We start from the raw sequence: 72089 nt of genomic DNA on the forward strand, positions 1-72089 counted from the left end.
GTTGGTAGCAGGACTCCAACAAAGACTTTTAAGTACAAGAGTAACATGTGCTAATTTGTGTTCTAGCGGCTGGTAGACGATAGATGTCCAAGTGAGCTTTGTTCACCAAATGGAAAAGTTGAGCTTCTTTCCATCAGCCAGTGTGAGCCAGGAAATGTTTTTAAATAGGTGTCTGGTGGAATCAGAGGTTGTGGTAGGCAGACTGATCTATCAGCCATGTGCTGTCCTGAAATATAGGACAGCGTTAGAATAAGAAGAACTGAGAAAAAAAAATCAAGTGAGAAAAAAATCAAGTAAGTGAGAATCTAATTAAACACCAACCCTCAGCAGAAATGCAGGCCTTTCCTCTACTTTTTAACTCTAAGGAAGAAATCTGCATTAGTTATCTATAGCTGCATAACAAATTGCCCCAAAACTTGGTGGCTTAAAACAACCCATATTCATTATCCCAGAGCATGTGCAGGTCAGGAATCTCAGCTGGGTTCTCCGTTTCAAGGTCACTCACCAGCTAGAATCAAGATGTCAGTCAGGACTAGAGGTTCATCTGAAATCTTGACTGGGGAAGGATCTGCTTCCATGTCGTTGGCAGGTTCACTGAGGACTGTTGAGTTCCTTAGGTCTCTCCCAATGTCAGGTACCTTGTTTCATAAAAACAAACAAGTCGGGATGGCAATAGAGAATCTGCTAGCAAGGTAGACATTAGACATGCTTACAACCTGACCTCAGAAGTGATATCCCATCACCTTCCAATTTTTTGTTGGTTAGCAGAAAGTCACTAGCTCTAGTCCATACTCAGTAGAGGGCAGAGAATTTATATGTGGCATGAATCCAAAGAGGCAGTATTGTTGGGGCCAATTTGGGGACTGCCTACCAGGGGAGCTTAATGAGAACTGTTTCTGTGAGTATTAGAAGCAAGGACAGGGTCTGGGGGGGTAAAGCCAGTATTGTTCCTCACCCATGATCTAGTCAGGAAATCATCTTGCTTCTCCCCTGGGCTGCTGATTACCACCGTCACTACAATCACCACCATGCCGCGTTCATGTTTGCCCACTGCCCCTGGTGACAATGCGCCGCCCCTCTGGAAATCAGAGCATCTGGGAACATTTTACGTGTGCTGGGCTGGGCTGCGTCTCCCTGCTGGTGTCGGACCCTTAGGATAAGTTTTTTTAATGCTGCTTGTTGCACATATGTATGACATCAGTCCACTAAAAGAAACACCTTTAATGGTGAAGGTCAATGCTTAATTCATTCCTGACTTTTCAAACAGAGCAGGCTGGTTAGTTTGGTAAAGTAGGGTTTTATCAACCATAAGCGGTAGACAACAGCCTTAGAGCAAGCAACTCAGGGCATGCCCAGTGGAACTTAGAGCCTGGAATGCAGTCTGTGTGAGCTGCCACTCCAAACCAAACAGACTTCAGGGAACTAGAAATTAGAACAGCCAGCACGGTTATGGTATATATGGTATATATACATATGGTGTATATGTGCACCAGTGACTGGGCTAAGAACCTGACCCTCGTTTTCTTGTTTTAGTTCACCAACTGGGTAAGCAATGCTGTTATCCCCATTGGACAGAGGATGAACCTGAGGCCCAGAGAGGCCAACGAGTTTGCCTGCACTCTAGCTAAGAAGTAGCAATACCCGGATTCAAACAGTTAGTGTGGTCCCTGCGTTCTTAAATTGGGATCCAGCAATGGTTCGTCGTCATGCTTTGTCCTGAATACAGGGTTGCCTCATCAGCTAAGGATGATTTGGGGAGGAGGAAAGGGGCAGGCATCACCTAGAATAAATCAACTTTAAATGGAAATCAAAATATAAGTGTAAATAATGGAGGAAAAACTTTTATTAGAACTAGATCTTGGGCGCCTGGGTGGCTCAGTGGGTTAAGCGGCTGCCTTCGGCTCGGGTCATGATCTCAGGGTCCTGGGATCGAGTCCCGCGTCGGGCTCTCTGCTCAGCAGGGAGCCTGCTTCCCTCTCTCTCTCTCTGCCTGCCTCTCCGACTACTTGTGATTTCTCTCTGTCAAATAAATAAAATCTTAAAAAAAAAAAAAAAAAAAAAAGAACTAGATCTTTAGGGGTGCCTGTATGGCGCAGATGGTTAAGCATCAGACTCTTGGTTTTGGCTCAGATCACGATCTCAACATCATGAGATCAAGCTCCACATCAGGCTCCGTGCTCAGTGCAGAGTCTGCTTGAGACTCTTTCTCCCTTTCCCTCTGCCCCTCCCCCCTTGAATAAATAAATCAATCTTAAAGACAAAAAGAACTAGGTCTTTAAAAAATTTTTTTTGATGAAGGAAAAAAGTTTATTTTCTTAAAGTTAGGTCAGGAATCAGCAAACATTTTCTGTAAAGGGCCAGATAGTAAATATTTTTGGCTTTGTGGTCAATAAAATCTCTGCTGTGACTACGGAAGTCTCCAAGTGTGGTGTAGAAGCTGCCATGGACAGGAAGTACATGAATGAGCATAGCTGGTTCCAGTAGAGATTTATTTACAAAATCCATGGTGGCTAGACGGTGGCCATTGAGCTGTAGATGGCCACCCTTAATTGGGTCAAAATTGTAAGCAATACTAATTCTTAGAAAAAGTAAGACTCATGCGGGATTTTAACATAATATTTCTGACAAAATGTGTGCTAACCCAATACAATGTCATCCCTCCCTATTTGGCGTCAGCAGTTTTATCAAAAAGAGTCAACTGTGCAAAACTAGACTTTAAAATTTTTCTCAGGGTGTGCTACTATCCTTTGAGAGCCAAATAATTTTCTTTGGAAACTATTAGAACATCATCCTTCTAGATTTTCTCTTCTTCAGGTGTAAATTGATCCAACCCTGCTAGATCCCGGTTTCCCTGTAATTGAAATAGTTCTCCAATGTCTTTTCATCAACTCTAGGAAATCCTGTGCCATTTGTAAGATTTGCTGTTCACGTTCAAGTTGGTTTTCATGGGGATTGCTTGTTTGCGGGGTGGGTACCCGGTGGACGGCAAGACTGGCACCAACTAAGACTGTGACATGCTGAGCAAAACATGCTAAACAAGGAAGGATTTCAGTAAGAACTTTGAAACAGTCATGTCATTGATGGATATTTCCCAGGTTACCACAGTCCCGGCTTCCCTTCACAGCTGTTACCTACAAGTTCTCAAATAATGAATATGCAAGTAAAGAAAATCTTTCCCATATGATTTATCCACCATTTTTATGCTTACACTGTTCACTTGCATTCAGTTTTTCTAGTACACCATCATTTCTTGAGCATCTACTTAGTAACAAGTCACTTTACTTGTACAAATGTCCCTTTCTACTCAAACTCTTACTAGCTAAGCTCCGTGACATTGACACAAATTTTCCTATAAAATCTTTGTTCTAATTTAGGTGTGGAAGAGTTTCAGAAAACACTATATTCCTTATTACAGAAATTCACTCCTTCGGTCTCATAAACCAATTCATCTTTGACTAGGAAGGACTACCTTTGCTTTTGTACTGTTTCTGCTAGCAACTGTGAAAAGTGTCTTACTGTCCCCATCTTCCAGATCCTGAGATCCTAAGAGAGCAAATAATTTGCCCCAGTTTTCCTTGCCAGTCAGTAGTGAAGTGAAATTCAGAGTCAAGTGTCACTGGCTCCAGAGCCCATGATTTTTCTTTCATGTGCCTTTCAAATACAAAATTTATATTGATGAAAGCCCTATCTATTTTTCTCCCACAAAACCAAAGCTATAGATTCCTAAGTTTCTCAAATTACACTTTAATTAATAATGCTGATTTTACATCATAAGCAGTAACACTGCCATTTTTTTTTAATACCCCCCATAGGGGCGCTTGGGTGGTAGCTCAGTCTGTTGGGCATCAGGCTCTTGATTTCTGCTCAGGTCATGATCTCTGGGTGGTTGAGATGGAGCCCTGCATCTGGCTTCACACTCAGCAGGAGGTCTGCTCCCCTTCTCCCTCTTCCTCTGTCCCTCCTCCCCGTACTCGCTCACTCTCCCTTTCTCTCTCTCTCTCTCTGTGTCTCTCTCAAATACATAAATCTTCAAATCCTCCCGTAAATCTGAGTGTTAAAAGAAACGCACTTATAATGCAATCCTTCTGTTTATTATCACACCGGTTCTTAAACTGGGGTCCCAGCACAGCAACATCATCATCCCCTGGAAATGGGGTAGGAATGCGGATCTCAAGCCCTACCCACAATAAACTGAATCAGAAACTACATGAATAGGGCCCATCAATCTCTATTTCAACAAATCCTCTGGGTGATTCTAATGCACTCTCAAACTTGAGAATTACTGGTTTGTAGGATTAATGACAGTGGTCTCTGGTGATTGTTGCGATAAGAATCAGAACATACACAGGTGCCAAAAGTCACAAAAGGCTTTGTGACTGTCATAAAACTCTGGTTAATTCTCTTGTTTCCCTTCTCATTCACTCATCTAACAAATACGTACTCGGCCCCTCTCCTGGGTTGTCAGATTCTAAGCCAGATGCTGTGACAAGGTAGGGAAGAAAACGAACAGGGCTGTAGCCTCTCTTGGGCTTACCATCTGGTGTGGGTGACAGTCCAGAGAACAGTCAATTCCATTAGGGTGTAGTCAAGGCCAGGAGAGGTCAGCTCAGCGTGCTGGGGGCAGGGGTTCACCTAATCCAGCCCTGCAAGTCAGTGAGGCTTTCCAGAACAAATGGTTAAAGGGGTAGGAGTCCTGAACTTTCCGAGAAGGTCTAGTGTCCTGGGAGGATGTTTGGTCTCTCCCCTGGGTCCAAGCCTGCTTGCAACAGCTTCAGATGAAATGGGGGAGGGGGGAGGAAACGCTCAACCTGTTGCTTTCCAGCTTGTTGGAACACTTATCTCTGACATGCATTAAAAACATATGGAAGGTCACAGCTCCATGTGTTCCCTTGGTAGGGGAGCAGAAAATTGGGAAAGCAAATAAGCCTGCCTCCCAATCCCAACGATTGGACTCCTACTGGCAATTTACGTAATTTCCTCTGCTTATTTCAAAATAGCCAGCAGGGCGGGAGGCACGGAACACCATCACTAGCCCATTTAGACTAGTAGCTGCTGACACATTCCTCTCTTCTGTGATTTAAAAAAAAAAAAAAAAAAAAATTGTGGAATTTGAGCAGAAAGCATCTTTGGGGGAAAGGAATGAATAGTTTCTTAAGAGGAATCAGTGTAGATTTAACAAGCTGCCCGCAGAACAGATTCCCACTTACTCATTTCACAAAGGCGCTCTGCGCACCTCCTGTGTGCAAACACGGAGCTGGGTGCTGGCAATAGGCCAAGTACCAGAAGGCACCTGACCTCTAGGAGATGAGAAGACAGACCTTGAACAGGACATTGAAAAGGTGATATGTAGTAAGAACATACCAGCTCAAATAAAGATGGTTAAAATGTTAAAATATTTCTGTCCTAGTTAGCAAATGGTGTAAGTTTTTTTCTGTCACCCAGAAGTGGGCAGTCCCGGAGCAGGAGGACTCAGAGGGACTTGGCAGCACACACTTGGCTCCCAAGTGGCTTGTGTCTCTGGGGCTGGGGAGCAAATGGCAAGGCAAGGGGCTTTGGCGGTGTCCCTGTTGTCAGCGCCTGAGATGGGGCATCTCCAGACCCCTTAAGACACTCCGGCATCCTCCCCTGAATGTGCAGGTAGCGCTCCTAGCCCCACAGAGAGCCTTCAAGGTCCTTTGCGACCACTGATATCATGGGGAAGTTGTTGGGAAAACATCAGTACAGTTTATGTCAGATCATGACCCAGAAGGGACACATATGGCTGGTGGCAGCCACATCAAAGAAGCCCCACATGAACAATCTTTAAAAATCAGGCTATGGGGGCGCCTGCGTGGCTCAGTGGGTTAAGCGTCTGCCTTCGGCTCAGGTCATGGTCTCAGGGTCCTGGGATGGAGTCCCGAGTCAGGCTCCCTTCTCACTGGGGAGCCTACTTCTCCTTCTTCCCCTGCTTATGCTCTCTCTCCCTCTGTAAAATAAGTAAAATCTTTTAAAATAAATTAATAAAATTCAGGCTACATATCGTGTGATTTTAAAAAAACACACTACATACTGTATGTTTCTGCCAAAACTGCTTTCTAGAAATGACAAAATTACAGAAATGGAGAACAAATCAGCGCTCACAGGGGTTGGGGACAAGACGGCGGTGGCCATGAGATGGATTGAGTCTTACTATAAAAAGGTAGCACATCGAGTCCTTTGGTGATGGAGCAATCCTGTGTCTTGATCACAGTAGTGGTTATATGCATCTACACATGTGATATAATTGTGTGGAGCTACACACACACACACACACACACACACCACAGATATAAAGTATATATAAAACTGATGACATCTGAGTAAGGATGTTGAGTTATACCAATAACAATGTCTGGATTTTGATACCACAGGGGTATCTAGGAACTAGGTGAAGGATACCCCCCTTTGTATTATTTTTAAAACTCCCTGCAAGTCTATAAATATTTCAAAATAAATAGCTTTTACAAAGCAATGGGCTGAATTGCATCCTCTTCAGATTTCACATGTTGAAGCCCTAACCCCCAATGGGAGGTATTTGGAGATAGGGGCTCTGGGAAGGAATTAGGTTTAGGTGAGGTCATGCGGATGGCCCCTGTGATAGGATTCGTGCCCTTATTAGAAGACACTAGAGCGCTTGCTCTCCCCCTTTCTCTGCCATGTGGGGACACAGTGAGAAGGTAGCCCTCTGTAAGCCAGGAACAGGACTCTCACCTGAACCCCTTCTGGCAGCCTGACCTCTGGGACTTGCAGCCTCCAGAACGGGGAGAAAATCAGTCTGTCGCTGAAGTGCACCTAGTATGCGGTTTTGTTCCTATAGCCTTAGCTAAGACAAAGGGGGATTTTTATTCATTCATCCATCCATTTGCTGGTACCGTCCATTCATGGCACCCAGCAGGGATTACATAGTTCGGCTGCCCCCCTGGTCTTTGGGGACCCGGGAGTGGGCCCTCGTACGGTCGTGAGAGCCACAGAGACCTCCTTGGACAGAGCAGGACTCGGGGACAGATGAACAGACACCAGCCAGTGAGATGGACAAAAAGGGTGTGCCAGGAGGAGGTATGGAGCTCCTGGAGTGAGACAGGGCACATGGAACAACGGAGAATCCAGCACAACATAGCAGAGAGCAGAGGGGGAGGGAGAAGCTGAGGAGGTAGGTCAATGGTACGAGCCTGTTGAGCTAGTGACAGCGAGTCCTTACGTGCCGGGGACAGCCTTTGCATATGGCCTTTGCCCTTGGCATTCTCAAGGCCCCAGATCCACATTCAGAAATGTCCTTGTCTGGAAGATAATTGAAACAGTCCCCCGGCATCTGAACCACAGTGAGGACAGCACCTTACCCTGTGGACAAGGGCGGACCCTTGTCAGGGTCTTTAGCTAGACTCTTAGCGTCTCATTTTGATTCTAGAAAGGCCTGGCTAACTTCGGGATTCACACTCTTGATGAAAAGGGAAAATAAGCTGACCTGAAGGTATTTGTTTAGGGAAAAGGGAGGGGAAGGGAGGGGAAAATTGGAGTGGAGAGAAGGCTGCCAAGGGCTTCAAAACCGAACAGAATCTTTGTGGTCAACTCCAAGCCATCACCCTCCCTTTGCAGTTAGGATGGCCACACCCAGCCACAGGGGTCAGTTCCTTGTTTATTTCACACACACACATACACCCTCCCATTCCCCCTCACCCCCAGCTCTCAGCTCTCTCACTGTCCTCCTCGCCCTGCCCTCCTGCCTCCCAGACCCGCTCCTAGATAAAAATCTGGCAAACAAAGGACACAAGGACATGGTGGAAGGTAGGGGTGGGGGCGCTGCAAACAGGGTTTCCTGGGCAAAGCTGTCCTAGAGCCCAGACAGCTCTGCCCCAGCCCTGTGCTGGAATTGTCCCCTGCAAGACAGCAAGAATCCAATGTTACCTTTGGGGATAAAAGCACCCGTGCTTAATGACCATTCTGACCAGAGATTTCCTGCAGGGTTAAAAAAAAAAAAATCAGATTTTCTCCCAATTTCTTCTGTGCGTGCTAACAGGAAGTTAGGTCCTTGTAATTTCTCTAAGAGGGTCTTCTCTCTCTCCTTTATCCTCTTAGCTCCATCCCCACTCCCCTGGTCTTTTTACTTGCCAACCACACAACAAGCTGTTATCTAGTGGTGATTTTTTTTTCCCCTCCTCTCTATGGGTGATTTTTAACTTCCCTGCACAGTCCTTGCTCTAACCAGAGCCACAGACCCTGTTCTTAAGAATTTGTTAGGGTGCACTATTCATTGTCACAGCAAGCATTGTCAAGAAGCAAGCATTACTAATTTTCCATCTTTAATTTCATTTTAAAATCAACTTTTTTTTTTTTTTTTTTTTTAATGTAAAACCTAAGTGTTGCCTCTCCCTTTAAATCCAATATCCCAAATGTGGATTGGAGTTTGTATTGGCAGGATCTCGAAAAGAGAATTATTTCCTGACCTTGTTGGGGAAAGAGAACAGTTCTGGCTCTTCGTTCGTGAAGGCAGTTTTGATGTAAACTGACATTTCTCAGATGCCCTTCTTGGGAATAGTCAATGTGAAATCCAAAATTTCTGGCAGCGGAAAGCCCAGCCCAACTGCCAGGCCCTGGGCAGAGATAAAAGAATGTCGGGGAGCAGCAGGCAGATGGGATTACAACAAGAAGCCTTTTCTCTGAGCCCAAAGAGATGAGCCGGGAAAGGGTCAAGGAGGAAGGGGGAGCCGCGCTTCACAGTGAGAGGATCAACAAAAAAGGCACTTTTTCGGCTTTTTATTGAGAGGGCCATTTCCCCTGTGGTCCAGCCATCCCCCTGTTTTGAGCACCATTCATTGAGAGGCGCCTTTCTTCTCGAGTCTTTTATCGCAGGATGCTCAAAGCATTCCCGTGTCCTTCCTCCAGAGAGGCCTCTCCCACACTCCGGAGGCCTCCAGCGGCCGCCCAGCATCTCACTGCTGGCTGCGTGCTGATGCTACCCACTCAGCTTTGAAAGGGACTTTATGCAGCTCCCCTCTTCCTCCTCCTCCTCCTCCTCCTCCTCCCCCTTCCTCTCCCCTATGCCTTCTCCTTCATTCTGAAGACCAGGAATTTAAAAGTTTGAAAAGATAATCCCCCAAAGCAGGAGCGGCTCTTTGGGAAAGGATAATGGTTAGGTTGGAGATAGGGAACACCTGGTTTATTTATTTTTATTTTTTTAATTGATTTTATTTTTATTTTATTTTATTTTTATTTTTATTTTTTAAGGCTCCATGCAGGGCTCGAACTCACAACCCTGACATCAAGACCTGAGCCAAGATCAATAGTGGGACACCTAACCTACTGAGCCGCCCGGCACCCCAGGGAATTCAGTTCACTCTTGATTTTTTTGCTCTTCTTACACCTTCCAGATAATCTGAGAATTGTACTTATTTTTTAACACTTAAAATCAGAAGGAAAGCCGTCAAACACCTTCCTTCGCTACCAGATTTTCGAAATCTCAGATACCTGAGGTAGGGATTCATTTAAACTTGCGCTTGACAGACAAGCCCTGGGTGAGTAATGGAACAAGCAGTGAAACTCGGTCTCCTTCCCAGCAGCCAGCTGTCTAGTTCCAAATCTCAGTCCTAACTCCTCCTAACTGTGTGACCTTGAGCAATTCACTTAAGCTCCCTGTTCATCAGTTTTCTTTTATATATATATATAAATCTATTCATTTGAGACAGAGAGATAGAGAGAGCACGTGCACACATGAGCCAGGGGAGAGGCAAAGGGAGAAGCAGACTCCCCACTCTGCCAAGAGCCAGCACACACCGTGGAGCTCAATCCAGGGACCTGGAGATCGTGACCTGAACCAAAGGAAGATGCTTAACCATCTGAGCCACCAGGTGCCCCTGTACATCAGCTTTCTGTATGAATCAGATCGGGAAAAGAATAGCACACATTTTATAGAATTGTTGTGATGATTCATTGGAAGGTGGCCTACTAGATGCTCAAGATTAACATCTATGTATACTTTATAACTATACATTTACTATTAATATACATGTACATATTAACTTAGATATTTCCTTCTGGGCAAAAACTGATTACCCTTCATTGCTCTAAAACAAAAATCTGGGTACCCTTGCTTTTAAGGCTGGTTCCCTTCTTGGTTTTGGTATTTGCTCCCACATGTCAAGAACAGGCGCCAGAGAGAGTGGCTCATAAGACAGAATTCTAAGGTTTGGGGAGTTGGTTGCTTAAATAAATATGAATCTCTGGATTATTTTTATTTTTTCTTTCAAAGAAATTTCCAGAGTAAAAAACAAGACACGTTGGCTAGAAGGAAAGTCACAAAGCCCCTGTGTATACTTCTGTCATTGCCCTGAAGAATGGCTGGGTGGGACCTCCCCGCTGTATTACCCCTTTCCTTCAGGAACTCAAAGTCATTCAAGGTCAGGTGGGTCCCCAAGAAGCTCATGGTCCTGTGCACCCAAATCCAAACACTTGCCCTTGGGGAGAATGGATTTTCCGAAGCCCTGCCTGTGGGTTTTCCAATGTCCCAATTTTATGCTTGTTGTTATGACTTATAAAAACTTGTGGGTTTTGTTTTGAAGACAAGGGAAAAAATAACATTACGCTATTTTAAACGCCTGCAAATATTTCAAATATGACCCAAGGCAGTAAAAATGCCTTATTTCCCAAACCACAAACCCCACTCCTTGTTAAAATCCGATTGCCATCAGAATGTGGGGCGAAGGGTCGGGATGCCAAGTCCTGAGCAGCACACACTCTGCCTTTCTTGGGGTGACTGTGACGTACTCTTTTCTCCATCACTTCTGTGCCTGTGTTTCGCCAACTAACTTCAAAAAGCCGCTGAAAACCATGCTCCACGTGGACAGCTTTTGGACCCCATTGTTGCTTGAGGCCAGGAAACAAACAGCACATGGTAGAGAATGAAAAGGGAAAGTGGACCACCTCTGGTATCTCTTTCTCGAGATGTTACAGATGGGAAGATGCACATCCATGTAAAAGTCCCTCCCGTCTTGTTCTACCTGCTCCCCTTCGGTGCTCGGAGCACAGGGACCGTTTCTGGTTCATTCTCGGGTATGTCGTGCCAAGCACGGTGTCTGACACCAAGCACTCCGTGGACGGTTATTGAATGAAGGATCTATTTAAAGAAGGAGGCCTAAACGGGAAGCAAAATTGGCATCACTTGCTTTATTTTTACTGTATTTAAGTAAGTGGGCTGTTTTATGTTAACTGTATAGTTTAAAATTTAAACACAATATTTGTGCCTACATAAATAGTTGGAAAAGGTAAAATGTCATAACACTGGGTGTTTGTTATTAAAGTTGGAGCTTGCCTTTGGATTATGACAACTTGATTTAAAACAAGGAATGGATTGTTCCTCGCTCCACTTACTCTAAGTTGCCGTGTCTTGCAACATCAGATCTTTCCTGGGGAATATAAACAGAGGGTGACAAAGGATAGGTGCCTTGTGGAGTCATTGCCTCTGAACACTGGCATTGCTGGGTCGTTGAAGGTAGGGCAGAGGAAAGATGACCCCAGAGCCAGGACAGAGCAACTTTGATGGCAAACCCATCCCATCTACAGTGGTGGGAGGAAGCCAGCCACTCCCCGCAAAGTCCCAGAGGTGGAAGTCTAGAACTTGGCTAAGGAGTTAAAGAGGACAGACATGGGATGTTCTTTTTCCTCTTGCCTTTTTTTTCCATGAAGGTAAAACTGACATACCACATTGTATTGGTCTTAGGTATACAACATAGTGATCCAGTGTTTGTGTATATATTGCAAGATGACCACCATGGTACGTCAAGTTAGCGTCCGCCATTATACGTAGTTACAGAGGTTTTTTTTCTTGTGATGAGTACTTTTAAGGTCTGCTCTCTCAGCAATGTCCGAAAGTGCAATCCTATTAACTAGAGTCACCAGGCTATGTGTTATATCCTTGTGATTTATTTATTTTATATCTGGAACTTTGTACCTTTTAACTCCCCTTGACTTTTTAATTAAAAATCAAGGATATGGGGGTGCCTGGGTGGCTCAGTCCATTAAGCGTCCAACTCTTGATCTTGGCTCAGGTGTTGACCTCGGGGTTGTGAGTTCAGGCCTTACATTGGCCTTGCATTCCACACTTGGCATGGAACCTCCTAGATACATCCATACATAATAATAACTTTTTTTTTAAAAATTACAATCAAGGCTATGTGTGCAGGAGTTGTGTGACCTTTATCGCAACATGAGAGGATAGCTTTCTCTCTGAGCCTCAGCACCCCCACCAACAGTGCACGTGCACATGCACACACACACGTACACACACACAAGACCTGTCTACTTCTGGCCACTGTGATTATCATAGAGTAAAAAGCGTGGGTGTGATGCAGATTGTCTTTCACTCAGGGGGCTTGGATTCCAAGGATTTCCTCAGTGCATTTGTGTGGACACACTCTACCATGTTGTTGGCCACTCGAGCTGCGTCTGGGCTCACTGCCTAACAACTGATGTGTCTGAGCTGTGCTACATCCTTAAAATTCTCCATGTTCTATCAAGTCAAAATAAAAAATGAGGAACCCAAAACTTCAAAGGGAAGAGCCTCTCGGAAGAGTCGATCCAAGGTCAGGTCCCAGCCTACCACTGGCTGCCTATGTGGGTTTAGGCAACTTACCTGCTCCTTTCAGCCTCCCACTATTGCCTCATACATAAAAATAGAAATAATAAGCACACCTTCCCCATGGAATTGTTGTGAGACCCGAATGAGATAATGCGTGTAGAGCACTTAGCAAATTGCGAGGCACACAGGAAGTCCTCAACAGAGGTTTAAGACAGATAAATACATGAGTCAAGTTACATGAAAAAAAAAAAAAAAAAATTCAGGGTCTCCCCCAGGACTGCAGCGGTGGAATTTTCTGCAAAAGAAGCATTTCAAAGGGAGGCGCTCAACCTGTTTCCACCCAGGAGGGGTTGGTGATGTTCTGTCAACAACAAAACCACAAGGAAAAAAACACCCCATGCAACCTGTCTGGGCTTCCTCTTCCAGCTCGGTGGATTCCCAATTAACACCTTGTTAGGCTGCACACCTGGGGTGTGACGTCATCCTCTGCCAGCCAGTCTTTAACCCTGTCCTGGACGTCTCTATGAGGGGGGCGAAGCTGAGTCAGGGTTTCCTCACTGGAGAGGCAAGACAGAGGACAGGGCTAGAGTCACCAGCTGTAGAACACTTGGTGTAGAGCTCTTTGCCTTCTCTTTGACAGTGAGCTTTTGGCAATCTGGTGAAGCCCAGGAAAGCCTTCTCACAGTAAGGCTGTGAAATACACAAAACAAAATAAATTGGCTTATAGAAGAACACATTAGGTTAAGACACAGTGTTTAAATTCAAAAGTTGTGTTGTAACAATATGTGAGCTTCTTAGCAGTGCCTTACATAACACGATCCAGCGGCCAGTCTCGTAACCACCATGATTTTGAAGAGCCGACGAGGGAACGTGCTATTCCAAGGCTCCCACCACAACTGAAATACGATCTGAAAATTGCTGTGATTTCTTCCGGTGGAAGAGAAGCTGATACTACCATGCAAGTAGGATTTATTGCCCACATCGTAACAGACGGAAATGTTAAATATCAGTTAGAGGTGGTTGAAAATTAACATGCAATTTTTTTTTTTTCCCCATCCAGGCTTACCTAAGTTGGGAAACCCTGAGCAATATATCTCCAATTTTCCCCTTTCCCCATCTTCTCTTTCAGTTTCTAGAACCAGGGCCAACTGGTTAGGTATAGTAGACACACCAAGCCTAGGGCCCCCAAGACTTTTAAGGATTTATAAAAAAAAAAAAGGTTTTCATTTTAATTTATTTTAAAATCAGTAGAAATAACAATAACAGATATATAATCATGAATCCAGCCCTGATTACATTTCTTTTTATACAAATACAGTCTTATATATAATTTTTAATACTTTCAAGGAGGAGGGGACCCATGGAGACAAAAATGACCAAGGTCCATGACACTTACAATGCAGCCCTACCTGGAACTGATGGTGTTTCCTCAGTCTGCTGTCTTTGAACCTTCAAGTCTCAAACAAACAATGCCAGGAACATAAGTCATATCCTTGGTTGGGCGATCCCTTCTTCCACCTGAACGGTGACCTACTGGGAAGCTGCTCTTTCCCTGCAGGAGCTTTGTGGATCCAAGTCTCCAAAGAGGTTCATCTTTTTCTCCCTTCCTAGTAGAGTCATCAACATGTCTTGGTTTGCCTGGGATTTCCCCAGCTCGTACTCAAAGTCCCATGTCTCAAGAAGCCTCCTAGTCCTGTGCAAACAAGGAACATTTGTTACCCCCCAACACCTCTTCCAAGGTCCATTAGCCAAGATACCTGCTGTGGCATCAAAGGGATTGTCTGCCAGGGGTTCCCTTCAAGCCCCATCTTCAGAGAGAGAAAAAGTAAAGTCTGCAAAGCGATCGGGAGCATGAGATTTACCTACAGTTGCCCTCAGGAAAGTGACCTTTCTCCATAGTTTAGTACAGAAAATATAAAAGTTAAAAGGTCCATAATCCCAATGACAGATAAGCCCTGCTGATATATTTTTCCTTAACTGAAAGCCATGCTTGTACCAGTAAGCTTTTTTCATATGATACAGAAAGACATAAACGCAGAGAAAGGAAAGAACATCTCCTCAGCCCCCAATGTTCTTTGCAGAAGTAGCCAACATTAAAACTTTCTTTTGGATCCCTTCCCAGAAGAGATTCTGAGTTAGTCTCACATTAACCTTGACTTATCCCGAAGTCTTTGTTTCTGACCACTTAGCCCCACAGTCCACTGGTTGGTTGAGTGTGGGTAACCTCTTGGTACCCCGGTTTCTGTGTCTGTAAGACAGGGGTAATGCGTAGACCTCCCCAGTGAGAGATGGTCCATGCCAGATTCTTAGGAAAGTACTCGGCCCATATCAAGTGCTCCATAAATGTTTATGATTATAGCAGCAGTACGAATAGAGTAGTCTTCATGGTTTATGTTGTGTCTTCCCTCACACCAGGTCCCTTGTGGCCCAGCCATGTGGGATGGTCCAGAGCAGGACAGTGTTTCTCCTGTCTGGCAGGAGGACCAGGGTAGGGAGTCATAGGCATTTATAGCTCATCCTTCCCCATTGAGAGCAGTGAGCCCACCATCTCTCGGTGTGTCCTTGGAGAGCCTGAGTATCCAAGACACATGTGGTTTCTTCCAGACCCACATTCTCTAATATGGTAGGTACTAGCCACATGTGGCCATTTAAATCTAAATTAGATTTAACGTAAATTTCAGTTCCTCAGTCACACCAGCCATAATCCAAGTGCTCCAAGCTCTGTGGGGCTAGTGGTTACCATATTGGACAACACAGATATAAAACACTTCCGTGATCGTAGAAGTTCAGCTGTACAATACTGTTCACTGCCCTCCCTCGTCCTAGCACTTAGATGCAGACAATGTTCTGGGTGGCCAGTGGAAGCCTTGTCCCCTTCTGCTGTAGTGTTTCAACCCTCTGTATAAGAGGTCTACCCCAAGTCCATGAATGAACTTCATGAAACTTGTCAATGGAGGAGTGAGTGATACGTGGTTAGCCACACTTCATTCCCTCTTGATGCATGAGCAGACAACATACATTCCTGCTTTGCTTCTTCCAGGCTGCAGCAATCACTTCTACTTAGCACAGAGTCTACCCACAGCCTCCATCCCCAAGAAGTTTCCAGCAAGTTCCCATGCCTTTGATAACCCACTGAAGTTTTACATTTAGATCCTTTTACACACCCTCCAGTGTTTATGTGGACTTTCCCCCTCTTCTGCTCGAGAGTCTGCTCTCAGACCAAGAGTTCCAGCTCCAGGCTCTGGTGCACAGGACAGCTCTGTGGGGAGAATTCTTGATCTTCCTCTCTCCTGTCTTCACACTGGATGTTCCATTGCTAGCCTTTTCCTTTCCTTCCTTCCCTCCTTTCCTCGTTAATCTTTAATGTGCACCTGTGCTATACCTTGTTAATTTAAAAATAAACAGGCTTGATCTCTGCACTCAAAACATTTATAGTCTAGGAGGTAAAGGCAAAAAAAATAGTGATGATTATGGCATAATGGCTTGCATTTATTGAGATTTTTTGTGCCAGACTATCTTAAACACTTTATAAATATACATATATATGTATTATATTCACTTAATGTAATTTTCACAATAACCCTATCAGGTAATATTATCCCCATTAAATAGAAGAGGAAACTGAGTCATAGATTAAATAATGTGCCTAAAGTCACACCACTGAAAAATGGTAGATCCAGAATTTGGACCAGGACATCCTGGCTAGAAACCCGTGCTTCAACAATTATATTCTACTGCACTTTTAACATAGACCAGTAGTTTCCATCTGTGACTGATTTTGCCCCTGAAGGAACATTGGGCAATGTCTGGAAATATTTGTGGTTGTCACAATTTGGGAGGAGAAAGGTGCTCCTGGCCTCGAGTGAGGAGAGACCAGGGATGCTGGTGACCATCCAGCAGTGCACGGGACAGCCCCCCAGCAGAGAGTACCCAGCCCCAAATGCCAATAGTCTGAAGTTGAGAGACTCAGACACAGACTAGTCATTGAGCCTACAGGATTTGATAAAAGGCTGTATGAGTCCATCCTTCAGCAAAGAGTTTGGAAATTGATATTATTGTTGCTACCCTTTTCACTGGTTTCATTTTTATTAAACAAGAGAATGATAAAATTTTCAAAATTTTCTCTCATCCCCCAAATCTAAGAACCCAAGTGTTGTTACTTGAATGGAAGCTTTTGAGGGGTGAAGGAGCATGGGTGAGCTGCTGGTCACCCCCTCCACTCCCACCAACCAGCCCCCACTGGGAGGCGGCACACATTCCCCTGACCCCGCAATCTCTAGGTCTCCTGAGTGCCCTTCTGTGCACCGCCATAGGAAATAATTATCCCCTCTGGACTCATGCCAATTAAATTCTCCCATGGCTTCTTGTTAGCAGGAGAGTGTGGGGAGGCGGGCTTGTTGGCATCCATTTCCTGTTCATCTCATCTGGTCTCCTGCTTCATCAGCAAGTGAGCTTTTTCTCAGGGTGCCCACAGCTGCATTCCCAGCACAGTCAGCCAAACATTCCTGGCCCCACCCGCAAGCTGACTATCCCATTTATAAGGAAAAGGGGGAAAGAGGCGGTTTCTGGAGAGGCCCGTGTGAAGGTTCTGCTCCCAGGCATTGAGAGAAATCTCCTGTCCAGGGAGTTCTGTTTGGCTGTTGGCCCCGTGCCTGGGAATGGCAGCTGAGGCCACTAGATCCACCCATGAACTTGACGAATACCACTGAGGAAAAGGATCCTAGAGATTATACAGTCCAGCATTTCTCAAACCATATTCCATGGGACACTTATTCTGGGGAACCTTAATAGATCTTAAGAGTAAAAAGTTCTGTGGGCACTGAATTTGGAGAACCTTGAGTTGAAGACAGCTGGATGTGTGTCTTTGCAGCAGGACTTGTCAGAGCTTTGAATATGTTAATGTGCACTTTAAGTATCTGAAGGAGGAACAGAGCATGCAGTATTTTCTCAAACTATTTGACCATATGTTTTAGTTTGAATTCTCCCAAAAGCAGACACAAGAAGTTGGGTTCAAGTACGGCTTAATTCGGAGTTGATTCCAGTGATCAAAAATGGCAGAGTGAGCCAAACAAGACAAAGAAAGAACCAAAGACAATAAAGATGTGTTAATGGGTTGATTAGAAATGTGAGTAACGAGCACAGTATTGCTGGAGAATGTCTGAGGAACCATAAAAAGTATGCCTCAGGATCAGCCCACTGAAGGTCAGGCTCCTTGGAATGGAGGTTGCACCTTGAGGGGTGGGGCAGGGGCGTTAGGTGCCCCGCACTTCCCAGGTTGCACCTGACCTCCACGGCTCTCGGGAAAGCTCTGAGGCAGCAAAGCAAAGAGACATGGAGGGAAACACTTGACATAGAACTTGGCAACGTGCATGGAAGTTTCCACACAGTTAGACTGAAATAAGGTGGGCCAAAGGAATGTGGTATGGCACACACGTTTGCTTACCACAGAAGTCTTTATTTTTCTCCTAGAACATGTGATTTATAGTTCTCCTTGGAAGGCATAGGAAAGTTTGCTCTAAATTGAGCACCTTAGGTTACACGTGAGAGAGAGATTCAGAGGACGTGTGACTTGCTCAAGATACCCCCCAGGATTCCAAAAGAGGCTCCCTCTGTTTCTCCTTCCTCATCTGTGAAGTGGGGCTTATGGTGACTTCACCTATCACGTGCCTGGCATGCCTGGCACAGAGTAACGTCTCAATAAAATTTACTTGTTGTGATTTGCCCCCAAATGAGAACGGTGGCACACTTGAAAAGTGCTACAGTAGTGTCATGCTCCACATCGTATTTGTGGAAAGATGAAGCCCTTCCAGTCCAGAAACTTACAGACTCAGAATGAGCAAGGTCATGATTCATTTCCTTCAACCAATAGATTTGGTGGCTGGGGCGGGCATCATGGTGAAGAAAGTAGAAGGGGTTCCTTCCTTCATGGAGCAGACAGCCCAGAGAAGAGAGGAAACTAAACAGACAATCCAGTAACTAATTAGTTACTTCAAATGCGATGATTGTTTTGAAAGAAAATGACCCACGCTGCAAGTCTACCTTCTGGACGTCTAGCCGCCAAACTCTCTCTTTTGCTCCAGCTACATACGGAAATACCAGCCCCCCACCCAGGGGCGACCAGCATGGCATACCCAGAGCTAAAAAATGAAGAGCCCAAGGCCATGTCTCTGTAACACCTACAATCCCAAGTCGATTTGATAAGAAAAAAAATTTTAAGCTTGTTACACATCTTCCTCCCTCATATACCCATAGGAGACCCATTTGTGCTTGTCTGGGTTTTTTAACACTATCTGAGGGAAAAATAACAGAAGACCCTGAGGGAGAAAAGAAAATGTTGACTCTGGCATAAAAATGTTTACCATTATCATTGTAATAGTTACCGTTTGTTAAACATCAATTCAAGTGGTACTTCATATGGTACTTTGTATGTCATTTCATCGCAGTAAATATTTACTAAGTACCTACTGTTTGCCAGGCTCTGTTCTAGACAGGCCATGGCCTCAGAACAAAACAGATGAATATCCATACGCTCTTGGGACTCACAGTATAGCTTCCGGGGTGGGGAGGGAGGGGAGGAATAGTACACATAGCAACTTAGTAAATTATGTCAGTGTATCAGGTAGTTTTTGCTGCATAACAAACTGTCCCCAATTTCAGTGGCTTCAAACTGTAACCATTTCTTTAGCTCTTGATTCTGCAGATCAGTTAGGTGGGCTGAGTGGTTCTTCTCGCCTCAGCTGGGGTCCCTCACAAGTCTGGGAGGCAGCTGGCTGGCTTGCTGCTGAGAGCTTGGTCATCCGAGGTCACCGGAGCAAACCAGGCCTTCCTGGCTCCCATGTCTTTCACATCCCTCCGACAGGCTGGCCCAAGCATGTTCCCATAGCAAGACAGACATGCAAAGGTGAACAGCCCCATCCTGCAAGGGGGAAAATGGCCATGCACACGTGCATTTTGACTCTCTGCTTGCATCATAGTTATTATTATCCCATTGGCCAAAGAAAGTCAAATGACAGAGCCCAGACTCAGAGCGGTAGGGGATTACAAAATTGCAGAGCAAAAGATGCAGATACAAGGAGGCCATCCGTTGGAACAGTTACATAAATTGCTTTGCCATAGATAGAAATAAGCGCTACAGAAAGGAGGCAGGCCTCCTGGGATGGGGCATGCAGAGACCTCAGAATTTCTAGTGGGAGGATCGGGTAGTCTTCCCAGGAAGGGTGGCATTTGAGAAAGACTTGTCTCTTCATGTATTATTATATACTAATACTATTTCTTATCCTCACAGCAAACCACACATTGAAAATTGTTAACCCCATTTTACAAACAGAGGAGTTGAAGCTCAGAGTGGTTAAATAACCCCCAAGATCTCATAACAAGCCAGTGGTTATGATACTAAACAGGGCTTTTCCTATTACAAGCCTTGGGCAACCGAACCCAAGCCTGCACCTGCCAGGAAAGATCAGAGAGGGAAAGTGAGTGGCTTCCAAAATTTAAAAGGTCATCAAAAACAGATCTGTAGAAAGACACGGGGATAGCGTAGCTCAATGGAAATGTTGAACCTCTGGCAATTCTCACCAAAGTTTAGAGATTGAGTCCAACGGAACCAGTTTTGATCCTAAGCATCCCTGACCATTCACAGCCACCAGGAGGATATAAAGTGAAACCTGCCTTCTGCCCCACCCAGTAGGCAGGCTCTCTGACTGATAACTAAGCAATGTAGTAGGCGTTTGACAAGTATAAAATCAATGAATGAATAAACAAACAGACCTCAATAGGACTTAGTAACTTGATGTGCATGAGTAGTTTCATCTATACTAGCCTATCTTCTTCCCAAATAAGGTCTAAAACTCCTTACTTCTTTATAATAAATGATAGTAACTCTCCTAGCGCTTTCCCCCACCCCCAACACACACCCACCACCTTTATGGATACCAAGCAACTTTGCAGGAATTGTGGATTTCACTCTGCAATGCACAGAGTGGTGCACCTATGACACAGAGAAGGCACTCACTTTACCTGGAGTCACACAGCAGGCTAGTCCTACAGTCAGCAAACAGAAAAGTCTGATTTCCAAAGGCTACCAACCCATTGCCAAAACTTGATTTCTTCTTTTGTAGAGAAAAATGCAAGGGTACTGTTGAAGAGCTCTTTCAGATGAAGCAAAGACGAAATTCCCCAAAAGAAGGGCCAGGATGAAAAAATTTCACACGATCACCATAAGGAAAGGCCTCCTACAAGGGTAATGTACATCCTCAACTGCTTTTCTGAATGTCATGGCTGATAGCTTTGCAGAGCAGGTGCTTTGAGAAATCACTTTGCATTGCATCTCAACATATACAATAAAATCTGAGATCACAGTGTGACCCAAAGGGAGAAAGGTTAGCCACCTTAATTCAGTTCAACAAACATGCACTGTACTCCTACAAGGTGCCTGGAGCTGGGCCATCCCATAATAAGGCAGAGATATCTACAGCTCAGGTGACCTCAAGAGTCAGCGGACATTTCTCAAACTCCATACGATGGGCACTATTCTAAGCTTTGGACACCCATCATCTCATGTAATCTCCAAAACAACCCCATGGGTGGGTATTTTTATACGCATGATTCCAATTAGGAAACTGATACAGAGAGGTTGAGCAACTTGTCCGGGGTCACTCAGCCAGGAAGGAACAGAGCAGTGAATCAAACCCAGGCAGTCTGACTCCAGAGCATGTCCCCTCCTCCCACCTCAACAGCCCTGCTTCCTTCTGGTTCACTTCACGCGAGCCCTGAAGATGGGATGAGAGTCACATGATCCTAGAGCTTTCGGCCTCAAACCACAAGTGCCATTTCTTGAGTCCCTCCCCCGGGCCAGACACCTGCATGCAGGGATACTAACACTTGGACTGCAGGGTACCTCTATGAAGTTAGAGTGATTATCCCCACTTTTCAGTTAAACTGAGATTCAGACCAATTAAATAATATTTGAATGACTAAAGACTGGTGAGGTGATCAGAAGAAAGCAAGTATGAGCAGGACCACTCCCCACCCCCTTAGTGATTAGAGCTACCATTTATTGTACATTTATTTGCCAGCCCTGGTACTAAATATATATGTTATCTCCACTATTCTTCATCAGGAAAATGAGTCCTAGTATTTTACTGACTTGCTTGAAGTTCACACCACCAGCAAGTGTCAGGCCTAGAACTCAGTCCCAGGTCCCGCGGCCCCAAAGCCGGTGCTCTCAGCCAGTAAGGAGAGTAAGAAGAGATGTGGGCCTGGCCCTATGGTGGGGAATGGTTGATACGCCGTAGGACATCCGTACAATGGGACACGATTCTACAATGGAAAGGAATGAGTTACTGATACAAGAGGTTGAAACTCAAGTGTGTTATGCCAGGTGAAAGAAGCCAGAATCTAAGGCTTGCTACTTGCTAAGGGCAGAGACCAGATCAATGCTGGAGACATTGGCGGCAGGGGAGGGGTCACCTGAGTAGCACAGGGAATTTGGGGTGTGACTATTCTGTATCTTGATTCTGGTGGTCACATGACTATTGGCATTTGTCAAAACCTGCACAGGGGGATGGATTAAGATTGATCTTACTGCTTATTATTGATACCTTTAGTTTTTAAAAAGAAAGAAGAACTGGGTGGCTCAGTGGGTTAGGCCTCTGCCTTCGGCTCAGGTCATGATCCCAGGGTCCTGGGATCGAGCCCCACATCCGGCTCTCTGCTCAACAAGAAGTCTGCTTCCTCCTCTCTCTGACTGCCTCTCTGCCTACTTGTGATCTCTATCTGTCAAATAAATAAATTTAAAAATCTTTAAAAAAAGAAACAAAGAAGAAGGGAGGAAGACCATGGAAAGGAGCTCAAGGAGCACAAAGTCTTCAGAGAGGCCTGAATTCTTCCTAGAAAGTTTATCAGATGGAAACATTTGTCAATGCAGCCAGCAAAGGTTTACTGAGCACCTACTGTGTGCCAAGCACTACAGGCATACCTAGCAGTATGGTTTGGTGCCAGACCACCACAAGAAAGCAAATATTGCAATAAAGCGAATATTACCATGAAGCGAATATTGCAATAAGGCGAATCAAACTAACTTTTTGATTTCCCAGTGCACATCAAAGTTATATTTACATTATGCCATTGGCTATTAAGTGTGCACTAGCATTCGGTCTAAAAGAGCAATGTAAATGCCGAGACTCAAAAATACTTGATCGCTGAAAAAGGCTAACCATCCTCTAAGCTACTCTAAGGGGAGTAGTAATCACTGATCACAGATCACCCTAACAAATAAAGTGTAATAATAACAAATAAAACAAAACATAATAAGAGTAAAAAAGTTCGAAACACTATGGGAGTTGTCAAAATGTGACACAGAGACACAAAGGGAGCAAACACTGTGGAAAAAAATCCTGCTGAGAGATTGCTCGACGCAGGGTTGCCGCACACCTTCGATTTGTAAAAAATTGCAGATAAAGCAAAGCGCGATAAAAGGAGGTATGCCTGTCTATGAGGCAGAAAGAGAACCACAGTGAACAGGACAGAGGCGCTCCTGAACCTCACTGCTTATGTGCCTGGTTGAAATTTTAAAAAAATAAATAAAATTAAAATTAAATAATATCCTTCCAGCTAATGGTAATAAAATAAGTGAATAAACCCAGAAGACAAGGGACGGTGAATGTACTCTGGCTCAGAGAACGCAGCCTCCGTGGGCAGCAGAGTGCAGAGCCTGGAATAACCTGAGCAAAGGTATCAGTGGGCAGTCCTGGATTCGAGGGGTTTTTAACTTGGGAAAGGTCCCAGACAAGAGCATGCGCAGTCAGCGCCCACTGAGGCCTGCCTGAGTTCTCCACAGGAACGTCTGACCCCAGGCAGGGTTTCTATGTGCTGCCCAACACACAGGTCACCTTTCTCCAGCCACTCAAGGGAAGCTCATTCATTCGAATGGTAAATTGCAGAAAACATATTGAAAAAGAAATATGCTGGGGCAAGACATCACATTAGTCCTTCCCAGGATCGGAGCAATGCTTTTTGGATTATTCACACACGGCTCCTGTCTATTCTTTTTTTTTATTTCTTTTTCTTAAGATTTACTTATTTATTTTAGAGCGTGTATGTGTGCGCGTGCGCGTGCAAGTAGGGGCGGGGCAGAGGGAGAGGAGCAGTCTCCTCCTTGAGCAGGGAGCCCAGCGTGGGGTTCCGTCGCACCACAGCGGAGATCACGAACTGAGCTGAAACCACGAGTCAGATGCCCAACCGACCGAGCCCCCTGGGCGCCCCACTTCTGTCAATTCTAAGAGGATTTATCATCTATTCTTTTGCATAATATGAAAAAATTACAATTCCTTTCCAACCTGCACTCTTCGGTTAGGTTTATATTTTATGAACAAAACATTCTTCCCTTCCCCTGGACACTTTCCTATGCTTTATGCCAGGAAAACCACACGACTTTAAATGCTCTGGAGCTCCGTGGCTCCTTCCCCTTCTGTCCTGAGAACTTGATGCCAGAAGTTCCCTCCCACCTTCACAAGGTATGCTCCTTGTCGGACTAGAATGCATCCTTCCTCCCTTTGCCTTTGTCCTGTGCTCACCTGGAGAAGGCTTCAAGTTCAAAACCTGTAGAGTCACGCTATTGTTAGAGTTGAGAGAGGGAATGGCGTTGGTATCTTTACAAATAGACCACATTGCCTCCAACACCTTCATTCCAACCCTGTTTCTCTCTTTAACCGTCCCCCAGATCTAACCCAGTGTGGGCTGATGCCATGGCCATTTCTGGCTTTCAGTCCAAGAAACCTGGTAATTGGTCCTGAAGCCATTCCAGGAGTAAGGTGATTATGTTATGATACCCAAACTCTTGTGAAGGTTGCAAAATCTGACACACGTTGTTCCTGAATTTCCAGTGCTCAGAAAAGAAAACACCTTGTCTTTTGTCTCCGTAAGCTGTTTACTTAGGGCTTTGACCAGGCTCCATACACAGAAAAGATGACTTCCAGCCAGTCGGCGTTAGCTGTTTTAATTCGTCCGTGAGCACGTCTTTTTCTTCTTTAACTCTCTGTGAATGTCAAGAATCTTCGCTGGAAACTCAAAAAGAAGTTGAGAATTTTTGGAATCTCTGGTAGAAGAGATTATAAAGTTGCTCCCTGCCAAAGGCTGGCCTGCCCCAGCAGGTTTAGACGATGTGAAAGCCATGTCTCTACTGAGAATTGGCTGTGCTGCCTTGTTTCTCTTACAAGCTTGGCTCTTCTGTCGGTATTATTAGGAGAGAGCAAGCACTTGCATTTTTTTTGCTTGAAATGTTTGTGGGTTTGCTATTGGCCGTGTCATCTCAGTTAAATTCAGTGACACCGAGTGATTCCCCAAAGCAGTTAGGGCCAAAATGATTTTGACAAAGTCATCGGGGATGTGTGTAAAGGGGAAGACCCAAGGATGTTCAAGACAACAGTATTTATGATAGGAAAGAAAGAATGGGAAGAGGGAAGATTGGGAGGGAGGAGAGAGGGAAGAAAGGAGGTAAAGAAAAGAAAAAAAAGGGGATGAGGCGCCATCGAGATGTCCAACAATATTGTATGAATAAATGTTCATATAGCCATTTGATGTTAATGACATGTAGTTGTGAAAAAATGCTGCTGTAAAAAGTTCATCATTTCATGATACCATGAAATTATTCTTTCTCTCCTGTAAGCGTCAACACACTAGAAGGGGACTCGTAATATTAGATAAAGTACTGAAATGATTTCTTAACTTGCAAACACAAGTGATTAAAAAGTATACCTACAATGGGATCTCGTTTTTATTTTTTAAATGCAAGTAGATACAGGACAGGGTTTCTCAGCCTTGATACAGTCAACAGTTGGGGCCGGATGATTTTTGTGGGGGCTGCCCAGTGCATTGTAAGATGGTTAGCAGCATCCCTGAGGGATTCATGGTATTAGCACTCCCCTCCACAAGTGTCTCCAGACACAGATGTATGTTCCCTGGGAGACGAAACTGCCCCCAGATGAGAGCCACTGCTCTAGTACATAATGATAAAATGTGAGAACTATTACAAAGGAGAGGGACTTTGTGAGAATGTGTTGAGCACATCTGGTTCAATCTGTGGGGCCAGGGAAAGCCTTCTTGCAGAAGCAATGTTGCAGTTGAGGTAACAAAGAGGCACATAAACAAGGGGGACTTCAGGGAGAGCGTCCATGGATCACTAACCAATGGCTGGAGCACTGGGGATCATTTTGCATCCATTTGGAGAGCCTTGGCAGGTCAGAATCTCAACCTGTCACCCTCCAAAGGAGAAGCTGAAGAGTTATGACTTCTTCACCATGAAGAGAGCTTAAAAGATTGAGAAGTTCAGCAGGTGGGATTCAAGATCAAAGAGCCTTGCAATTTATCCTGCTGCCTCCACTTACTAGTCACATAACATTAGGCAAGAGAGGTTATGGAACCTGAGTGTTTCCCCATCTGTAAAATGGGCACAGTGATTCCAACCTCATGGGGTTTCTGTGAAGATTAAATCTGTAAAGCCACTTGCACAGTGCTGAATGTGTGCCCTGTGTTGCACAAACCATGGCTGCTGCTGCTGACTCTCCCTTTTGGACCCGTCATTATGTGCCCGGCATCGTGTTTAGAACAGGATACACATTATTGCACTTAATCTTCCTAACATGCCTGTTTTAATATTTTAATCTTGCTTTACCCATGTGGAAACTGAGACTTCTAGAGATTAGGTAATCTGTTCAAGATCACGCAGCCAGTAAAGCAGTGGAGCCAGGATTGTATCAGAGAAGTTCAAAGAAATAGCGCATTCTCTTGATCCACACATCACTGCCTTCTGGCTGTGGATCTAACTGTCGTCTTCTGTACTAAGATTCTCTGGTCGAGTAACAAATTGCCACAAATGTAGCAGCTTCATACCACACCGGTTTATTATCTCAGTTTCTGTAGGTGAGCCATCTGGGCATGGCGACGTCTGCTCAGGGTCTCATTGGGTGGAAATCAAGATGGCAGCCGGGACTGCAGTTGGCATGTGGGCCAGTAGCTCTTCTTGCAAGCAGGCTGGTTGTTGGCAGAATTCCCTTCCTTGCAGCTGTAAGACTGACGTGCCTGCTTTTCTGCTAGCTGTCAGCCAGGGACCACTCTCCCATATATAGGTCCTTGTCACATGGCTCCATAGGCATTGCACAGACACAGACCTCTGGTTTCTTCGGGTCAGCAGATACACGTCTCTGACCCCCTTCCACCTCTTCTTTTTTTTTTTTTTTTTCCTTCCACCTCTTCTTTCTCTCTTCTTAAAGGATTCCTGTGATCCCCCTGGATCAATACCCTATCTTAAGGTCAACTGATTGGAGACCTTCGTTACCTCTGTGAGATGCTTTCACAGCAGTGCCTAGAACAGTGATTGACTGAATAACTGCAGGAAATGTACAAACACCACAGGAATCTTGGGCACCATCTCGGCATTCTGCCTACTCCTGTTTTTAAGGCTGTGTTTCCAGGTCGAACTCAGCTGTTTGCAATGACATCTCCCTGAACAAGTGTCCTATCTCACTTGCCCCCAGTTCAGCTCCACACCCCGTGCAAGCATACAGGAGTTGACCACACGTTTCCTGGTGTGGATGCTTTGTGCTGTGTCTCCATCAGCTCTGAGAATTCCCCTGTGGTCCTTTCCACCTCTGTTCTCTGTTTGGAGAACCAGGTAATTCCCACCGTAAAGAAGGGAAGTCTGCGCTTTTGCAGAAGGGACAGAGATACCATTGCCAAATGTAACCAGGACTGATTCCAATTCAGCTGGCCAGTGCCACTTTGTGGAATCCAAAACTTTTCTCTGACTTCTCAGGCATGGCTCGCACTCCCCCACCTTTCCTCCTCCCGACTATGTTCTCTGGTTTCCCCTACAAATTCCTGTGTTCTTACAAGCGTGCCAAGAAAACTGTACTCAAACCATCTGGACAAGTAATCCCAGCGTGAAAATTATCTGGGTACTTGGACTTCCCAAACTAAAAGGGTTTGGGTTTGAGTCATTCATAGAGACCCACCCTAAAACAGCCTCGTGCTTCTGAAGGAAGGGAAGTGGCCCCTCAGTGGAAAGGCAGCATCTGGACCAGAAGATTTCACCTTGCCTTAGATTTCTTCACATCGGATCTCTGCAAAAAATTCTACTAATTTTCCAAAAAGAACAGGTGAAGAATGTGAAAGACAGGATGTGGAGAATTAGCTGTACCAAGCAATGTATATTCATTGAAAGGTTGAAAGTTAAAAGCCCTTCAGAAATTATCAAATAAAGTGTTATCTTTGTTCCAACCAGACCACTTGGCATCTGTTTATTTGGTTCTTATCACTTCAAGAATATTGGTATTGGTTCATTTAGGAGAACCATGGAAAAGTATAAAGCAACCCTATGCCAGGAGTATGAGTTAGTCAGATGTCCTAATAGAAAACAGAAGCTAGCACCATTTTTCAATGAATGTATCTTCTGTGATTATATCTAGTGAAGATAAAGATCAAAGAAATGCTAGTTGTGCTCTTGAGGAGAAAATATGACAAGCAATAAATACATGGTCCTATCATGACCCCTGGGCTTGGAGGTCAAAACACCTGGAATCTTAACAGAGCCTAAATTCTGCAACTGAAATCATCAAAGCCAGCTCTCTCCACAGTTCCCACTGAGGAAGGGGAGAAAGGCCTGTGAAAGCCAGTTGAAGAAAAGCTGGGACAGAACTCTACCAACACTTGTGAGTCATTGGTTGAGGGCTGCTCTCCGCTGACATCAACTCCCCAGGAGACCCCCTTGCCAGCCCGAGATGTTTCATTCCTCCAGGGAAGAACTGTAACAAGTTCTGCTCTGATACCCTCTTAGAACTTATTTTTTTTTTAATGTCCAAAACAGAAAGAAACGGATTTTCAGAAAATAAGTTACAGTGTTAAAAAATAGGATCAAGGGCGCCTGGGTGGCTCGGTGGGTTGAGCTGCTGCCTTCGGCTCAGGCCATGATCTCAGGGTCCTGGGATCGAGTCCCGCATCAGGCTCTCTGCTCAGCAGGGAGCCTGCTTCTCTCTCTCCCTCTCTCTGCCTGCCTGTATACTTGTGATCTCTTTCTGTCAAATAAATAAATAAAATCTTTAAAAAAAAAAAAAAAAAAAAACAGGATCAAGGTCAACATCCCAAATGTTCCGTCCCCTCTGGTATCCCCTCCTCTCCTCCCTCAGCCCTCTGTGTCCTCTGTGATCCTCCAAAATGCCCTTCTTCCAGGGACTTGAACCCCTGTGTTCCCCCCACTGCAGAAACCCTACATCCCTCCCACTCCAGGCTAACTTAGGTCACCAGAGGATGCGAACCTGGCCTTATTAGGTCTACCAGTCCATAAGCTCTGTGAAGGCAAGGACCACCTCTGGCTCTTGTTCTTTCCCCCATCTTCCCGGGATCTGGCACAGAGAGGTTAGTGAATGTTGGGTCAATGAATGGATATTAAAAAAATAAACTCCAGGTATCAGCCATGCAAAGGAAATCTGTTGCAGATATTTGCAATGGCTCAGACATGTATCCTTGTTCTTGTTTCTTTCTTTGAATAGGTAATCCACGCACAGACAAAAACCAAAGGTATAAAATTACTTAACCTTATGGTTTAAAATATGTCCTCTCATCTGCACCTCCCTCCTCTGCTGTAACTTAGCTCTGCAGCAATCCCTTCTGAGGGTGAATTCCCTGTATAGATACATAGTAACACATGCCTGCAGCCGCGTTCTTTTTTTCTACAACTGCTAGCTCGCCACAAATACTATTACTTTTTTCCCTTAACAATAAAACTGGAGATGAGTAATGGGACATAAAAAGCCTCCTCATTCTTCTTTTCCCTGGCCCTTTATGAACATTTCAAAATAAAGCAAAGAGTGAGTAGTTTGGCCATCAATACCTATGAGCACTTACCAGCTAGGTTTTACCATCCGTGAACCTCCAGTTCTTCCCTGATCAAATATCCTACCTGCCAAATATCCATGCTGCCATCTTTCTCTTCTTCCGTCGTACCGATTATCCCTGGATTCATTTCAAAGTAAATTGCAGATTTCAATACACGTTCACATCAATACTTCAGCCAGTGCATCATGACCTAGAGTTTACCATGTGTTTAGTTTTTTTCTTTCTCTGTGAAATATACATACAGCAAAACGTGCAAATCTTAAGCAAATGTTCTAAGTTTTGACAAGTGCACAACTCTTAGGTCCATGACGCTGATTTGGACAAATGAATACATTTGCATAACCCACACTCCTATCAAGACACAGAATATGAACATCACCCCCAGAAACTTCCCTCGTGCTCTGTATCAGAAAATTCCCACTGTTTTGTCCTCAAATGCAATTATTGTTCTCTTCCTACCATAAAATAGCTTTGCCTGTCTAGAGTTTCCTATCAAGGGAATCATTACAGTATGTACTCTTCTGGTTTTGAGCCTCACGCATGCCATTGCACGAATCAGTAATTCATTCTTTTTTATTGCGGAGTATTCACAGTGTGGAGTGTCTTCCACAGCATACACGCTGTTCACTTTCCCTCCTCATTCTTCCTATAAAGTATGTTGTACCCCATTCCTGATGCACATTGCTGCTGTTTCTACCTTCTGCCATCCCAGAGATTTACTTCTCTTTATAGCATGTCGCATGGATTACAAATATATCAATATATTGGCTGAATTCCAAGAACTGAAACCCCACCCCCACCCTTTCCCCCCACCCCAGTCATAGTTCTTGCTTTTCAGCTCTCAAACCTGAGAGCAAAATTTGGTGCATCACAAATTTGGGACTGAGACACCCATCAACCGTGTTTAAAGGGCAGGTGATTTGCAAGGCATTTTAAGAGAACGAGGACTGTGAATTACCACACCAGCCTCCCCCCAGGGTCTGCGAGGGAGGGCAGTCAGAGCAAATGCTAATGCCTGCTGTATCACGGGACAGAAAGCTGAGAGGTCAAAGAGAAGAACAGATTTCTGCAAATATTGCGAGGTAGTAAAGTCCTCTGGAGTGGATATCATTCCATGCACATTCTTCTAGTTCCCCCACTAAACCTTTTGTTTCCATCGGGCTGTATCCCTGAGACTTTATTGCAGAGGGGCTGCTGGTCTCGCTCTCCCTCACGGTCCTTTGTTTGAGAACTCTCATCCCGGGAAGGCTCTGGGTTTCATTAGATAAGCTTACCCTCCACCCTTTTTTCACACCCATCATCCCAGGCCCCTGAACGTGGTGATGGGTTTTCCTTACTTTCCCCCCTTTCTCTTTTATTTCCCACTGATAAATGGCAAAAGCAGCTGCCGGGTTTGCTTTGAAGACGCTGATGGACGAGCATGATGAATCGGGCCGGATTAGAGCAGATGAATCACATAACACGGAGAGGGGGCCGGGGAGCGAGCGCGAAGCCGGCTTCCAGCTTTACGTCCTGCAAACTCGCCTTAAAAGCCTGCATTTCTTTAATCTGGTTCCAGTTTCTGCGATGACTCTGCATATGTTTAAAAGAAGGAGAGCGAGAGAAGCCTTGTGGATATAAACAGGGAATTCCATTCTTGGGGCGGACTCTAAGAGCGCATTGTCATTCAGGGAGAGTTGAAATAGCTAGGAAACCACTTCAAGGCTCCTCAGCAACAACTGGGCAGCTCCAGGAAGAGGAACAGTTGGCAAACCAAGTGACAGAATTTAAAACTGTAAATCTTTAACATGAGGATTGACTAGTAAAATACAGCTGTTGCTGTTGGTAGCCATAGCCTTGTTTGGATGGGAAGAGTATTCTTGAGCTGATTATCATAAACTCCTTGGTTACTATGAAACAGTCAGCATTAGCAGGTTGGAATCGGGTCTCATTTTAAACCAAGAAAAATAAGAACAGTTTTGTTTTTTGTTTTTTGTTTTCACTGCCTGGTCTGTTTTCTGGTCTTAAAGGGACAAAGGAAATAAGCTGGCGTTCTAGAACTGCATTCTGGGTTTCAGACTAAGAAATTGCAAGTCCCCCTTTGAAATTCAAGAGACACTTAACAGAGAAGAAAGGTCCTGGTGAATGGATGGTTCCTTTGTATTTGAACAAGAGGGGCCCTTTTCCTCCCTGGATGGAAAGCCATTCAAGGAAATCATTAAAGGACATCCCTTTTTGCACAGCGGAGACTGAGGATGCGGACAGGCAAAACAAAGTGCTGAGCTGATGCCTTTCCCCAAACAAGAAGGGCCGGGATAGAAAGGGGGAGACTGCGGCTTAGCTGTTGGGCTAATTGCTAGGGTCCTGCCCTTCGCCGCAACTCCCTTACGTGTGATCGGCGTGAAAGTTACTCATCGTGTTCTAATTCATATTTTAAGTAGAGGAACTATTAAATGGTGCAAAGCACTGTTGAATGGTGGGGAGGGGAATCTCGATGTGCTTTATCAAAAACCTTTTGACCACGAGAGTTTTAGGATCCTCGGTTACGGATTCCGAGAGCAAAAATTTGAAAGAGGCTCTCCCCGCCTGCGCTGCTGAATGCTAATAGTCCTCAGGGACGGTGTGATGGAGCGCTTGCTTGTTATGCGGCCACCACTTGGCTAAATCCTTTCCATGGATTATCTGATTTAATCTTTGTCTCATCCCTATGGAGAGTGTGGCATTTCTTTCTCTCCGAGAGCTTTAAAATAAAGTGGGTCATTTTTTAAAAACAGTTCTGGCTGCTTTGCTCCAGGTGGATCTAGAGACATTAAGCAGTGGTTTGGAAAGGCATTTGTTCCCCAGCCCCTGTCTTTCCTTGCTCCGCTCCTTGCACTGGATTTCCTGAGAATGTGGGTTTAAGCGGAGCTCCGAGGGGGCCCTTGTCAATTGTTAACTGGTGTCCCCCGTTCATTTCTACACCCCCTGTTGCCAAGTAGCGGACTGCTTCTTGGTCCTGATGAGTGGAAGAATAATAAAAGCAGAAAAGGAGGGAGATGATGGAATTGCTTTGTGTGCGTTTTGACTGCGCACATTTTATAAATCTGTTTACAAGGCGAGTGTAGTTCCCCATCTGTTTGGGAAAGTCCCGTTAACCGTAAAGGAACGTTAAATGATTCATCAGATTTTCCCTCTATTGTCATGATTTGTAAATTTAACGAGGTATCTGGACATTAGCAAAACTAACCCAGAGTCTGATAAAGTGCCTGTGGTTTGTTGATAAGTCATTCCCACCTGCATCTTCCTCCTGACCACAGGGAGCCTGTTAAGATTAGGGGTTTCTTACGCAACAAGTATTTATTGAAAAATTGCTGTGTGCCAGGTTATCTACCTGCTCCAGTCTGAAAATTCGTTAATAAATAAGATACACATTGCTCCATTCATGTTATAGTGCAGTGGGTGGCTGACATTAAGTAGATAAGTATATAAGCACTCAGGTGAAAATATAGTTACTGACTGTAACAAGTGCTAGGAAAGGGATCTGAGAGAAAGAGAGGATCTAATTTTGATGAGGTGCCCCAAAAAGGCCTCTCTGAGAAAGTGACGTAACAGTGGGGGTATAGAATAAGAGGCAGCCAATTCAAAACTAAAGGCACTAATGGCAAGGATATTCCAGGCAGAGGGACTTGCAGTGGCAAAAGCTCTGAGGTGAGCTCGGAGAACTGATAGAAGCCTGGTGTGACTTGTTAGCAGGATGGGAGGGGGGCAGCAATGAGCTTCAGGGTTAAGGCCAAGACCAGGCACCTTGCACCGAATGCCAGGAAGGCACTAAATCCAACAGGCTTAGTAAATATTAAAACCTTAGAGGAACAGCGACTGGGATGCTCTTTGGTGGTTTTAGGCAGAGAAGTGAAAGGATGAGCTTGCACAGTTGAGGGACTGGAGACAGATTGAGGGGAGTAAGGGTGGTCTCAGGGAGACCAGCTAGGAGGCGACTACCATGGCCCAGGTGTGAGTTGAATGTGGCTTGGATGACAGCAGTGGCGAGAGAGATAGGACTAGTTTTTTTATTTTTTTTTTAATATTTATTTATTTATTTACTTGACAGAGAGAGATCACAAGTAGGCAGAGAGGCAGGCAGAGAGAGAGAGAGAGGAGGAAGCAGGCTCCCTGCTGAGCAGAGAGCCCGATGTGGGACTCGATCCCAGGACCCAGAGATCATGACCTGAGCCGAAGGCAGCGGCTTAACCACTGAGCCACCCAGGCGCCCCTAGTTTTAGAGAGTTGAGTAATGAATATCCTTCCACATTCCCTGTACGCTGAACACAGAGACCACAGGCACAACCACTGAGCAGAAGTGAGCATAAAGTAATTGACCACATAAAGTAATTCTCATCTACATAGGCGTTTTAGGTGGAAGAGTTTCCTAAATAATTCTGGCTAGGTGTTCTCATCACGCTCTTAATGTTGATGCTAACCTCCAAAAGCCATAAACTCACTCAGTGATTAGCACAGCCTTCCTTCAGCTGATTTGTTGGAAAGACTCTACACGTACCCCATAGAAGAGGACAGAGACACTGTGTGTTTATCTGCCACACTGTAGAAAGCACTCACTAGAATTCACTGTAGTGAATCTACAGTGAATCCCTCCTAGTAGCCCTAGCAGCATGCAATTTTGATCTTTCTCAAGTGCGATGGTTTTCTTATCAACCAAAAGGCCACACCTTCATTCCTGAGTCATGAAGTCTGTCTTCTGAACACCATGACTCGTGATGAATTACGTCCCCATGCACAGTAACACTCTGTAGCCTGATCTGTATTAATTCTTTGGGTGTCCATTATCTGGTTACACATGTTGAGCTGACCTCTTAGGAACTTCGCTCATCCTCAGCAGGGGCAAACTACAGGCTCTGCTTTATGTGATGTTTGTAAACAGCCCTAGGCTGGATACAATCTACAAGTTGCTCTTAGAGCTGAGTTGGCCAGGGCTCATCATTTCGGAGGTGAAGGTCACGTATTCTGTTTCCAATAACACATGTCTGTGATGAAGCAACAACTGGGGCACCTGTCTGTGAATGGGTCATTACAACACTGTGACCCACCATAGTCACAGCAACACGGTCGTCACCACCCCTACAAGAATCAGAGACTTTCTGCATTTTAACCTGTGGTATTGCTCCAGACTTGTTTGAAATTTCACGTTTTAATAGAGTTTTAATGGTTTTTTTTTTTTGGATCATTAATAACACTTTTATTCTATATGGGAAGGTAAACTCTTGATGGACTTCAGCAATGTCTCTCTAAAGTTATCCCAGCTGTGTCTATGCACACATTGAAATGGCTAACAATAAGGACAATTTTCTGGATAAAATGCCAAGAGCTGAGATAAGATTCTGAACCAAATCCAAAGTCCCTTTGCTTCACTCTGTCTGCTCACTTGGCGGGTGGTCTCTTTTTTCCATTTCTTTCTTTCTTTCTTTCTTTATTGTGGTAAAACATGCATTACATAAAATTTACCGTTTTAACCATTTTTAAGTGTCCAGGTCAATAGCATCAAGTATGTTCACAGTGTGTGCTACCATCATCACTCTCTGTATTTCCAGAACTTTCCCATTACCCCATACAGAAACTCTGTACCTTGTTTTCGTCCTCCCCACAAGCTCCTAGTAACCTCTGTTCCACTTCCTGTCTCTGTGAGTTCCAGGTACCTCATACAGGCCTATGTCATTCTACTGTGCTCCATTTTATTTTGCTTTGTTTAACCGTATTTCACAAGATACGGTGTTTTTTACAAATTGAAGATTTGTGGCAACCCGTGGTCAAGAATCTATCCGCGCCATTTTCTTCTCTTCTCTTTTCTTTTTTTAAAATTTTATCTTTAAGTCATCTCTACAGCCAATGTCAGGTTTGAACGTACAACCCTGAGATCAAGAGTCACGTGCTCTACCAACTGGGCCAACCAGGTACCCCAATCAGTGCCATTTTCCCACAGCATTTGCTCACTTCACTTCTCTGTGTCAGATTTTGGTAATTCTCATAATATTTCTAACTTGTTTATCATTATAATATTTGTGATGGTGACCTGCAATCAGTAATCTTTGATGTTGGGGTTTGCAGTTGGGGGCAGGGGAGCGCCATGAACTGTGCTCATATGAGACAGTGAACTTAATCAATAAATGTTTTATGTGTCTTGACTGCTCCACCGACCAACTGGCTCTTCCCCATCTCTCTCCCTCTCCTGGGATTCCCTATTCGCTGAGACACAACACTATTGAAATTAGGCCAATTAAGAACGCTACAACAGCCTCTCAGAGTTCAGGTCAAAGGAAAAATTGCAAAAATTGTGCAAAATTTGCAATGTGCAAAATGTACAAAATGCAAAAAAAATGCAAATGTGCAAAAATTGCATATTTCTCGCTTTAGGCCAAAAGCTAGCAATGACTAAGCTTAGTGAGGAAGGCATCTCTAAATCTGAGATGAGCTGGCTCTTGTGCCAAACAGCTAGCCAAGCTGTGAATGTAAAGGAAAAGCTGTTAAGGGAAATGAAAAGTGCTACTCCGGTGAACATGGGAATGATAAGAACATGACCCAGCCTTATTGCCCATCTGGAGAATGCTTCAGGGGTCTGGATGGAAGATCAAACCAGCCACAACATTCCCTTGGGCCAAAGCCTAATCCTGAGCAAGGACCTAACTCTTCCATTCTCTGAAGGCCGAGGAAGGTGAGAAGTCTGTAGAAGGAAAGTTGGAAGCTCGCAGAGAGGTTGGTTCATGAGATTTAAGGAAAGACGCCATGTCCGTAAACAGAAAAGTAGAAGATGAAGCAGCAGGTACTGATGGAGAAGCTGTACCTGGTGATCCTGAAAAACCTAGCAAGGAGAATTCATGAAGGTGGCAACACTCAACAGTAGATTTTCAGTGTAGATCAGGCAGCCTTATGTTGGAAGGAAATGCCATCTAGGACTTTTCATAGCTGGGGAGGAGAAGTCAGTGCCTAGCTTCAAAGCTTTAAAGGACAACCTGACTGTCTTGTTAGGGGCTATTATGGCTGGTGACTAAGTTGAAGTCCTTATTCTCTGAGCATTCTGAAAATCCGAAGGCCCTAAAGAATTATGCTAAATCTACTTTGCCTGTGCCCTATGCACAATGCAGCAACATAGCCTAGATGACCACACATCTGCTTATAAGATGGTTGACTACATATTTTAAGCCCACTGTTGAGGCCTACTGCTCAGAAAAAAAGATTCTTTTTCCAAATATGACAGTGCTCATTGACAGTGTACCTGGTTACCCAAGAGCTCTGATGGAGAAGGACCATGAGATTAATGTTGTTTTTCATGCCTGCCAACCCCACATCCATTCTGCAGCCTTGGTTCAAGTTGTAATTTTGAATTTCCAATATTATTATTTAAGAAATACATTCCATAAGGCTGTTGATCTCCTAGATAGTAATTCCTCTGTTTGTTCTGGACAAAGTACATTGAAAGCCTTCTGGAAAAGATTCACCATTCTAACTGCCATTAAGGACATTCGTGGGGCACCTGGGTGGCTCAGTCATTAAGTGTCTGCCTTCAGCTCAGGTCCTGGGATCTCCCTTCAGCTCAGGGTCCTGGGATCAAGTCCCACATTGGGCTCTTTGCTCAGCAGGAAGCCTGCTTCTCCCTCTCCCGCTCCCCCTGCTTGTGTTCCCTCTATCGCTGTGTCTCTGTCAAATAAATAAATAAAATCTTTAAAAAAAAAATTTGTGATTCATGGGAAGAGGTCAACTTATCAACATTCATGTTATCTTGGAAGAAGTTGATTGCCACCATCATGGATGACTTTGAGGGTTTCCAAGGCTTCCCTGGTGGGAAGGAACTGGGGATGTGGTAGAAATAACAAGAGAACTAGAATTAGAAGGGAGCCCAAGGATGGGACTGAATCACCACAATCTCATGAGAACACTTGAGTGGATGAGGAGATGCCTCTTACGGATGAGCAAAGAAAGTGGTTTCTGGAGATGAAATCTACTCCTGGGGAAGATGCTGCGAAGACCAATGACAAGAAAGAATTTAGAATATTATATCAACTTAGTTGGTAAAACAATGGCATTTTTTGAGAGGACTAACACCAATTTTGAAAGAAATTCTACAATTTTGAAAGAAATTCCAAGATGCTATCAAACAGTGTTTGCCGGCTACACAGAGAAGTCGCTCACGAAAAGAAGAGCCCGTCAATGTGGTCAATTGCACTGTTGTCTTAGTTTTAAAAATTGCCACAGCTAGGGGCACCTGGGTGGCTCAGTGGGGTGAGCCTCTGCCTTCAGCTCAGGTCATGATCTCAGGGTCCTGGGATCGAGTCCTGCATCGGGCTTTCTGCTCAGCAGGGAGCCTGCTTCCTCTTTCTCTCTCTGCCTGCCTTTCTGCCTACTTGTGATCTCTGTCAAATAAATAAATAAAATCTTAAAAAAAAAAGAAAAGAAAAGAAATTGCCACAGTTTCCCCAGCCTTCAGCAACCACCACCCTGATCCGTCAGCGCCATCAACACCACGGCAAGACCCTCCACCAGCAAAAAGATTATGAATTGTTGAAAGTCCAGATGACGGTTAACATTTTTTAGCAATAAAGTATTTTTTATTACTGAAGAATAGTTGACATATGGCAAGGAATTCTGTTATCTTTCTTTCTTTACCCAAAGGTTGGAGCAGGTACTATACGCCTAGTGTCCCCTCATTAGATTTGTTGTTTGTTTTTTTTTTTTTTTCTTCAGTTCACTTGCTAGGACTGTTGCCCTGTTGTCCCCTGGGTTTATGTAGAGGTTCATCCATCCAATCTTAGACCCTGCTTCTTGTTCCTAACACATGGCTGATTAAAAACCAGGATTTAAGGGTACCAGGATGGCTCAGTAGGTTAAGGGTCCACGTTCGGCTCAGATCATGATCCCACGGTCCTGGGATTGAGTCCCACCTTGGGCTCTCTGCTCATCAGGCTCTCTGCCCATCTCTCTGCTGCTCCCCCTGCTCATGCTTGTTCTCTCTCTCTCTCTCAAATAAATAAGTAAAAATACTTGCAGAAAAGCAAGGGTTACTAAACAGCATGTAGGGGGAAAGAGATAAGGACAATTCACATAAAGAGCGCCAGAGCCACAATGAGAAGCATCTCTCAAAAGAACTGCAAATCATGGAAATATTTTGCACTGAAAACTGTGACCAGAGACATCCTCACAGCAACTCAGCAAGACTTCCAGAGGCTCTGTAATTTTAAGGGGCAGCTGTCTGGAGGGACAAAGGCTGACAGAGAAATTGTAGTGTCACCTACCAGAGCTCTGAAAAGACCCTGAGTTTCATAAACACACTCTCAGCCCCTCCACATTTCCCAACAGCATGCCAGCATCACTAGGACCTGGTACGGTGCCAGAATATGAAAAGTAGCAACCACCACTTCCGAGGGCTTACCAGCAGCCATACCCTCAGCAAACCTGCCCACAGCTTGCCTTTGTGACTCCTCACAACTCTATAAAGTAGACCGGTATGCAAATTAGGACAACTCAAGGCTCATATATTTGCTCATCCCATAAATACTCCCTGGGTACTCCCTACCTCAGGGACATAGGAAAACATGGGATGGAAAATGAGGCCGGGAAAGAATTGCCAAGTGAAAGAAGCCAACCTGAAAATGTTCCATATTGTATGACTCCAACGATATGACATCTGGCAAAAGGCAAACCTGTGAAGACAGTGAAGAGGTCAGATGTCGGGTGTTGAGGGTAGGGAAGGATGAACAGGTGGAGAGACAGGGCATTTTTAAGGCAGCAAAACTGTCCTGGATTATCTTTAAATGATGGATACATGTCCTTAAACCTTTGACAAAACCCACAGAATATCTAACACCCAGACTGAATCCTAATGAAAGCTATAAACTTGAGTTTATAATGTATCAACGTTGGCTCACCAGTGGCAACAAATGTGTCATGCTAATGAAAGATGTGAATAACAGGGGAATTTCAGGAGTGGGGGGGGCACATGATAGAGTGTGTGGGAAGTCTCTGTACTTTCTACTTCTTTTTTCTGCAAACCCAAAGCAGCTAAAAGTAATAATAATAAAATAAAATAAAGTCTATTGGGGTGGGGGTTTTTTGGTGGGGGGGGGGGGGCGGTTAACAAGAAAGGAAGACCAGAACCCCTGCCATTATGAAGACTGGCAGAGGATGAGACCAACACAAAGCAAGGAAACGGAGATATGGAGAGCTGGTGCTCCGTGCCGGGAAGGAAGGAAACAAATGAGGCGAATGACTGGGCCCGTGCTGATGGGGTGGTCACGGACGGCCTCTCTGCAGAGGTGACATTGAAGCAGAGAGCTGAAGGACCCACCATCAGAATGGAGGAAGAGAGGGGCACCTGGGTGGCTCAGTGGATTAAGCCGCTGCCTTCGGCTCAGGTCATGATCTCAGGGTCCTGGGATCGAGTCCCGCGTCGGGCACTCTGCTCAGCGGGGAGCCTGCTTCCTCCTCTCTCTCTCTCTGCCTGCCTCTATGCCTACTTGTGATCTCTCTCTGTCAAATAAATAAATAAAATCTAAAAAAAAAAAAAAAAAAAGAATGGAGGAAGAGTATTGCACATAGAGGGAACAGCATGTGCATAGACCCTGAGAACGCAGGGACATCTAGGAACACCAAGATCACCCAGCTGGCAGAGAGCAGAGTCAGGATTCGATTTTCCTTTTGACCCCAGTGCCTTGTCATTCATTTAAACAGTCACCGTCTTGAATATGGAGGCTCAGTCTTTCTCAAATTCCCCCTGTATTCCTTTCCCTATGGTGTGGGCTGGATAGCGTAAACATTACTTAAAATGGGAATAAATTCTTCCATCGCTGATGGCAGCGTTCCGCCCCACTCCTCAATCAGTAGAGAAAATTCCAGGGCTTTGCTTTTTCCCAGCTATCTTTAAAATTCAAGAGGTTTGAGGGAGGAGCATTTTGTCATTTGGAAAAAAGGTCATCTATTCATCATTTTCCAAAAACATCCAACACACACTGCTTAATTCTTATTGAGCACTTCTCTTTGCATTATGAGAGAGGTTCCTATGGTCTTTATAAATATTTATGATCCCCAACCGGCCATGTTATATATACTGTGCTTTGCTAATATTAGTCATGGCTCTAAGTCTTCCTGCGCCCAGAGCACAGTGACTGTGGATATGCAGAATGGTATCCTGGCCAAGGGAGCAAAGACCCTCATTGCCATGGTTCTGTGGGTCTGCTTAAAGAATTTGCCCATAACTGAGTCACAATACAGGTACTTCTCTTCTTGAAGAGGAAGAAAAAAACAATCTGTTTCAATCCATATGAAAAAGCATTTCAAAACTGAAAACATGGCACATAAAGAAGAAAGAGGTAAGTGTGTTATTTTAAATGGGAAAAACAGCTGCTTGGGTCAGATAGAAACCAGATGGGAAAGAACCAGAAGAGTGGAGCTGAAATGCGTTCAGGAAGAAGACATCAGAGGTGAAATGTGCTCACACGCCGGAGAAGCGGTAACTCCCAGACTTTTCTTCCTGTGGTGCTAGACCATATGGCTCCCAGGAACGCTCCTTCTCCAGGAACACGGAGGAAAAACCGAGGTGGACACACCAAGTTATCCAAAGAACTGATCCAAAAAAACAACCCTGTCACACCCCAGATGGCTGGGTGTCTTCACTGGGGAGGTGCGGAACTTGGCGTGTTCTCTGAGGGAATGGCTAGAAGCCTCAGAAGGAGAAGGATGTCGGTCCTCATCCAGCCCCAGGGCTGGGGGAAATATACCAGACATGGACAACCAGGCCTTTTAAGTTTGTGTTTATAGGAGCTCTCCTTTGTCACAACCCACCTGTCTTTTAACACGATTCTCCGGGGAGTGTGTATTGAGAAACTCAGAGGCATTGCTACATCCCAAGCTCGGCCATCTTGTCCAGCAGACGGGAGGTAGAAAGTTCTGGTGAACGGTTTCCTCCATGCTGTGTTGTGGCTTTCTCACACTGGTGAAGTGTATTATTTGAGTTGCCGCACACTGACCACAGGCTTCCGGCTGTACCACAGGCTGGCCTCAAAGGGGAATGGCTCACGGTGGTGCTTCCCACTAAGGCTTGCTGTGGTTCAAGAGGAGGAGGCGGTGGCCTAGGCGGCTAGCACAGCCACCCACACGAAGCTGGAGACAAGCCCACCTCTGACTGCTGAGCGTCCCATGCCCAGATTCATGTGGCCAGTCTAGTTATCTTAGCTCGTTAGCGTTCTCTGGGCAGCTAATGATGCGTGAACCCAACAGGTGAGGAAGAACAGTCAGCAGAAAAGACAGCAAGCTCCTTACCACACCATGAAGGGACAAAGCTGGTATCCAGGGTTCTCATCCGAAACCCTTGAACAACAAGGGCTTAGCTGATCAAAAGTAAAAGCTCTAATAAAGACTAATACAGGCGGCTTTCATAAAGCTCTATGACCTCAGGCCAGTGACTTAATATCTCTGAGTTTTGGGGGCCCATTCATAAAATGGTGATCCTAATTATATCTCTCTCATCGGGTGGTTGAGAAAAATCAAGTGGGATAATTTATATTAAAAAACTTGTGTTATAAACAGGATCTTTATAGCCAAATAGGAGAACCTCAACTTAAACTAGTTTTAACAGAAAAAAATAAAACAGACTTACTGGCTTCCATAAACTGTAAAGTTCTGGAGTACATCTGCCTTCAGGCGTGGCTGGATCCAGTTACTCAGATTATTTCTTCCAGATGCTTGCTTGCCCTTGTCGTCTCTGTCTCAATCTCTTAATCTCCCTCTCAATCTGTTTCTCCTTCCTCCTCTCCTCCCGTCCCCACCTTCCTCTCAGTCTTGCTCATTATCTCGTTTTGGGCTTTGCTTTCTTCAGTGTTGGCTTCAGACTCAGTGTCTTTCAAATGTCATGAGAAAGATGGCCCCTTGCAGTTCCGTGCTAAATGGTCTGTACAGAGGAAGCAAGGCTTCCGTACATCCCATTTCATGGAGGGACTCTGGTTGGATCTGGAAGTTGCTCCTTGCTTCTCCTGGTATCTACAGAACAGGCACGGATCCAGACTTAGTCGTGTGTCCTCTCCTATACGGAGGAATGGGGAGGGGGCGGCTTTAGGCTCTTGTGCAGATGGACCCACCAGAATCATGTAGGGTGAACAAAGAACAATTCTCTACAGAGACAACATGTGTTCACAAAAACGGTTCAGAACTCCATAAGCCGGTCCATGTAATTACTGTTTGTCTCTCTTATCTCTTCATATCCAAACCTGCTCATCCTGGACCGTGTTCCCTTTTATTTGGCTCTTACTTTAGAAAAGAATTGGATGTAGACCAGCTTCTAATCATGTGTCATGGAAAGAGCTTCTGCCAGAAGCCAGAGGTCTGCCTTCCAATCCAGGTTTTGCTGCTAAGTGGCTTAGTGACTTTCGTCCAGTTAGTCTGACCTCCTGGGATTAAGTTTCACCAGTTCTCACGTACATGAGGGCTGCTGTCAGTTATCACCCAGACCCCTTCCAGCTCAAAGGCCTGTGTTCCCGTGATTTCATCCTTGTTGCCAGATACCACTCAGGGGTATTCACATTTTAGCCGAGACTTCCTGAAATGGCAATGATTGGATACATTGAATGAAATGTGATAAGGAGGGGCGCCTGGGTGGCTCCATGGGTTCAAGTCTCTGCCTTCAGCTCAGGTCATGATCCCAGGGTCCTGGGCTCAAGCCCCACATCGGGCTCTCTCAGCAGGGAGCCTGCTTCCTCCTCTCTCTCTGCCTGCCTCTCTGCCTACTTGTGATCGCCATCTGTCAAATAAATAAAATCTTAAAAAAAAAGAAAAAAGAAATGTGATAAGGATATTTGGACAAGAGAAAGCAGAAACCTCTTTCCAAGCCCCCTAAGCATCATTCCAACAGGCAGGTACCTGATCATGGTACAGCAGCCTCCCTTGACCATGGCTTCACTTTCCATGGTTTCAGTTACCCATGGTCAGCCACAGTCTGGAAGCAGATGATTCTCCTTCTAACAGATCGTAAGGTGAGCCACAGCCTGACGCTACATGATGATGCCTGTCACTCCCCTCACTTCATCTCATCACATAGACCTTCTGTCATCCCAAGAAGGGCGAGGACCGTACAATAACACATTTTGAAAGAGAAAGACCACCTCCACGTACCTTGTATTACAGTATATTTTAATTTTTCTATTTTATTATTGGTTATTGTTAATCTCTTTCTGTGCCTACTTTATAAACTTTATCACAGGTGTGTAAGTACAGGAAAATACTTAATATATATAGCGTGTAGGTCTGTCCAGGGCTTCAGGCACCCCTTGGGGGACTCAGAACTCACCTCCCACAGATAAGAGGGGTCTGCTGTATTTTGAATTTGCTCTCCAAGGCAGTGGAAAGTGCGGCTTAGTTGGCTGGTGTCAACACAATGGTGGAAAACAAGACTGAACGGAGAAGGCATACTCTAGCCTGCTTTCCTCTGACCAGATTGGTGGCCTTCCACCTCTCCTGACAATGATACTTGTCCTCTTTGGGGACAGTCCTTCCAAGGGCTCCCCCTGGGGTTCCATCTGGGGCTACTTCACAAAGTCCCAGCTCTCCAAATCTCTGCCAAATCCCCCACCCCCTTGCCACCCTGGCTCCCATCCCTTTAAGTCCTATCACTGTGCAGAGTAGCCGGCACTCCATTCAAGGCACGAATCACTTCTTCCTTGTTCCTGAGTGCAGAAAAGTCACCCTCCAGAACAGTGTACATGTGCTTCTCCAGGGTCTCGTGAAGACGATGTCTTAACCCAAAAGAGTGAGTCCAATGGGGGAACCCAGCATCCATGAAAGTTGAGAAAGGGGAGCTGGCATAGGACCTAGGTCTGGCGACCTCCCTCTCAGGTGATGCATATTTCTTACTTTATATACACCACCTCTTCCAAACAAGTTGGAGGCCACTTATGAAGAGAAAGAAGGCATGTATAAAGCGCTATAAATTAAAGAAGAAGAAACATAGAAGTCAAGTCCCTAGACTAACATATTTATTAGGAGTATAAAAATTTAGTCCAGGGATGCCTGGGGTGGCTCAGTGGGTTAAGTGTCTGCTTTTAGCTCAAGGGTCTTGGGATCAAGTCCCCTTTCCGGCTCCTTGCTCAGCAGGGAGCCTGCTTCTCCCTCTGCCTGCCATTCCCCTGTTTGTGCGCACTTTCTCTCTCTCTGCCAAATAAATAAATAAAATCTTTTTAAAAAATGAATGTCAAAATAAATAAAATAATAAAATAAAAATTCATCCTGAATTTGTTGATAGCCAAGGCAAAAGCAAAACATGGTGGACCAAATCACTTTCAACCACCAGTTAAAAGGAAAATCATTAAATCCTAATTATAAATTAGAAGAGGGAGAGGCACCTGAGTGGCTCAGTCAGTTATGCATCAGACTCTTTTATTTATTTATTTATTTATTTAGATTTTATTTATTTATTTGACAGACAGAGATCACAAGTAGGCAGAGAGAGAGAAGGGAGGAAGCAGGCTTCCTGCTGAGCAGAGAGCCTGATGTGGGGCTCCATCCCAGAACTCTGGAATTATGACCTGAGCTGAAGGCAGAGGCTTTAACCCACTGAGCCACCCAGGTGCCCCTGCATCTAACCCTTGATGCGGCTCAGGTCATGCTCTCAGGGTCATGAGCTAGAGCCCCATGTTGTTTGGGCTTGGTGCTGGGCACAGAGACTGCTTAAGATTGTCTCTCCCCACCACCCCAGCTCTCTCTCTCTCTCTCTCTCTCTAAAGAAATAAATAAATAACAAGTAAATAAGCAGAGGGACTCAAATGAGAGACTTTAAAAATAGTATAAAGATGGGGCACCTGGAAGGCTCAGTCAGTTAAGCATCTGCCTTTGGCTCAGGTTGTGATCCCAGGGTCCTGGAATCAAGCCCCACATCCGGCTCCTCGCTCACGGAGGAGTCTGCCTCTGCTTCTCTGTCTGCCTCTCCCCCAGCTCATGTTCTCTCTCGCTCGCTCTCTCATATAAATAAAAAATCTTTAAATAAAATAGTATAAAGAACAATGGAAAAGATGGCTCCTTACGTGCAGGCAGGTATGTTCTTCACATCAGCTTTGTGTGGGCCTTTGAGAAAAGGTGACCTCACAGAGTGAAGGGCTCCCTGGTTTTCTCATGTACCCCACCCGCATAGCATGAGCAGAGTGGAGAATTACTGGTTATCGCAGGCAACACCGAATGTGGTGACGTCTCCTGCCAGATTTGAAGCATGGAGATTTGAATTATCACCATATCCTGTCATTTATACATCCTTAGTGCTCTCAAACCAGTACACTACCCTTTCTCACCATGGTCCCCAGCCTCATGACCAACCACCCTCAGGTCTCCCTGGAATTGATTTGTCTCCAACCCTCCCATCCACGCTGTGCCCAGATGAGTTAAACACAGCCTTTTCCAGATGCTACTTTGCCCGTGCTGCTTCAGGACCTTCGCACTGCTGCCGGGACATGACGGTCCTAGCCTGGCCTTCCAGACCTTGCATGATCTGGCCTCCTGTCAGTGCTGCGGGGCTCACCTCGCAGGTGAGCGCGGGGGCCCCGTGCCTTGGTTCCCTCATCTCTAAAACAGGACTCCACTCTATCACACTTCTGCTTCTCTCTCTTCTGGAATATGTTGATCTCTTCTGGATGCTCTACAACCTTTATGACCTGGCTGGTCTTTCTCACCCGTTTGCTCCCAGCCTGGACGTCCTGTCGTGCACTTCCTCGGCCTCTCCCGACAGCCCTGTCGCTTGTGTGTCTGCTGTCTTCTCACTTCTCAAACAACCTTGGAGTCACCCATGCACCCACCAGCTGGCTCTGCAGGATTCTCAACATCATCGCTGGGGAAGCACAGCCCCCAGAACCAACCCTGCTTGTCTACTTCCCAGCCATGTTGTCCTGAACAACTCATTTCAGGCCCCTGTGCCTTGGTTCCCTCATCTCTAAAACAGGACTCGTGGGGCGCCTGGGTGGCTCAGTGGTTTAAGCCTCTGCCTTCGGCTCAGGTCATGATCCCAGGGTCCTGGGATCGAGCCACACATCAGGCTCTCTGCTCAGTGGGGAGCCTGCTTTTCCCTCTCCCTCTGGCTGCCGCTCTTCCTGCTTGCGATCTCTATCTTTCTGTCAAATCAATAAATAAAATCTTTTTTAAAAATAATAAAAAAAATAAAACAGAACTCGTGACATCACCTGCTTCATATAGTATGAGGACCCAATGAGAAATTTCATGAAAAGCACTTATCCTTACACATAGTAAGTTTGATTAACAAGTGTTACCAGCATGAGTCGTGGTATTGTATTAGGAGAGAAATTTTATCTGGCTTATTCACCGTTTTATCCCCACACCCAGCCCAACATCTGGCACAGAGGAGAGGCTCAATGAACATTCGCCTGACGAAAACATGAATGATCGAGCGTTGAACTATCTGGTTCTATCACATACATAGTTCAGTCTGTGCATTATTTGGGTCTGCCTAGACCAAAAGAACTAATTGTGCCGGCTCCCTCCCAGTTTGTTTGTGGTGGTGTTTTTTCCATTTACTCTGTTAGGAGAAGGATTCCATTTTACAAAGAAGGGAGGAGGGGGAGCCTGGTTCCAAAGGCCTGTTTGTTCTCATTATTAATTTTCCTCTCCTCTTCCAAGTAGAGTTTGAATGATTTTGAATGTGCGCTCATCTGGAACGGTACCCTCCTTCTCTTGTTTCATGCCTGGCTGCAGTTAAAGTCAAAAGCGAAATTTGAAAATACAACTTTATTATAGAGTGAAAGAATTGTTGATTCAGAGACGAGCCTGTAATCTCACAACATTACAAGAAAAAAAAAAAAAAGAAGAAGAGGAAGAAGAAAAAAGGGAGAGGGGGGTAAAAAAGGAAGAAAGGAAGGAAGAAAAACGAATACCAAGCTGTCAGCTAGTGGGTTTGGTCTCACCGGCAGACTCGAAACTCCAGAATCAATAACTCAGTTAACTTCGCTGGTTGCTAACACAATTATAGGAACTGGAAAATTGCCCAAATGCTCAAAAAGGAATTAAGGTCTTACGAGAACATCCCCACCCCCTTTTCTAAGGAAGTGCTCGAGCGATAAAAGCAAAATAACTGAATGGGGTGAGGCTCGGCAGTTTCCAGTGTCAGATCAGAGAGCTGTGGAATTTGGGAGCTGGAGGAAAGCTCGGAGGTCATCCGGAGGCCATTTCACAGATGCGATCACTGAGACTCAGGGAGGAAGGAATTTACCCAAGTTTACACAGTGCGCCTGAACCTTGAAGCGTCTCTATCATGATTTCTTCCTCTGTGGGAGAAGTTTCTACTGAGAGTCTCCAGGGGGCCGGACGTGGTGCAGAGCATGGAGAGGTCATGGATAAGTCAAGCGGATGTGTTCTCTGCCCTCACAGAGCTCACTGTCTAGGGTGGAGGCGGTCAGTCAACAGGTAGTGAGCCTGGCAAATTCAAGAAAACAAAGGGAGCAGTGTGGCTGGGGCACAGGGAGTGATCTGACGCCCCTATCCTAAAGTAGACTAGAACGGCGCTCGCCCTCGTGCTCCTCGAACCTGAGAGGCCACAGGCCCTGGGCAGAAACCGGCCCTCACCCCCTCGCCCTGAGAGCTGGGACCCCTGGACCCACCAGCACACTCACACCTGTTCACCTCCCCTCCGAAAATGGTTTCTGTTCACCAAGGAGAAGAGCGTCGGACCAGACTTCATAGCCGACTCAGTGCAGCCACCAAAGCAGGAGAAAACCGTGTCAAGGGGAACATGGCTGTGGTGAGAAGGGTCTGGAGCGGGGGTTGAGGCATCACAAAGTGGGAAAGAGCATGAGCTCTTTGTAAGGAAGGCGTCCTTACAAAGAGACTGTCTTAACCCCCATGGAGCGGGGCAAGTAGCCCAATTTCTCTGGACGGTAGTTTTCTCCTCTGTAAAATGGGTACCTCCAGAGCTTGGCACCCATCGCCACATACTAGGAATCAGATTTCTTAGGGGCACACACCAGCTGGCATTCTTCTCCCTTGACCCAGCCAGAACCCCAATTCCATAGCCCCAGGCCATTATCCCCCCTTCAGTAGTGGCCACCAGAGACCCCCTCAATGAGAAGCTAATACTCCGGGGCCCAAGGACTACTTGGCACCAGGCCCCATAGGCTGCCTGCTCACCCCCCACCCATCACCCTGTGAACCCCGCAACAGATGACCTCAGCAGAATGAATAAAATGAATAGCACTGTTTTTGTTTAAACGCCAGTGAGGTGATGTCTGGTTTTTATTAAATATCGTAAGTAAATAATTAATTCATACCAGAAACAAAAAGTATAAACACGGCTGTATTATAAACACGGATACTCACACGGTCTGCACATCACGCCAAGGGCCCCTGTTGGCCACTCTCTAGAACCCTGGGCTTCACTGGCTGAACGCCTTAGCGTCACTGGAATCCCAGCAAGCAAGTGTCCTGGAAGGTCGGAAAATAGGATGTTTCTCTGCTCTGCTCCGCCCAGCCACCCTGGGCAAAAAAAAAGTCCTTGATCCTGTCACTCAACACTGAAATAACAGTGGTGATAATTACATCAATAGTAACATTTCTGCAGCATTTTTTATGTGCTAGGTCCACACTGTCCACTAGGGCAGCCACTAGCCACATGTGGCTATTGCACACCTGAAATGTGGCCAATCAAAATTGAGATGTGCCGTAAGCTTAAATATGCACCAGGGGTGCCTGAGGGGCTCAGTCAATCCCAGGGTCCTGGAATCAAGCCCCACATTGGGCTCCCTGCTCAGCCGGGAGTCTGCTTCTCTTTCTCTCTCTCTGACAAATAAATCAATAAAATCTTTTTTAAAAAATTATACACTGGATTTCAAAGATTTAGTATGAAAAAAATGTAAACTATCCCATTAAAAGTATTTTATGGATTGCATATTGAAATGGCATTATTTTATATATATTGGGTTGAATAAAACATCTTATTAAAATTAATTTCACCTGTTTTTACTTTTTTACTAGGGCTCCTAGAAAATTTTAAATTATGTACATGGTGCTCGTTTGCTCTCTCATGAAGAAGCAACCAAGTGCAAAGCATGTTACATGCATTACTTCCTTCCACTCCAAGTAACCTGTTCAGGAAAGGACGGTTATTACCCCCATTTTACAAATGATAATTCTAGATTGAGTAGTTCTGACTTTAATCCCTCACAGCCTGGAGACTGTTGAAGTGTTCTATAGATATGTCTTTCCCTGACTTTCTTCACTGAATTCTACTTATGCCCAAGTCTTAGAACTATGTCTTCCTCCTCCTTGGAAGTCATCCAGGGTGACTGGACCCCTAACAGTTGTCTCCTCTCTCTCTCTCTCCTTTTTTGCTCTCTCTCTTCCAAATGCCTGACCGTAACCCTTCTTGCCTGCTCTCCACAATTAGGTGCATAAATTCCATCTGCCCCTGTCCTACCCACTTCCTGTATCATATTGGTTGCATTTCTCTTTGTAAAATAGTATGTTCTCCTACACTGTTTTTCAGACCATGGGTTGTAATCCCATCATTGGTAGGATGTGAAATCAATTTAGTGAGCCATAACTAAAAACTTTCAAGGAATGAAATAGAAGAGCATAGAAGAGAATAGAATGGAGGAGGGGAAATCAGTGTACATGACACAGTGAAATACTGTTTCCTACTGTGTGTCCTGGGTCACGATGTAACTCATATTTCTGACTCTGCGGCTCAGTCCAGACAAGTTGGGGAAACACTGTGCTGGTGGTTAAAGGCATGGGTTCCAGAGCTGGGCTCCGAAGTTTGAGTTCAGTTCTATCACTAGACATGCCTATCGAAGTCATTTCCTGATTTGATTCGTTTGGCATTATAAGAAGCAAGCTGGTGCTGAGTATTTTTCAATGGCTGTGTAAGCCAAGATGAGCTGTAAATCTTCATTCAGGAATGTATGTGAGGATTATGGAATGGACACAAGATTACTGGTAGGGGGAGAAAGTGGGTATGACTAATTAGATCCTTCATGGTCCCACGCTCTATCCTTTTTTCTGACATTTTTTGGGGGAAAAAAAAGGGAAGATCATTTCGTTGCATTCCTCCATTCTTGATTTTTAAAGAATAAGCCCCAAGCCCTACAAATGGCTTGTATTGAAATTTCTTATTTGAATTAAATGTTGTAAAACATGGTGGGGGTGAGGGGAAGGAGGATTGTGCTCTCGCCTCATGAGACTATTGGAAGGATGACATGAGACATGCACGGAAGGTGTCCGTAGCCCAGGGACTGACACACAAACCTATCCAATTGCTTGCCCCAAGCAAAATAATAATAGTAGTAGTAATAATAATAATGCGTGGTTAGGATTCCCTCGCTTAGAACCTCCCATGCCTCCTTACTGTGTGCTACATAAAGCATTGGCATCTCATCCTAGAAATCAGCACCCCCACCCCAACGTAGTCTGATCCGAAACTACCTCTGTAGCTTTGTTGCCCACATACCAGGAAAGGCTCACCTTCCCCTAGAGCCCCAAGGGCTGCCGGCCTGACCTATGGGAAGCCTTGTCCTCTTTCTCCCCCTGCGAACACCACTCTTCTCCTCCACCTAAATTCTCCTCTTGTCTGAGCTCTACCAGGTCCAAGTCGCCAGCTTTCAACACCAGACGAAGCCGCCACTCTTCGGCAGTCTTCAGTGATTTCTTTCCCAACTTCTTATCTCTGTTTTAAGAGCAGGATGTTCTATATCATCCTTTTTAAGACATCTCCCCACATCTCCCCAGAACTCCAGACTTTACCGAGTAAACAAGGAATTACCCCCTCTTCCAGAGGACACAGCAAGTCTATGGGGATGGGTTTACCGCTGCCATTGCTTCTCATGAACACACGGGGGCGCTGTTGAAGACTGGTTCCACACCACCCCCGGAGGTTGGCCCTTAATAACTCGGTTGTCCTTATTGGTCCGGGCGCCTGCCTAGGGGCACTGAACCCTTGTGTTGGGCTTTACTGTTAACAGCTTTTTTTCCATGAACATGTTCACAATCAACCATTTTGACCGAAGCTCGACCACCGTGCTAAGATGGCGGGATCCAAGGGAGTTCAGTTCACCAACCAACCCCTATGCCAAAACCAGCCCACCTCAGTGGCTTTGAGTTGAATGCAATCATGAGTCTGATTCTCCTCACCGTAACTCTTTTAGGGATTCCGTTGTCGGTCCCACCATTGGTAGAGGCCATCCTGAACGTCCTAGAGCTCTCTGAAAGAGACCGGAGGGGGGGGGGGGCGGTGGTTATAAAATAAAAAAATAAAAGAGATTGGGAGTCATTTACACAAAACTGGCCAATTCTCTGCAGCCACAGCTTTACATAACAAAGGAGAGAAGCAGCTTTTGGTAAACCACTCAAAAGAACAAAAAGGTGTTCTTTATTCCTTTTTCCAAGACAATGGAGGTCTATTTAGGCTTTTCATTTGCACATTAAGAGGGGCTTTTCAGGGCCTTTATCCTGACCCAGCTGACCTGTTCCTAACCCCTGTCGTTTTTGCTTGGTCCAGCACTCCACCCACCTTCAGTCTGCTCCTCTAACTTGAGTCTGCAGTCATTCCCCAGTGGATCATAACAATTTAGTGGGATTGCAACTCTGCTCTTTTTTTACTGAACGAAAGTGGAAATCAGAGGAGCATTTTGCATGTAGTAAAGAAAGGAATGATGCATGGAACTTTTGTTTTTCCTTGTATACGAAGATGTGTCTATATTGGATCAAAATTTTAAGTGAATTTAAATGGGGAGCAAAGCCAAAAGATTTGAGTCCCCTTCTGTCTGCAAAAGATCTAATTTGTTACTCAAATATTTCCCCCTTTTCTGGTGTTCTCTTCATTCTTTTGCCTAAACTGTTGGAAGCCTACTTTGGTCCCCTCTTCCTCTTTAAGAGACTGGCATCCAAGCTCCCAGAAGATTCTTACCAGTGTTGTTATGCAGTTATCTAAGTAATCGGGGACCCCTCCTCCTTCACCATTCACCCTCCGTAGATCTGGAGCTCCTTGAAGGCAGATTGTGTCTTAATCCCTACTGCACCCCTAGTGTGAACACACAGCATTCACACAATTCACATCAGCTGAATGTCCCCACCTGCCCTCCTGAGTTGTCGCCTTTGGCACCTTGCAGATACCTACGTCATAGCTGATAAAAACTCTTCCCCAATCTTGTGGTTGGTAACTTGGTGACATTTCTGTAGCTCATACGTTTCTCTAAGAATGTAAACCCCTTGAGGACAGAGAATGTCTCTTATTCTTTGGATCCTGAATCCTCAGAGAAAACAGGATATAAATCCCAGCCTGATGGATGGAAGGCTCTGCTGAGCAGACTACAGGAGATTAGACATGTCTCACTTTCTTTAATAATGTATCAGTGTGTTCCAGAAAGTAAGGGTGTTCAACGGGATATATTAAATAAAGCACGCAGCATAAATTAGAAGCCAGTGAAAACTTCTGAGAACTTTAACTGAAAGATCAATATATATGCATAAAGATTCAGCTCCATGAGTGTTTACTGAAACTTTTTTTTTATAAAAAGAAAAAAAAATTTAGCAACAAGGCAAGATTCAGCAACCCTACATTGGTTGAATAAATTATGGGACATCTACAAGACCAAAGATGTGCCTAATATAAGGTAGGAAGTGATGCTGCAGAGGACTGCTCTAAAATACTATATACGGTATTCATTTCATTTTGTAAAAGAAACGTGTATACCACTGGGGACTGGAGATGGAAGAAAATACACCAGAACATATGAACAGTGAATTTTACCAATTTTGTGTTTGTCTCCTGTGTTTTCTACATTTTCTAAGAATGAATCTATATTACTTTTGTAAAAGGACAGGGTAAGGAATTCTGTTTGTTTGGTTGTAGTTTTTTGTTTTGGTTTGGTTTGGGGTTTTTTTTTTCTTTTTTTTAATTTTTTTAAAAAGATTTTATTTATTTATTTGACAGAGATCACAAGTAGGCAGAGAGGCAGGCGGGGTGTGGGGGGGGCAGGCTCCCTGCTGAGCAGAGAGCCCAATGTGGGGCTCCATCCCAGGCATGACCTGAGCTGAAGGCAGAGGCTTTAACCCACTGAGCCACCCAGGCGCCCCTTTGTGTTTGTTTTTTTTGTTTGTTTGTTTTATTTTGTTTTCTTAAATTGGTAGACTAAAAGAAAGGAAAATAAGAGCACGGAGCTAAGAATGGGGTTTCTTCCAAAAATGAATGCGTAAAAGCTCAAACAAGTCACAAGTTTGGCTCTGAACTTTCCAGCAACTCGCACAGCGACATAACTCGCACTGTCCAGGGAAAAGTGTCCTCTTCCTGATTACATAGGTGTCCGTCAGTTTCTCCTTTGAAGCCCTCCGAGGATGTTGTGCAATGTAATTAATAACATCCTCTACAGATCCTCTCACCCAGAATTTCCTAGAGCTGGCCCAGCAAGAGAGCAGTCTCTAAATTAGACTACCAGGTTCCATGCCCTCATTCCAAGGATGGCCTCGGGGCAAGGGATTTAATCCCCCGCTGAGCACCTCTGCTTACTAGTGGTGATTAATTATTTCATATCTAAATAACTGGCATTATTAATAGATGCAGTGAGCAAAAATAGTTATTAATCCGTCCTAACCCCCGGCTGGCTTCTCTGAATTGATTCCCTTCCCTGCACGTTGCCAGGAGCCCCTTTCCGGGGGTGTGGTCTCAGGGCCCTCCAGTGACTCAGTGAGTCCCCTTCTCTCCTACCTTGACCTCATCCCAGGGTACAGAGGCAAGATGCCCAGAAAGAATTAATTGTTTAGTATCTCCTACCTAAAGCCCAAAGTAGCCAATAAGACCGGACTAGTGGCCATCTTCTTCACAGCCGGAGCTCTTGGAATAGAAGTGTGGAGAAAAGGAGAGAAAGGCTGCAGAAAGATGTATACCCCAGGGAAGTTCCCCAGTCTGGGTTCCCAAGGCCTTTATCTATGGGAGGCACTGGGGCTCGACTTTTTACAACACCCTCCCATAAAGGTGCTGAGGTTCACAAGTGAATGTGGGCAGCAGAGAGGGCTTCTGCATTGGGGACCAGATCATCTCAGTAGCATAGGTTAAAGAGGGCACAAGCAATGAGGGGAATGTAAAGATATCCTTATCCATCCCTAAGCATCAGGGAAGGCCTCCTGGTGGAGGTGATCTCTGAATTGGGACTTGAAGCATCAGTATGGCTTTGCAGAACTGTCCAAAAGGTCAAGAGTCTTCCAAGGAAGCCAAGGCATGCTGTCCTCTGGGAAGCTCCCATCATCTCCTATTGCCAGGGCATAAAATTCAGAATAGGATGGAGACAAGGCTAGAAGAAGCCCTGTCATGGAGGTCAAGGCTGTAACACCAAAGAAGCAGGTGTGGGTTGGTATACACAAATGCCAACACTGGGCAGGTGATGTGGGTCGGTGCATTGGCCTGGAGACAAGAGAGGATGGTGGGCAGTATAGCAAGCCAGAGTGCTCTTGAGTTACCCAAAGAAGCCAGTCAGTAATCCAGCCAGCTGTTATTGTGGGAGAATGCAGAACTAGCATTGCTAAGATGTCAGAGAAACAAATCCAGGTCCCTAGGTACGAGCCTCCCCATTTGTAAATGTTGATGACTAATTCAAAGTTAAAACACAGTGAAAACCATGGAAGGCCCCAGTACTCTATCAGTGAGCATGAGGCTAAACCCACCATGTTGCCACTTTCATCTTGGGAAGTAGAGAGCCATTCAGAGCTCTCGGGTAGGGGCAAAAGGTAGACTTGTATTCTTGCAAACTTCCGTGCAGCTGTATGAAATGCTGGTTAGAAAGGGCAAGACTGGAAGCCAGAGGCATGGTACTTACAGGATGTAATTCTAAGAATGGGTTACCTTGAAATGCTCAATAGCCAATTCTTTTCACCCCAGTGGTTTTCACTATTAATATGCAGTATCAGACCCAGTGTTGTGAGGGCAAAGAATTGAGAATGGGTACTGGAAGGACATAGGACTCTGTTGGTCCGTGACCTCCTACTGGGCACTTAAATATGTGGAGAACAGCTTCAGTTAGGTATGTGAGGATAGGGGCCCTGTCTTACCTCTCTTAGAATCTTAGCCTTCACCTACAACAGAATCCTATGGAATCAGTGAGGACTGTAATGAATTGACTGATTTACTAAAGATGTGAACTGAGCTTCAAGTTCTGGCTTGGCCACCCATTAACCAGACAACTCTGGTCAACACACTTGGTGTTTCAGATCCTTAGTTTCTTGCTCTGTAAATGGGGGATTCTAAGACCTACCGTGTCTACCTTGCAGGCTCAAAATCAAAAGGCAGGAATGTTTGTAGGGAAGAGCTTTATAAACTTGTTAGGTTTATAAACTTGTAAGATAGACCCGGATCATTACTATTACCTTGCCAAACCTGGCTTCCTTTTTCTTTTTTAAGATTTTATTTATTCATTTGAAAGAGAGAGCATGAACAGGGTCGGGGGCAGAGGGAAAGGGGAAAGGAGACACCACTACCACCACCACCACCACCACCACCACCACTGAGATCATGATCTGGGCCAAAGTCAGACACTTAACCAACTGAACCACCCAGGCGCCCCTAAACCTGGCTTTCGTTAAGAACAATATACTTAAGTGTGTGGAACAACCCAAGGGAAAATGTATAGCGTCAGATGCCTTTCATGTAGGCCTTTCAAACCTTGACAGGTTCTCACCTTTTTGCAAGAGTTATGGAGCCCAGGGTCAAGGTTTCAACCCCATGCCAACGAGCATCTGTAAGGCAAAGGCACCTCCCCCACAAACCATTCCATCAGCTGCTGTTCTCAACTTGTGTGCTGTGAGCTGCGCATTCTCGTCGCACAGAACCAGTTTGAGCCAGACCTGCACAGCGTCTTCGCACATGCTGTTCCCTCTGCCTGGAACACTCCTTCTTTCTTAGCTTTTATGCAGCCTGAATGTCAGCTATGTAGTATTGTTATGAAAGGAGTTTTGAGCTCACACATCACTTCAAAGATCTCAGGGACCCCAGAGCTGCTGGCTGAACTGTTTCTTAGCAATGGTTGTTTAGTTACACATCTCTCTCTCTCTCTCTCTCAAACTTAAATGTTGGCTCAAGTAAGACCAACCACATAGACTAATTGAGCTGAACTTCCTTCGTAGATCCAAAAGCACTTTAGATGGCAATCACTCTGAAAAAATGTACTACTCATTTTTAGTTAAATAAGTAACTTAGCAGCAGTTTTCAGCAGTCCCCTTCTTTTTGCTTTTGCTTTTTCTTCCTGAAATATTTTAAAGCAAATCTGACAGCATATCACCCACCCTTGAACACTTTTGCATGAGTTCTCTGAAATATAAGGACATTATTCCTGCAAAATGCAATACCATTATCACACTTAATAAGTCAACAATAATTATTTAGTACCATTTACTAAGCATTCGATGTCCCCAGCCATCTCAAAAGTGTCTTTTGACAATTGGTTTATCCACCTGTTGCACTAGATGGTTAGGTCCCTTCCATCTCCTAGTCCAGAGCAGATCCCCTTGACTTACTGCAACAACAAAACCAAATAAACAAAAATAAAACAAAGTCAGCTATCCTATCCTCCTGGGATTCACTGATTGCCTCCAAAGCCTAGAGGAGTTGAACTTGTGCCTCTCTCTTCCCCTTGGTTGGCAGGCACCAGGCAGCAGGGAGGGGGAGCGCTGATCAGCCTTTTTTCGCAATAATATGTCATTCCCGGGATGTGTGTTTCACACAACCTCCTCAAGAATTACCACATGCCCAGTTGTCCCAGGAAAGTACTTTTCAGTACTTTTTTTTTAAAGATGTTATTTATTTATTTATTTATTTATTTAAAGTGCGAACAGGGGGCGGGGCAAAGGCGGAGGGAAAGAAAGAATCCCAAGCCGACTCCCACTGAGCGCCGAGCCCACATGGGGCTCATCCTAGGACTTCTGAGATCACGACCCCAACAGAAATCAAGAGTCCTACCCTCCACCGGCTGTGCTACCAGGGGCATTACCTAGATACCTCATTTACTCTTCACAACAACTCGGAGAGGTGTGTTCCGTCATTAGTTCCATCCTACAGTTGAGAGGAAACTGAAGCCTGGAGGAGGTACAGGCTTTGCCCAAGTACACACGTCTAGGAAGCAGGTCTCTGACTGGAAGCCATCCACGTGCCTTACAAATAGGCAAGACAGTGGTTTCTGTTTGCCACTCTGTTTGCCACGGACTCCGTGTCTTAGGTGGGAGATGGTTCCTGCCCTCTCCCTGCTCCTTACCTCCCACAGCTTTGCTGGCAACCATTTCCATGCTCGAGAGTCCACTGCCTCCTGACTTGGGGCTTTTCTATGAAGGCCTGGAGGAGAAGAATGCCTCTCTTCATTTAGCCTTAGCCAACAGATATTTTGCTCCAAAAGATAAGATATGCAGGTATGTATGTATACATCTGTCTATAAATAGACATATATATACAGTCAGTCCTTGTTATTCCTGGGTTCTGTACTTGTCATTTCACTTACTGGTTGAAATGTATTTGTAACCCTAAATGCAATACTTTGTAGCACTTTTGCCATCATTCACAAACACAGACCCCAAGCAGTTGAAAGTTTGAGTTGGGAGCGAGAGAATCTGTGTTCCCCGATGAGGTCAAGGAAACTGACACCCTGCCTTCTTCTCTCAGGGCTCATACTCCGAACAGGTGTCCTTTCCACGGTCTGTTTCGCACCATGTTTTTTACATTTCTGTGCTTTTTGATGGTGATTTTGCTGTTTACAGTGACCCCCAAGTGTAGTGCTAAAGTGCTGTCTGATATTCCTAAGCAGAAGGCCGTGATGTGCTTTATAAAGTAAATATGGGTGTTGGATAAGATTCCCTCAGGGGACCTAGGGGGCTCAGTCTATTGAGCAACTGGCTGTTGATTTTCGCTCAGGTCGTGATCTCAGGGTCATGGGGTCTAGCCCTGTGTGGGACTCTGCACTCGGAGAGGAGTCTGCTGGAGATTCTATCTCTCCCTCTGCCCCTCCCTCTGCTGGCTCTCTCTCTTTCCCTTTCTCTAATAAATAAAAATCTTTTTTTTTTTAAAGATTATGTTTAAAAAAGATAAGATTCATTAAGACATGAGTCAGTGCTGTTGGCTTCAAGTTCAATTTAATGAATCAACAATATATGTTAAATCAGATGTCTTTAAACACATATAACAAAGTTTTGTGTCAATGGGTTAACAAACTGGTATGGCCAAGGCTCAGAGGAATAACCCGCTATTTCCATTTGGGGCTATGATACACTATGTGCTAATTCAGCAGGCTACAACTTTAGAGAATGTGACTACCCCAAATAGTGAGTCTTAGATCTATAAGCACTCACCTTGGGCACCTGGGTGGCTCAGTGGGTTAAGCCGCTGCCTTCGGCTCAGGTCTTGATCTCAGGGTCCTGAGATCAAGTCCCACATCGGGCTCTCTGCTCAGCAGGGAGCTTGCTTCCCTCTCTCTCTCTCTCTGCCTGCCTCTCCATCTATTTGTGATTTCTCTCTGTCAAATAAATACATAAAATCTTCTAAAAAATAAAATAAAATAAGCACTCACCTTAAGGGTACTCTTTTTTTAGTTTTACCAAATCTGATGAACTGTTTTCAAATTAAACATTTTGAAAAAAAAATTTTTTTTTTTTTTTTTTAGTTGCGGGGAGAGCAGGAAATGTGCAGAGCATGTGACCAGGAGTCGAAGTTTAAAAATATATGTATCAGATTTTGTTTTCTCTGATCCAATCAATTCAGGATAAACTTTTCCACTGAAGCGTATCTTGATATTGCTGACTTTTTCAAGGCAAGCTGGCTTTGGGGAATAGGTTCAGATCTGCTCCCAATTTAATGTTACTCAGTGCTGAAGTATTTATAACTTTGTTTTGCTGAATCATTATACAGTATCTGAGTAGAAGAAAATTAATCAATTCCTGAAGTTTTTATGCCTCCAGGGTTTGGGGGGATTAAATGAACCAAACTTTATTTTTATTATAATTGGTTTTCAGCCTTCATAGGTGTCTGTAACCCTTAATGTAAGTAATTTCATATTGATCCTGGAAAGCTGGGTTCTGTTTGAGAATTTTCAATATTCTTTCATTCTTATTGCTACAGATTGGTGAAAAAAATGAAAAGAAATGAGGTGCCATAAAAAAAAATCTATTTTATGATTACACACACACACATATATACACACGCACACCCCAAACAAAACTACCCCAAACTTTTCGGTTTGTTTGCAAACCATTGGTAAATTCTGTCAAGCTGGCTGCCCAAGGTCATTTCAACCTCACACCATCTATTTTTAAACTTTCAGTTGTATGTAGAGGATGAGATTCAGAACTTTCAGCTAAAACACAGTACTTGGGCTAAAGGGAGTGCAAGTGTGACTTCTCTGTGTTTTAAACAACAGTTCTTCAGATCATGGCTTTCATCAAAGTCATTCTCTACGTTTTTGTAAACATGGTTAATACAAAAAAATTTTAAAAAGCAAAAACAATATGAAAGATTGCTCTAAATATGGAAACATTGGGATGAATGTTATGTTTTAAAGGCTCTCACTTAGGAAAACACTAATTAAAAAGTCCACGCCGTGCCTCTTAGAGAAGGGAGATATTTCTTTACTGCTTTCTAAAAAAATTTAAAGAATTAAAAAATTAAATTTTTCACTATCCTTCAGCCGTAAGCATGCAAAAAGGTAGGTTTTAGTTTGTTCTTACTTTTGTTTGCTACAACTCTATTCTTCGTTTCTGAAAGTGAATTGAAAACAAGAAAGGGGGATGGATCTAGCTCTCTGAGTGCAGAACTTAGCCCCTTCCCTTCCTGGCTGTGCCATTTGGGCATGTCACTGGGCTTCTGTGACTGTTCCTCTGTGACTCAGAGCCCTGACACCTGCCACACAGCCTTCATCCACATCCAGACATTAACCAGAACACCCAGCACATAACCAGTGCTCAGTACAAGTTCGTTGCTGTCCTTAAAACTTGCACCCTCCAATAACCCTATTTATAACGGGAACGCTGCTGTCACATTGGGATAAAATGGCCAATGGTACTCTAACCAACATGTATTTGTAAAGATTCAAGGCATGTTCCTGAAGAACGAATACAGGAATTTTCCACCCAGAGTTCTTGTTTATCAAATATCTGGGGGCAAATACAGGTTTGTCTTTTTTTTTTTTTTTTTAAATTTTTGTTAAGATTTTTATTTATTTGACAGACAGAGATCACAAGTAGGCGGAGAGTCAGGCAGAGAGAGGGAGAGGGAAGCAGGCTCCCTGCTGAGCAGAGAGCCCGATGTGGGACTCGATCCCAGGACCCTGAGATCATGACCTGAGCCAAAGGCAGAGGCTTTAACCCACTGAGCCACCCAGGCGCCCCCAGGTTTGTCTTTTTTTAAAAGGGAGGTGGGGCAAGATGAAAAGAGAGGAATCTCTCATAGAAAGACAGTCTGGTGTAGATTTTCTCAATAAAAAGACCGGCTGCCCTGACTCCTGACTGTTTTCCTGTGGTCACAGACCTACAGATGAGATATCACTGGAACTCCCATTCCTGGGACCTGCCCCATGAACGCTTTCTTGGATGCAAGAAGAGAGAAAATCTCCCTCTCGATTCTCCCCTCGGACTTCCAATAAGAACATTTTTTTCAGCTACAGAGAAGCAACGTGGAGAATGACTACCAAATCCATGGCCACTTCTTCCTTGAAATAGAACTTTTCTCAGTGTGCACAGCCTTGGGAGATGACCCGTGATTGGTCTAAGCCAGCCACCGGGACTAGTCCATTTCTCTTGGCCAGTCATTTGTCTAGGGCAATGGTTCTCATCCCCATCAATTTTACCTACACACACACACACACACACACACACCCATAGGACATTGGCAGTTTCTGTAGACATTTTCGTGTTGTCACACCTGGAAATATGTCATTGGCATTTAGTGGGCAGAGGTCAGGGATGCTGACAAGTATCCTTCAATGCCCAGGAGAACCCCTCACAAAAGAGGATTATCTGACCAAACATGTTGGTAAGGCTGAGCTTCAGAAACACTGGTCTAGGAGCTGATAACATGACACAGTTCTGATGATGAAATGTGACAGGAAGGAAGTGGGGAAACCTCCAGGAAATAATTTTTGTGCATGAGAAGGAAATCCCCCCCCCATCTCCTTCTTTTTTTGTTGGAATGCTGGGGTGTGAAGATGTGATGCTTGGAACTGCTGCAACTATCTTGGGACTATGAGGGGAGGTATCACCAACATGCTGAGAAGCTTTGAATCACTGTCCCCAGACTTCTTGTCATATGAGAAAATGAAATTACCTTTACTTTTAAAACTATTAGTTGGTATTTTTGTTCCTTATAATCAAAAGCATCATAGTTATTACATCTACGGTGGCATATAATTTTTGCCTAAAAGGCCCAGCCCACATCAGGTTAACAAGAAAATGGGAGAACTTTTCTAAGATTCAGGTATTGCTCAGTGATTTGGGGCTCAGTCACTAAGTGTCTTGCTTCTTGCACAGAGCCCCTCATAGCAAGTGAATTTCATTGCATGCTTCTGAAGGATGACACATGACTTTATACTGTGTTTCTGCAGAGTGACTCCTGGACGCTGAAAATTGTGAAACCATCCTCTTGTACTTCAAAATCAAGCTTTGCCACCTGGCAGGTGTCTGATCCTGGGTAAGTTTACTTCTCTGTTTCTTTGTCTGTAAGATGGAGATAATAGCCCTCAGAGGTTAAACAAGTTATCCCATGAAAAAATTGCTTAGGATAGTGTCTGATACATATCAAGCACTGTGTTCATCTCATCATTATTATTAAATATTACATCTGAGAGTACTAAGGGTCTGCTAAACCATTTTCGCGTCTGTAGCTTACCTGATCACGTGACCATCCTTCAAAGTTGAAATGGACAGCCGAGGGGGCCTTTTGTGGGGGCTGCTGATAGAGAAATGGACAAGCAATACTCTATCCAGTCTTCCCAAATTCCACCACTGGGTAAGGGCGCAGTCAGGTGGCCTGTGCAAACTCTTCCCAGGACAACCGAACATGATGCTAGAGGACCCACCACAGGTATATCCCTTGCTGGCCAGGAAACACGTCTCCTTGTCTTCCAGGATGAATGACTCCCTCACTCTTCTAGGTGTGGGCACAGGTGGTTGGTCTACTATTGTACACTGTTATCTGTTCACGTTCATTCTTAATTCGGTTAAACCAGTACCGGGACAGATGCCTTTCAGTTCTGTTTTCACATACTCCTGGCTTGAGTAGCCTTCCTCAGAGTCTTGCTGTCCTCTTGTCTGTCTTCAAAACCCTACCTGTTGTCGGAACAGCTGCATCATGGGACTTTGGCGTGGGGCATGCTGGGATTTGCCTTGAGCTCTACAGCTCAGTTGCCATGTGACTGCAGGCAAGTTACTTTACCTCACTGTAGTTCCTCATCCTAAAACGGGACTAATGAGGGGCACCTGGGTGGCTCAGTGGGTTAGGGCCTCTGCCTTCAGCTTGGGTCATAATCCCAGGGTCCTGGAATCGAGCCCCACATTGGGCTCTCTGCTCGGCGGGGAGCCTCCTTCCTCCTCTCTCTCTCTCTCTCTGCCTGCCTCTCTGCCTACTTGTGGTCTCTGTCTGTCAAAGGAATAAATAAAATCTTTAAAAAGAAAAAAAAAAGACAGGGCTAATGAGACCGCCTTTTATACAGTTGCTGTGCATAAGCTAACAGTAAAAGTCTCTACCACTGCTCGTGGGATAAGGTAGGCACTTGAGAAATGCTTGCTACTGGTGTGATTCTGTTTGGTTCTCTCCAACCCCTGCTCAGTTCTTTAATAACAAAATCGGTCTCGTAGCCTGTTTGAGGGCTTGGTGCAAGCTGAGGACCCTGAACTCTGCTGCACTCCAGCCACATTTGATGCTCTCTTTTCATAAATACTTGCATAGTACTTTAACCCAAGAAGGCAAAGAAAAAGCAGTAGGAGCCAGGAGGAGTCCGCCAAGAATCCACATGAATTGTGTACTCGAAGTGGCGCTCTTACAGTCCTGGAGAATAAATCTTCAACCCTGCAGCTCTGTTCTTTTTTGTTGACTCCGAGCCGTACAGCCTGACAACCTCTTTAATTGGTTGCCAGGTCTCCCTAGGCGAAAGTCGGCCTGTGCACAATGAGGTTTCCTGTCTTGTGTACATGTTCCAGAGCTTGGCACCAATCTGTCTCTTCTCAGCCTCCCTGACCCTTTCTTCATCTGCCCCCTCTGTCCCCCAGACCCCAGGTTACTGGGGTTACTCACCCCAGGCTCAAGACCCAAGTGTCCGGAAGGGACATGATCCTGAAATTATTCCTTTACATCCTTGGGTCCTCCTTCCAGTAAGTGTTTGTAGCCCTCAGGGTGACTGTGGATGGTGCACAAAGACCATCTTTTTGGACAGGGGCCATGCTGATCTTCTCTGTACCGTTCCAGGTTTAGTATATGTACTGCTGAAGCAACCAAATAATCTTTTAGATATGGGGTTTCTTTTATGTGAAAGTTTGATTATTAAAAGTGAAAAATTAATCGAAGTAATGCAAATGGATTTTTCCGTGGTGAGTTTATTTTAGGATAATATAACTTTGAGAACCTTTCTTAGTAGCTAACACTGATGGAAGATTAGATACATCCCAGGTAGAGCATGCTGGGTTCTGCAGGCCTCATGCCTGCTGCTATTTTGGGGAGTAGACACTATTTTTCAGTTTACTCAAGAGAAAAGTGCTGCTCAGAGAGGCTCTCTGATTCATCAGTTATTGCATGGGAGCTGTCTGAACCTCCTTGCTCTTCTGCCCCATTGACAGTCACTGTAAGCTGTTGACCATGGAAATGAGGCTCCAAAGCGACAGAATTAGGGACTCGGTGGTTCTGGCACTGGCCCAGGAATCTGTAGATTTATTCCAGCAGATGCTGATGCAGCTTTCTGGAAGCTACCTCGTAGATCCTCAAAGTTGGATGGTGCCTACAACCCCTTCTGGCTGGAAAAGGTAGCAACAAATATCATCTATTAAGCGAAACATGTGCTGGACACTAACCTAAGCATGCCTATCCATAACTTTGTCTAACCCTCTCTCCCAGTAGTGTTATTTTCTCCATTGCGACGCTGGAGAAACCTAGACTGATTCGTGCACAAGGTCCTGGCTCTTATGTAGCGGAGTCAGGATGCAAACCCAGTTATGTTTATCTCCAGAGCCTATGCTGTTAATTTCCATAATGTAATCCTTTGAAAATATGGCTAATAGTTCCTGTTCTTCTTATAGCTAAAGGTCATTATGAAGATCAAATATAATAATGTATGTTAAAGTCATGTATAGTATGTGAAGTGCCATATTTAATCATTCAATCAGTATCTAGTCTGATCATATAGTTCCTCTACCTAAAACCTTCTAGTGGCTTTTGTATCACTCAGAGTTAAAATCAAAGTCCTCACAGTGAATGATCCAGCAGCCCCATCACCTGAGTAAAAAGAACTCACTTTTTACTCCCCTCCTTGCACTCACTCTTCACAAACCACTCCAGCCTCCTTGACATCTTCAAACACACAAGGCATGCTCCTGCCTCAGGACCTTTGCACTTGCTTTTCCCATGCCTAGAAGACTTTTCCCTCACATATCTCCATGGTTTACCCTCTCATCATCTTTGAGTCTTTGCTGAAACTTTCAGTAAGTCTTTCCTCAACCTTCCCAGGTAAAACTGCAACATTTCTCTACCCTCCAACCCACTATTCTTTTTCTCTGATTTATTTTTTCCCAAAGAACTTACCAGAATGGAACATACTATATATCCAATGACCTGGTTATCTCCCTGCAGTTAGACTATAAGCTCCTTGAGGTAAGTGACTTTTAGTTGTCTCAATTACTTAAGAATGGTACCTAACCTAAAGTAAGTACTCAATAAATACATGTCGAATGAATGAATCAATGAATCAATGAAGTTAATGAGTATTCTTATGTGCCAGGCCTGGTGCCAGGTGCTGGAGATTCAAAGATAAAGCTGCTATATGCAGTAGTGGCCTTCCTGTAGCTTTGTAAAGGGTTCATTTTTGGTTCCCCTTTGACATTTGGTTTATTTCTGGATTCTTAAATGCAAGAGCACAAATTGTAAATAAATGTGACCTGAATAAATCTCTCAGCCTCAGCTTTCCCACACTGACAAAAAGCTTGAGAGTGTAGCTCCCAAAACATCTACAACTCTAGTCCTTCCCTGTCCTTACCTCAGTCATAGAACCTCCCCTTATTCCTTCCAGGAAAAGCCCCAGAGCTTCTTGGCTTTCACCCAGATTTCCTTCCCCAGGGAAACCAGGATTCAGCCGGATTTCAGCAGCGGTGAACACTTGACTTTTTCCCTGGGGATATGGCGTCTTAGTCACCCTATAAACCTTTAATTTTATTTAGCCATCTTTTATAAGCTGGCACATTATCAGAGCTGTCTCTCTCTATGCCCTCAAGTGCCTTTGAAGGTACCCATAATGCCTCTTAATTTTATGTCACTCTTTGCATCTAGTAAAATGCGGAAATACACAAGAGAAACTAGGACAGACAGACTTGCTGCGTTAGCCAAGAGTGCCTGTGGAAGCCCCTTGAAGGAATAAATACGTGCTATTTCAAGGGCAGTGCCTTTCTCGAAGGGGAGGTCATGTAATGACCTGCACAGGTACTGCCTGGGGACTCCCAAGCCAACCCCCTCCCAGGCAAGACAGCGACTCTATAAGGCTGTGGGCGAGCTCTGCAATTAACATGTCAGCTTTTCACTGAGACAGTAAAGGACAGAAAAGCAGAAATGATGTCCAGCTCGATGAAAGTTCACATACTCGTGCAACCAGGAATATGGCCACCACCCCAGAGGTGCGGGTACCCCCTTTAGTCACTGCCTCTCTCCAACAGTTGTCCTGATGTTACCGTGGCTTATGACCCAGAGATTAGCTTTGGCCAGTTTCTGCATCTACCTAAATGGAGACATACACTACATGCTCTGAGGTGTCCGGCTTCCTTTGCTCAATATTCTGCTTGTGAGATCATCCACACTCTTGCATGCGGTTGCATTTCATTCATTTTCATTGCTGTGCAGGTTCTTATTGGGAATGCATGTTTTATATTTATTCTGATACTGATGATAGACAATTGGATGGACTCCTGTATGCAGCTCTTATAAACTGAGCTGCTATGAACATTCCAGTTCATGTTTTTTGATGGATGGATATACACATTTCTGTGGGATAGGTACCTTGGAGAGAAATGATAAGGCAAATCAGCATGTTTAACAAGCAGCTCAGGCAATGCTGACTCCTGCTGAAATTGAAGAGCCTTATTGGGATGCCTGGGTGGCCCAGTAGGTTCAGCCTCTGCCTTCAGCTCAGGTCATGATCCCAGAGTCCTGGAACCGAATCCTGCATCAAGCTCCTTGCTCAGCGGGGAGGCTGCTTCTCCCTCTGCCTGCTGGTCCTCCTGTTTGTACTCTCTTCCCCTCTCTCCCTCTCTCTCTCTCTCTCTCTCTGACAAATAAATATATTAAAAATATTTTTTAAAAAAGGAAGAAGAAATTTAATAGCTATATGAACAGACTAACTAGCGAGTACCATTTACCAAGATGATTCATCAGTTTGGATTATACTCTGGTACAAAAGATGTAAACTAGATGTGAACTGCCCACAAGAACATTACAGTCATATTAAGGAGGGTTTAAAAAAAAAAAAAAAAACGAAAATACCATAGACGAGCACATAGTGGAGAAAAACACTGAAGAGAAAATAACTCGGGGATCCAATCCAAATGTCTGTTCTAGTTTAAAACAATATACACATTTATACAGAAGAGTTGCAAATTGGCTTTCTCTAAATAAGGCCCTGGGTTGTATCTGGCATAGTCAGGGTTTCAAAAATTAAGAAATGTCATAGAAAGTCTTTATTTCTGATTTCTCTTTGAAGATTAAAGTCCAAGAGCACTGGATCCTCATTCCTACATAGCTGCAATTAGCTGGAGGTGAACAATGACTGTCCCTTCAGATGAAGCCTGTGGTCCCCAGGGGCAGTAGTCCCCACCGGCTCTATTGCCTCCTTCTAGCCTCCCCTCATTCCCATCAGCTGCCTGACTCCTCTAGGTATTAGGCTTCCTGATAACCGATCTGGAGAATTACAACAAACATTTCCCCATGCAATGTCGGCCTTAATCCACACAAGAACTTTACAAGCCATCAAGGGCTTGATAAGCTCCTACCTATCTTACAGGGGGAGCTGAGCAACTTGAGGTTCCGAGAGCGATTTCACACAATTGCACGACCAGCAAGTGGTAGCCTTCGGTTTCCTAACCCAGGGGGCTGTTTTGAGTAGTAGTTACACATTGTATTTTTTATGTTAAGTAGTTACAGTTAAGTAGTTACAGTTAAGTAGCTTTTTTATGTTACAGGTAAATCAAGATATGTATAATAAGAGGCTTATAATAAAGTTCAGAGAAGTCGTTTTAAAGGCATCAGCAGAGGGAAAGGGTTTTGTGGAATGAAGGGGTCACAGACACGTTTCTCCCAAGGACATGGCTTCTCCTCTGAGCCTTGACTGCTGACTGAGGAAAGGGGAAGTGAGGGCCTTCTGAGCCAGGGCTTAGGGGAGCAGAGCCAAGGAGTCTGAAACAGGCAGATGGGGTAAGGTGGGAATGGACAAGAGAGAGGCCCGGAGGTGTATTGGGAAGTGAGCCTCCTTACCCAGCTAGCTGTGGCTAGGTTGCCTTGGGCCAAAGTCTTCACCTTGCCGCGTCTCTGCTCTCTTTCACATTCTCTAGCTCATTAGACTTGAGAGGACAAAAGAAATTCTGTATGCTGTTCGTTGAGATTGATTCATTCTCATGAGGATGAATATCACAGCACGGACACTGGAAACCACAAGAAAGACTAGGGATGTGGCTAGCTAGCCTGCTGGAGCGGAGAACTGAGGGACCCCCAGGGGACCTGAGGTATCATCGAGCTAGATCTCCACGCTCATGCCGTGCCCGCTTCAGCCCAACCCCACCCCCCCTCCCTTCTCCTCACCGCAGAAGCTCATTCTATGTGAACCCTATCGTCCTCCACCTTCCTTTTTACTTCGTCCTTGAAGTCACTGCCAAGAAGCATCATCTACTTGGCAAAAAGCATTAGGACGTGGTCTTCCCTTAGAGGCGCCCAACTTCAGATTGGCCTTGTGGTCCGCACGGCACGCTCTGATGCCGAAGAAGGGAGGCCGTGTGGAGTGGTAGAACGAGCATGAGCTCTGGTATCTGATCTGGATTTGACTCCGTGGACATCTTACTGGGCAGCCTTGGGCAAGCCAGCCAGCCGCTCCCGGTTTCCATTTCCATGATCTGCCAAACGGGAAAAATAATACCGACCCCTGGGGGTGATTGTGAAGGTTCGAGATAAATATATAAAATGACTGGCACACAGTGGGTGCTCTCTCACTGTCATTACTGTTGTTCCAGTGCAAGGTCATTATCAGAAGAGCCCATGAATTAACTCACGTTTAATGTTAAGGGGCAGGTGCAGAGTGCAACATCGTGAACACGTTAGAGGGCCATCATGTCTGCTGACGTTCTAATCTCTTTCTGGGGGTGATGGACATCACCTCCACCGAACACAGAGTTGAGCACCTGATTCTTATGTCACCTGCCTGACTGATGACTGGCCCATGAAGTGGGAGTATCATTCAATTAGGCCAATCAGGGTTCTTCCCTAGGATTTTTATAACAAAAGCAAAAAGAGTGAGACAGTCAGACTCTGTTGGCTCATTAAGCTAACATTTTATAAAGCCAAAAAGGTCTTTGGCCATGCTCTGTGCCTTGAGGAGAAAACCTTTCTGCTCTATGAGATACATAGAGAGATTATGTTCAGAGAGAAGAGCTGAGGGGTGGTAGGGGTGGGGGGCAGGGAGCAGTCAGATCAACATCTCTGAAGGCAGCACCTGAGGCTCCAGTCTTAGCCCTTCCTAACTCATCTCCTCTCCTACTCTTCCAAGTAATGGGCCCAACACCCTCCTTCTGTGCTTAAGTTACACTGAGTAGGTTTGTTGCTGTGACTCAAAGAAATCATACTCTGTCACGATTACGTTAAAAAAAAAAAAAAGTATCTGAAATCATGAGTAACTAAGGAGCCCACCCCGGGGACATCCTTGCATTCGGAAGTCTTTTCTTTGCCCTACTGACTCTTTCCCCCATCATACCCTCCAAACACAGGCTTGAGAGCACTCAGTCTTGACCCTTCTGAAAGAATGGGTCTTGGCTTTGAAAGCTAGATGGCTTTGAAAGCTAGATGTTCCACTCCGGGGTTCGGCTTCCTAGAATCACTACAGAATGCTGAGAGAGACAGCTGCTGGTTGTAACCTGTCTGTTAGTATCCAACCTGATAAAGAGAATGTGCCAAAAATGTGTTGTTGAGGCTGGCAGACAAGGGAGTCTGGGCAACAGTGCCAATATGTTCTCTGTGGGTCCTGAGCTTGGGGACAGGAGAGAGGCTGTGTGGCACGTGGGATGCTCTTTTTTAAGACTTCTCTTCAAAGCAAAGAATTATCCACCAGGAAGGGCTGGCGATGGGTTCAAGGCCATGTAGAGGGGTATATCCATTAGGCTGGGCTCTGATACCAGTAACAGAAAAAGGACTAAGAGTACATTTTAAAAGAGAGTTATCTCACCAGTAAGAAGTCAGGAGTATCAGGGAAGTTTCAGGTTGTTTCCAAGGTTCAGCAGGTGCTGAGGACGTAGGTGCCTTTCCCATCTTGTCCCTGCCATCTCCTTTGTGATAAGGATTCAAAACCACTGCAGTTCCCATCACCACTTCTTCCCCTAAGAATGCCCAGGGACCCAGAGGAAGGACAGTATCTCCTCCTGCATTATTTTATCAGGGATAAAAGTCATTTTCTCCTCAGCTCTCTCCTTTTTTTTTTTTTTTTTTAGGATTTTATTTATTTATTTGACAGACGGAGATCACAAGTAGGCAGAGAGGCAGGCAGAGAAAGAGAGAGAGAGGGGCAGAAGTAGGCTCCCCACTGAGCAGAGAGCCTGATGGGGGGGCTCGATCCCAGGACCCTGAGATCATGACCTGAGCTGAAGGTAGAGGCTCAACCCACTGAGCCACCCAGGTGCCCCAGCTCTCTCCTTTTTAAAATCATTTTTATTTAGGTGTAATTGACATACCACCCTATATTAGGGTCAAGTGTTATGGTATTGGATTCGGTGTTCACATATATTGCAAAATGATCACCATAGTAAGTCTAGTTAATATCTCCATTATACATAGTAGCAGAATATCTTTCTTGTAATGGCAACTCTTAAGATAGACTCTCTTAGCCACTTTCAAATAAGCAGTGTAGGCTTATAAACTATAGTCTCCATGCTGTACGTGATATGCCCATACTCTTTTTTCTCAAAACTGAAACTTTGTATGTTTTGACTCCCTTTACCCATTTTGCCCCCACTCCCCACCACCTGCTTCTGGCAAATACCAGTCTGTTCTCTATATCTATGAACATGGTTGGGATTTTTTTTTTTTTTTTTTTTTTATAGATTCCACATAGAGGTGAGATCATTGGTATTTGTCTTTCTCTGTCTGAGTTGTTTCATTTAACTTAATGCCCTCACGGTCCATCCATGTTGTTGCAAATTGCAAGATTTCATTCTTTTTTATGCCTGAATAATATTCTGTTCTATTTGTGGCCGAATAGTATGCTAATATTCTAATGTATATATTCTAACATTATGGACATTGTGAACACATTGTTTAGACATGTATCACATTTTCTTTATCCCTTCATTCATCAGTGGACAGTAGGCTGTTTCCATGTCTTGGCTATTGTAAATAATGCTGAGTGAACATAGGAGTGCAGCTAGCTCTCTGAGTTACTGTTTTCGTTTTGTTCAAATAAATACTCAGAAGTGGAATGGCTGAATCATCAAGCCTCCTCTTACGCTCACAATTTTATCACCTTGGGAAGGAAATGGAATTACTATGATTCACTTAGACCAAGATTTCTCCATCGCGGCACTATTGGCATTTTGGAGAAGATACGTCTTTGTCAAGGAGGCTGTCTTACACAGTGTATGAACTTTAGAGACATCTCTGGCCCCTCCCATTAGATGCCAATAGCAGCTCCCTTGTTCTGTTAACAATGTCTTTGGCTGTTGCCACAGGTCCCTTACAGGGCAAAATGCCTCCGGGTCAAAAACCAATGAAGTATACTAATCAGTGCTCAGTCCTTCTTGGAGATGGGAAAGGATCACCTTCCCCAAAACACATGGCAAAGCCAATATCTGACGTCACCAGGTTTCTGTCAGCCAAGAATGAAGCAGGGGGCTTGAGAAGGGGCAGAGAAGGTCCCCCTTGGGTCTGACATGGGCAGGGAACTGGTAGAAAAGCTAGATGCATGCACTCTGGAAGTTAGAAGCCCTCAGATGCATGACTGGGAGCTGTCCCAGTGTTGGTGACATTGGCCTGTAGACAGGCTGGAGGGTACAATGAGCATTACAGAGGACCTCCAGTTTCCAGTCCTTTGGGAGCCTCTGCGTGGACTTTGATTTTAATATTATTAGGGCTGCAGTGAAGATACTAAACTTGGGCCATTTAACCCCAAGAGGGTTACAGCAGGATCTGTGTTGTAGACCCTACAGGAGACAGACTACATGGACCCAT

This window comes from Mustela nivalis (genome assembly GCF_964662115.1).
Source record: "Mustela nivalis genome assembly, chromosome: 1".
NCBI classification, from domain to species: domain Eukaryota; kingdom Metazoa; phylum Chordata; class Mammalia; order Carnivora; family Mustelidae; genus Mustela; species Mustela nivalis.